At 36.0% G+C, this 72,089-nt stretch overlaps 2 protein-coding genes across 2 annotated transcripts; one reads left to right on the top strand and one right to left on the bottom strand.

Annotated features, from left to right (window-relative positions):
- Positions 1–14,606: 14,606 nt before the first annotated feature.
- On the top strand, positions 14,607–14,924 carry LOC114272205 (cyclin-dependent kinase inhibitor SMR3-like protein). The gene has a single exon (XM_082921977.1). The coding sequence runs from the start codon at positions 14,607–14,609 to the stop codon at positions 14,922–14,924; it is 318 nt and encodes a 105-aa protein (XP_082778103.1).
- A 25,958-nt stretch (positions 14,925–40,882) lies between these two features.
- LOC114272192 (uncharacterized) lies at positions 40,883–42,677 on the bottom strand. Its single transcript, XM_028213852.2, has one exon. The coding sequence runs from the start codon at positions 42,446–42,448 to the stop codon at positions 41,087–41,089; it is 1,362 nt and encodes a 453-aa protein (XP_028069653.2). The 5' UTR covers positions 42,449–42,677; the 3' UTR covers positions 40,883–41,086.
- Positions 42,678–72,089: the final 29,412 nt, after the last annotated feature.

Below are 72,089 nucleotides of genomic sequence, written 5' to 3'. Positions count from 1 at the left end.
TAAGATACGTTTATATGTGTGGGTATAATGTATGAATGACTTTTGGTTATGTATGTAAAGTTTTAAATATTCTGTTTCATATAAGTCAGCACAGCTCATTGGACAATGCAATTTATGTATTTGCTTCCGTTAGCCCTTTAATTATGTTAATTAGTTCAGAGGCCTTCGGTAATCCAAGGATTACTGGCCAATTACGATACTAAACCTATAGGGGTGGGTTTGGGTCGTGACAGTGATGCGCACACACACAAGTATAGACTAATTTGTAAGAATTGGAACACTTGATTCACATTTGTTTTGAAAATTGTTTCAAATGTGTACCGCTTAAAAAAAAAAAAAAAGTGGTTACATATAAACATTACTCAAATTATTCCAATTTAAGCAGTTAACCTTTATCCACAAGCATTCAAGCAGTTCATCAATTAAGCACTTAGTTTCATGACAAGCATGCTAGACATGGCAGCATCAACATGGGATATGCTAAAATGAGTAAAGGCTCACCTAGTACTCCAAGCCCAAAAAGAAATGAGTTAGAAAAATACATGATTCCTAACTATGCGATATGACTAATGCAACACATGCAACATGCAATCTAAATAGGCTCGATTACTTAACATGTCATGTGAATCAATTTGATAGCATGCGATCTAAGCACGTATTCAATGAAGTATTTAACTAACAATGCAAGTTAGAATGATGAGCCTCGGTGCATGCAATACAAATGGATGCAAACATGAAGTATGCTAAACAAAACATAATGTCCTAAACTAACCAGCGTAAGTAGTTAAATAAAAGGGAGAAAGACGTGGAGTTGGAAGACATACACATTATTACAACATTTGCGCCCTCTCACAGGAGGGTCCAAATGAACTAACTAGCTAAGCTAATTACTATGAATTAACTAACTATTACAAACCCAATGAAATAATCAATTAAACTAGGTAATTAATTATTACAACAAATTAACTAACTAATTAATTAATTACAAATCAAAACGACCTAATTATTTACATAAATACAACATGAAAATAGTGATAAGCTAGCTATTCTAATTACTCTGCCTCAGGAAACGAGGAATGCTCATACATGCGCGGATTCCCATCCAAAAGAGGCCATTGTTCTGCTGCCAGATGTCTCTGTTGCACAGTAGAACACTTGCATTGTTTTCCACCTCAAGACCAATTTTGTTCTGCTTTAAAAGTATACTACTAGATTTTGCACAGGTGGCTGGCAGATGGCCTGCCGTCCACAGGAGGTGGCTTGCCGGCCACTGATGACTGGATTTTCCTGCTGCAACAGAGCAAGGACAGGGTATTCTCAAGGGTTTGTTTGCACAATTTACCCTTCCTTATCATTTGAATAGCTTAAAAGAGTAGTAAAACTTGATTCACAAATCATCAATCTATGCAATTTCATTGCATGATGGCCTATGAACCAAAGTGTACAAGTTCAATAAATGCAACAAAATAAGACTCTCAAAACCGCCTCCCTATCATGAATGATCAAGGGAAGTAGTTGACAATGAATTTTGAACCGTTTTCATCACTAATGATTATGAAACGACTAAAGACTCAAGGGTTCAATTAACATCAGATTAAACCCAAACCAAATTATTATCTTGCCCTTTTTAGTCACCAACCTTATTACTTCATTTTAATTTACCAACCATTCCTTAATAAATTAAGTCCAAAGGTGAGCTTTAAGTCCTCTAATAGAAAAAAGCATCAAACCAAGAGTTGTTTTAGGCATGAGATAAGCTTCATGCCGTTGGTAATGAATCCCCAAAGGGATTAAACCATTAAGCACAATACCTTGATCTCATGCTTGAACAAACAAGTGGCTTGAAACAACTTTCAAAACAAAGTAAAAGTCAAGAAATGAGGGAGGTTGCAGTGGTGATTAGAGGTGATCACAAGTATGGAAAGCTTGAGATAAATATTATTAACTCAAATGGGTTGGTGGCTTGGGCCTAAACCACCAAACCTATGAAGACCATTATACTACAAGCATGCTATACAAGGCATAAATGAAACTAACACATAAAAAAAGTCCTAATATACACTAAAACAGTGCTAGAATTGAAGTAAAAATAGCTAAAAGAGTAAGATAAAATAATGAGAAATTTAAGCTAGCAAACAAGCCAAAGGAAATGTGGCTAACCCCTCCATTTTTGAGACTTCAAAACATGATTTTTAGCCTATGAAAAACTCTGAAATTAGTGGTAAAAAGTTGGAAAAAAATTGAGGAAAAGATGGGAAACACAAGTGTAAAGGCTTAGAGAATAAGGTTCAAAGAAAGGTGGTTAACCCCTCTACCTTTAATAGCCTTAAACTGCAAGCTTCAGCCCAAAAATACAAAGTTTTTAAAGCCCAAAAACAAATGAAAAACAGTAGGAAAAAAAGTAAATAAAGCAAGTAGAGAAGCAAAGTTTTATATCTCTTGAAAATGAGAACCAATTCTAGGCAACAAATCAAGAAAAACACCCTCAAGAGCTCAAACAAGGCTTAAAGGTACCTTAGCTCAAAGATGGAGAGGTTTGGTTAAGAGTATATAGGCAAAAGCTGGCAAAAGCTTGCAAAAAGCTAAGAAATTTCAAGAGAGAGAGAATTGTAGAGAGAGAGAGAGATAATTTTTGCTCTAAAAATTCCAACCTTAAAAATGGAAGAGGAGGCCTCATATATATAGAAAGCCAAGCAACTCCCTCAGAAATATCTATACATACACATGTAGAAAGGTGCATGCATCTGTGCCAACAGCTGGCATAACTGGCAGAAAAATATCTACAAAACACATTGGTGGCCGGCTACCTACTAATAGTGGCAGGCCACTATTGGTGGTCGATAACCAGAAGTAATGGCCGGCAACCCATAGCAGTGTCCAGCAGGCCACCAGAGGTTGCAGGCTTGACAATCCTAAGGTTTTGGTCCAAAAACAAGGCAACAAAGGTGCAAGGTTTGGAGGGCTCAAAGTTGTGGCATTTCGTTGAGGATTTCAAGCACTTAACAAGCATATAGACTCATCATTGGGTATGCAAGCGATGATGTCCAAGTCATAAGGGCGGTCAAAAATGGGGTGTCTACAATAATATAATGCGAAAAATAAATAACATACTCGGATCAGTTATGCGAAACTTTTACGTGACCCAAAATTGATTGAACATAAACCTAATAATAATATTGGTAAAAAAAATGTTTATCTTTCTTGATCCTCTTTAGAATACATTATATTCAGAATAATTAATAGGTGATCTAAATATATTTTTATAAGGAAAAAGAAGACCAGTTTTATAATATAACTATAACTCCACTTGCCTATCAACGTAGGAGATTTGAAAACTATTCCATTTATTGACCAATCAAATATTAACTTGTAATTTAAGATATAAAATTATAATCTTATTAAATTTAGAGCTCTTTTGGCATTGGTTAAAATAGCCAACTTTTTTATGTTGGGACTTTTTTAGCCTCGTTTGGTTTGATTTTTTTGACTTTTGTGAGAGAAAAAATGTAATGGTTATGGGTAAAAAGTAGTATTTCGTCTTATTGGCTTATATAGCCTATTTTATCTTTTTGTACTTTTTTAGCTCCAAAATCTTAACCAAATGAGGGTTTATAATTCATATTATCATACCAGATGAGTCACCATAATAACTAAGAGCATCTCCAATGGATTGCTAAAACAATTGCCAAAGCCATAATATAGCAGCTTGGGCAAAAATGGCTTCTCCAATGACATGCTATAGCAGCTACCAAACCATGTGCCAAATTTGGCAGCTACTTTGGCAGCTGTCAAATCTGCCAAGTCACCCAAAAACCAACTAATTTCTTCCTTCCCTCCTTCTCTTTCAATTGGGACTTTTTCAGAATGTTTGAAGTTTTTTTTAAAAAAAAAAAACGAAATTCACCAATTACTTCAAGGTGGGTCTAAAAAAAAAAAAAAAATCACCAAATTCACCAATTTGTGCCTTTCCCAGACAAATTTCACCAATACGAAAATCACTAAATTTCAACAATACCAAATTTCACCAAAAAAGCACCAAATTCACCAATTACTCATAAATTTCAACAAAAAATCACAAATTCAAGTAATATGTGTAAGCCCAGATTTGTTTGTGTGTGATAAATATGAATTACATATATTAATACGTTCTGATGAACAAAGTTACCTGCATCTAGAAGATGAGTGATGTACATGCTTGTAAAGTTGAGGCAATCTGAAAACCCTAGACCATGACATGTTTGGAGATATAAAGCCACTGTTAGTAGCATCTAAAACAACAACAAAACTCACCTAAGACTCAATTCTTTGCACAGTTACTCTTTTTTTGGTAGTTGAGAATCCTGAAAAAAAATATAAAAAAAATAAAAAATAAAAAATAAAACTTGTTTTTGGTTAGTGAGAGTGTATTTTGAAACAAAATAAACAAATAAATAAAATTAAGATCGGAGAAGATGAGAGCAGAGAGCTTCGACATAAAAATCGAAGACGATCGAAGGAGATCGAAGAAGATCAAGATCAGAGAAGATCGGAGAAAATCAAGATTGGAGAAGATTAGAGAAAGCGAGAACAAATAAATAAACAATCACTATCCCTTCGCTCTGTTTCTCGGCAATTAAACAAATGTTGTGGTAAATCGATCATAAAGAATGTGAGAACTAGGGAGAGAGAGATTAAGAAGATGAGAGTGAGGGAGATAAAGTCAACAATGATGAAGAGAGTGATAAGAGGATAGAGACACAGAGAGATGGAGAGAACAAATGTTGAGAATGACTGTGCAGTAAACGGTCATATGTTGAGAAAATGATTCTAGAGTATTGATTTCAACCGTTGAATTGTTATTTAATCAACGGTTGAGATCTTGTTCAGTGATCAACCACAAATTTAAATTTTGTAATGTAATGTAGTGGTCATTAAATTTAAATTTGTCCCCTACCTCTTGATAAATTTTTTTTTTTTTTTTTTGTATTGATATATTTTTTGGTGGGGTGAATTATATTTAGGGATTGTTTAGGGTGTCCTAAATGAGTGTACTTTTTATCTTTTTGGACTAAAAAATTGAGGTTGAAAATATGGATGTTTGAGTTAACTTTTTGACTTTTTATGGAAAAATGTGTAATAAAAAATTGTAAAAATTGATTTGTAGGGAAAAATTCGAATTGGGAATTGTGCAGCCGTAATTGTTGACTTTTGGTGAATAGTGTTAACTTTTTAACTTTTTGAGTAACTTTTTGACTTTTTGACTTTTTTACAAGTACCCAAAGTTGGCCTTAATTTTTTCTCCAGTTTTTCAATTTTTTTCATTTTTTATATTTATCTAGTCAGGAATAATATAAATATATATATATATATATATATTAGAAACAGTTGAAAAAAGGTCACAAAAAATAAACAAAAAAAAACACTAAAAAACCTATATCTAAACAACACCTACAATCTTGGAGAAAAAATTTGTTGAGATTTATTAAAACAACAAATGACCATTGGAGTACCATTGCTATAATTTGGTAATGAATACTGATAAATCAAAGTCCAAGGCTAAGTCCAAAGCCCCTGCAGTACCGGCTCAGCCCAAGACTCAATCAAAGCCCAAATCCAAATCCAAAACTCAGTCAATGCCCATTTCACCTTCTGCTCAGCCCAAAGTCAAATCCAAAAGCAAGTCCAAATTATCCAAAGATGAAGTGCTCCAGTTAGTCTAGCAAATTATGGATCAAGGCAAAGCCCAGTCAACCAGTTCAGAAAATTTAGAAGACAGTTCATACCAGTCACAATCTTCTGAAGGTTCAACTACTCAACCCATCTCATATGGAAGATCTGAGTTCCAAGATGCTCAAGATCCATATGCCTGATCAACATGGGATTCCCTACTATAAATACAAATTAGCTTCAGTCAATACTCTTTTGAGAAAAGCTGCCAATTTGTATTTATATTGATTCTTTTATTTACATGTTCCACCGAAAGTGATGAATAGTAAAAGTTACTGTTGACTTTTACTGTTCACTGTCACTATTCACTCAATCAACTGTTGTTAAAGCTGCTCACCTGTGCAATCACTCCACCGAAAGCAACCGACAACATCTGTTTTGCCTCATGCGCTGCCAGCTGCCAGCTGCCTTCATCAGTCACATGTTGTTTTACTTTTCTTTTCGATATATTGTAATTCAGGCATTCTTCAATTTTCTTTCCTTCTATTGTTGTAAGAAAAACCAGAGTGTTCTGAGTGTGATTCAATCACCCTGTTTGTAACCTAATTAAGATCCTTGCAGTTGCTACGATTGTAATTGTAAGTTATTTTCTGTATTTTAATTAAAAGTTTTATATTAAATGTTTTTGGTTAGTGCATTCCAATTCTGTTGATCAATTTTAGTCATATTTGATTTCGTAATCCACGTTCTTCATCTACGTACTGCTTCTGTCCTTTTGGTATCAAAGCCTTGTTATGTTGTATCCTGATTCTAACTGCTTAGCTACTTCTGATCAATCAATTCTGTTGTTTATTTGATTAATCTAGTTTTCATTTCATCTTAATCACCCAAGAGATCAGTTTGTGTTTATCCACCTGGTTTAAGTCACCCACTTTCGTTCCCTGTCCAGAGTAAGTCCTTAGAGTTAGGCCGTGTAGGACATAGGGGTCTTTCGAATAGGGTCTGTACTAAAACTAACTGGTATTTGATAACATGACTAGAATAGGGTATGTATTAAGATATCTGTAAAACTGATTAATTAAACAATACAATGAATAGATTATTTAGAAGTAACTCATCAGTTAGTTCTAAGTCAACAACTTTGCCCTCAATACCTAATCAAAGATTAGTAATAAATGAAGAAGATGTTGAAATACAAAATGATAAAATTGATGCAGGATGGAATATACCCAAACTACAAATTAAAGAAATTTATAAAATTACTTTTATACACAATGTTTTTAAAGTAGTTTTGCATGTTAAAACCATTGAACAAGTTTATACTTTAGAAAAACCTAAAGAAACCTGTCGATTAGTATTATTTTGCCAAATTATAGCAATAGCAATGCTATTTTAGCAAATACCATTGGAGATGCTCTAAGTAGTTGTTTGGGATGTGCTATATAAGTGCACTTTGTTACTTTTCGGTTAAAAAGTATAGGAAAAAAAGATGTATATCTGGGATAACTTTGACTTTTTACGAAAAGATGTGTAATGAAATATTGTAATAAAATCAAAATAACAATTTTACCCTTTTGATTTTTTGACTTTTTAGGTAGTTGAATTTAAAGGGCAAAATAATAGGCCGTGTTTGGAAGGGTTTTGGAACTTTAGTTCCACCATTTGGTTTACATGTGGTGTTTGTTTATAGTTGTTAAAAATTAATTTCACATTTACTTTTGAAAACTCTGTCCAATGCGGGAAATTTGGGCTAACCGGTCGTCCTCCTGAATATCCGGTCAGTTGACCGAAACAGTGCATATTTTTTTTTTCTTTTTATTGCTATCTGTTATTTTTTATATTTTAAAGAAATTTTTTTTGGGAATTTTTAAATTTTTTTATGAGTTTTGAATAAAATTTTGAGTTGTGTGTTTGGTTATGAGTTGTAAGTTTTTATATCAAACATCATATGCCACATCAAAAATTATCCACTCAATTCAAAATCTTTTCAAAACTCATTCATCAAATAAATTTTTCACACTCAAATTATAATTTCAAAACTCATAAACTCAAAATACAATTTCTATTCTTAAATTATATTTAGAAAATTCTACCAAATGCTATCATAATTTTACTTTAATAGTTTTCCCCACAAACTATCCTTTAATAATATAAATTTTTTAATTTTTTTTTATTTATAATTTTTTCACTTTTTAATTTTTAATTTATCTCAAACAAGACTTAAATAATTAAATTTTAACGAGGTCATGGTCAATTGAACAGACCCTTTACCCCTATATAAGTGGAGTTTGGATAAAAGGACAGAGTTAGTGTTGGTCCCCACTTGAAACGCGATGCATATAGATATAGATTTGTGTATATATTACACATTCAGATTTCGTCAGATGGTATATTTAATTTGATATGATGAGGAGAGTGTTGATCATTGTCCTTGATGCTGAGGTGCCTCTAAATTAAATACTGGGTTTTATTTAGTATTTATTTAATTTTGAGATGATAAAAGGGTAATGCTAGACACTTTAAGCCTCCGTTTGGAAAGTGGGTTGGCTTTTTGGCTTTTTAGTTTTTTTTGGCTATTTTAACCTGGGCTAAAAAGTTTGGTTTGGGAAGGGCTTTTTGACTTTTTGGCTTTTTTGACTTTTTTTGTGAGAGAAGAGTGTAATGATTATGGGTTGGATGTGATGTTTTGTTTGTTATGGCTAAAATAGCCTATTTTGTTTTTTGTGGCTAAAATAGTCAAAAAAGCCCAACCAACTTCTTCCCAAACGGTGCCTAAATATTTTATCAAAAGTTTTATCAAATATCTCACACTCACCAAATGTCTCACATGGATGTGGGACTCACACAATGTGAGTCTCATGTAAATCTCACACCATGTGAGATATTTGATAAAACTTTTAGTAGAATTTTGGACCCTAACTTTTTTGAGAGATAAAAATACTGGGTTTGAATTGAATCGATTGGTTGGTGGTGTTAATGTGTGATGACGGTGTGGGATGATTGGGATATGCACTGCAGCTCTGCGATCTTGAAATGAGGTTGGGCTGGGCCCACCAGAGCAGGTGAGAAGAGACAGCCCATGCCGATGCTGCAAAAATAATCTAAAGGATAGAAGTGTTTTTTTGGATTATAACGCGAAGGTGTGCGGCACTCTGTAAGGTTTTAGATAAGAATGTATATTTGGCCCGACCTGATTTACAAATTAAGCTCAGATTTATGGGTATTCAAGCCTTGGATGGATTGGTGGGTCTGTTTTTTTTATTATTTTTTTATCAAAATTTTATTATTTTTTATTAAAAAAGACATTGAGTCTCGAGTGGGTCAAGCTTTGAGTGGGCCTCAAGCTAGGCTAGACATGTCAGCCTTTAAAACGATGGCCCATTGGGTTTAGACCCAAATGTGCCTAAACAGATTGGGCTCACCTAGGATGGGGGTGGATTTCGGACCATCCACAAGTCACGAACTATTTTTACACTCTTAATTTTATAGCATAAATCTTTAAATTTGGATTTTATTTTTTTTAGAATCAATTATTTGAATAACAATATGTATAATTGGTAAGATAATTGTTTTAGCCCCAAGCAAATAGTACTTTAGTGTTAGAAATTGTAAGTTTATATTCTTATTTATGTGCGAATTATAACCATATAATTGAATGTCTCTATTATATAATAATCATTTAAATGTGACTTTTGAGATCTCAACTCTAGCCTCACAGGATACGGTGTGATATGGTTTTTTTTGAGTTTTTTGGATTACGTGGCACACTGTCAGCCCTTCCTTCCCTCCCATGCATGTATTGTATTCTAATTGGTCGGTTTAGGTAGGCAGCCGCCAATTGGACCCCACCTGCAGGCTAACGAAGATCTATTGGTGACCATACATTTTACTCTCGTACTCTTCTTCAAGGGAAAAAAGAGTGAAGAAAAAAAATAAATAAATTGTGAATTAGTGGTAATTTGTAAATTAGTGGTAATTTTATGGTTGATTTATGTAGGGAAATTTGTAAATTAGTGGTAAGATTAAAAAAAATTGTAGAATTATGAAAAATTTTATCATTTTAATTATTAAAATTGATAACTTTTACTACTGATTTATAATTTATTTTGAAAACTTACATTAAATTGCAATTTTCCCCTTTATGTATTCTTAAATTGTGATCTAAAACACAATTTTCTTTTATAAGATGCGTTTTATATTTTTATTGGTCCTATATTCATGTATGAAGGTTAGGTTTGATTTAAAGATTGATTTTTGTATTTTTATATAAATTATTGTGGTTATATAAATATATACTAGGAAAGAAGTGGGATTGTTGAGTGTTGAACTCTCAATCTTATGATTCACAAGACCCTAATTGCTGGGCTAATGGGCTTGATCAATTGACAGATTACTTAAATAACAGTTTGCCTGCCTATAATTGGTGGTTAAGCGTGCACTGGCAACTAGGAATGGCATTAATCCACCAAAGATCCTTTACGGTGTTTTTTTCTTAAAGTTTTTTAAAGTGGTGTATTGTGTGGTTGAGATTTAATATTGAAAAATTAATGTGGCTTATCATTAAATCTCAACCACACAATGCACCACTCTAAGAAATTTTAGAAAGAAAAAAAATTCTAAAGGATCCTTACTCGCATTAATCGGGCTAGCTTAAGTTTAAAAATCTTGTGTTTATTAAGATCGATTTGACCTAACATAGGCCTAAAGGTTTTATTTCATAATTTGTCCCAAAATTGTATTGAAGTCTACCAACAAACTAATTTTTTATTTATAAATCTTCCAAAATAAAAACTCCATAACTTTGTAGTTATGACATTTAATTTTTGTTTATTATACCCTAAGTTTGTGCTTTCTAATTTAAGTAAATAAAACAAAACTATATATGTGCATTTTTATAATATATAAAACACATTAATAATTGAGTTGAGTTGAGTTGAGTCAAGTCAAGTTGAGTTCAAATTATTTTCAAGTCTAATCCATTTAATAAAGCGATATTTACACTCAAGTCTTAATTTATGAGCTTATATTCCATTAAGTCCTAATTAAGATATTTGAACCTTCACGTCCTATTAAATTTTTAATAGTCAGAATTATCCTTCAAACAATGATTGTTCATTATTTATAATTATCTGTAAAAGAATATGATGATTTGACATTTATTTTAATTTTTAAAACTTTAAAATATCAACTTTTAAATTGAAAAAAATAAAAAAATATTATGTGCAAAAAAAAAAAAAAAAAAACTAATTAGTGTGTTTGGTTTCGGTTTTGAAAATTAAGTTTTTTATTTTTCATTTTTTTTTTGTTTTAATGAATATTTTTAAAATTTTAATCAATTTTTTTATATGTACCTTATTTAGATGTATCTAAATAGTAAAATTTCTGTGCAAAAATATTTTAAAAAAATTAATAAATACACAAAAAATATGAAAATATAGTAAATTTTTGTTTTTTTTTTTAATTTTATGTTTTTGGTATTTAGTGAATTTTGTAAAGATTTTTTTTTCACAAATATTATGCTTTTTAAGTGTCTTTATGTTACGTGTATCTAAAAATTAAAAAAATTGTTTAAAATATTAAAAATGAAAAATATAGAAAATAAAAAAGTAGAATTTTTTGAAAATATTTTCTGAAAACAAAACCAATTTTTGAAAAAAAATTTAAAAATTGATTTTTTTTTTTTTTTTGTAAAAACTAAAAATGGTATCTATAAAAGAGCATAATGATGGAAAATTGATGTAAAAAAAAAAAAAAAAAAAAACTTTAAAAATGAAAAAAACTAAAAGTGTTCTCAGTTTTAGAATTAGAAAAAATTGATAATGTTTTCGATTTTATTAGATAGTTGAATCAAATTAATAAGTAAAAGGGCAAAAACGTTTAATTTTATGTTCTATTTTTTTCATCGATTATTGAAATAATTATCTGAAATATTACTATATAAAATTGATAATGTTCTTAATTTTAAAAATTGGAAAAAAAAAATTTGATAATATTTTTAGTTTTACTACATAGGATTTATTAGCTCAAAAAATTTTAGATAGAATCTGAACTACCGTTACATTTATAAATAAGACTTTTAAATAACTAACTCTTTAATAAATAGGTTTAAAATTTTAATCTATCTCATCTTATAAACTTAAATATCAATCTCAAGCTTTTAAAAGTGCAGGTTATTTGGGCCATTAGGCTCCGTTTGGCAAGAGCTAAACGGAGCTTTTTTGGCTATTTTAGTCACAAAATACAAAATAGACTATTTTAGTCACAAAAAACAAAATATCACATTCAACCCATAATCATTACATTCTTTTCTCACAAAAAAAGTTAAAAAAACTAAAAAGCCAAAAAGCCTTTCTCAAACCAAACTTTGGCTTCGTTTGGGAAGTGACTATTTTAGTAGGCTATTTGGCTTTTTGGCTATTTTAGTAGGCTATTTTAGTTTTGTGTTTGGGAAGATGAGATGAATTTTTAGTTGAGTTGTTGTATTGGAAAGTGTGTTGAAATGATGTTTAAATTTAAAATAACAGATTTATCCCTAACTTTTTATTTTTAAAATTGATATAAAGGGGCAAAATGGTAAATTTGCCCTTGCTGTCACACTGTCCGGCTGTGCCTACACTGTCCGGGCAGCAGCCTTTTTTTTTTTTTTTTTTTTTTTTTTTTTTTTGAGAAAGTTGGCAACAGTGTTGCTTTTGGGCTATTTTCTGAAAACAGGCTACAATAGCCTCATTTGAGGCTTCCCAAACAACGCCTTTTTAGTCCAAGCTAAAATAGTCAAAAAAATCAAAAAGCTAAAAAACTAACTCACTTCTCAAACGGAGACTAATATCCATTCTCACATGAATCCCAAAAAATAATTATTATTGTATGAAAAAAAAAAAATGATGAAAAAAAGTCTAGAAATGATGTGATTTGATATTTATGTATTTATTTTTAAACATAAGAGAGGAGAGGTGAATTAAGTTTCATTTAGTATTGATTACCATAGTTAACTTTTTTGTATGATGACTTCTCTAGCTTTGTTTGGTTTTTATTTTTGAATTTTTTTTATTTTTATAACAAAAAAATTTTTAATGATTATGGTTTGATAATTCAAATTTGTATGACTCGAATGTATCCAAACGACGTCGTTTTGAGACATTTGAGCCACTCGAGCAGCTACTAAGCATTGGTCTTTATTTTAATGGCTTATATAGCCTATTTTGTCTTTTTATACTTTTTAGCCCCAAAATGAAAACCAAACGAAAACTAAATTTGTGACTTTTTATTAAAATATACAACACTTAACCATGGTTTGGCTAACATGTTGGAGTTAAATAATCACAAAAAAGACAAAATAGGTTATATAAGTCAATAAGATAAAATACTACTTTTTACCCATAATCACTACACTTTTTCTTCCATAAAAATAAAAAAAAAAAACTCAAAACAAAAACCAAATGAGGTTAAAAAAGTCATAATACAAAAAAATTAACTAAAAAAAGTCAATACCAAACGAACCCTTAGCTACAAAGCTAATCTCATTGATTTTTATGTTAGTGCTAATAGCAGTACTTGAAATATGGTTTCAAATATAGAATATATAGTGGTGTTTTGAGAAGTTAGTAAAAAATTGATTTTTTTACTTTTTTGATAAAAAATTGGGTTTTTTTGGATAAAAAAATTGATTTTTTTAACTAAAAAAATTAAAAAGTTAACTTTTTTAGCCTCTTTCCAAAGTGCCCCATAGATACAAAATAAAAAGTATTTATATATTTGTAATTGTGAATATATTCTCATCTATAAATGCAAATATATGTGTCATATCTATCCATTCCGTTTTTGAAATTTTTTATGTTTCCAAACCTTTCCTAATGCTAAACAACACCTAAGGGCAAGTTTTTTTTTACTGTTGTTTTTTTTTTTTAATTTTTAAACAATAGTTATAGAGCAAGTTATGTCATTTTTAAGTTGGTGCCAAACAAACACCATCTTAAATTCTTCTAGTCTCCTAATAATATTACAAATTTATCTTCATCAATTTTAAATCTATTCAAAAAAAGAAATTAATATCTTAAATTTATTTCATATATAAACTCTAAAGAATAATGCTTGGGACCCCTTTTGGGGGTCACCCCCTCACCCCCCTTTGCCACGTGGCAGGGGGTGATTGGAGAAGCAGGAAAAAAAAGAAAAAGAAAAAGAAATAGTAGCCAATAAGAGAGAGAGGGGGTCAAAGGAGGTGGAAGGAAAAGGAGGATGAATCATTAATTTAATCTCTACCCTACAAACACATTTGATATAAATTCTGAGTCCGAGTAAGTTCCTAACATTTTTCTTTCCTCAGACTAGCCAAGGCTACCCAGAAGCCAAAACGACGTCGCTGAACTACAGGACACTACAGTACTACCATTGTAATTACGTTGTGAGCTGGCATCAGAACTGCCCAGAAAATAACGATGTGCAACAAGGCTAAAACCGGAAACCAAAATACTTGGGCGGGAAAGAGAGCCGTTGCTGACTAAACCCCAAAACTTGGCGCCAAAATTCTCAGTTTTTACTCGGTTTCGGCTGCCCGACATTTCACGGGCAGTTCTCTCTCTCTCTCTCTCTCTTAAACCCTCTCAATTAGAACCCTTCAATTAGCCGAGGCCTCTCTCTCTCTCCATAAGCACATTTTTCTTTTCTCATTCTCTCTCTATTATCACAATCTCTCTCTTCATTTTGACACCAACCCTCCCTTTCCTTTCTCCATTCAAAGTCTTTTCTTCATTCAAAGTCTACCCCGTGTTCATTCCCTTTCTCACTCCTCTTTCTTACCAGAGAGAATATAATCAAAGCAAATACCAAAGACCCTTTTCACTTGTTCCCCCCTCTTCTTTCTCTCTCTGCTCTGCTCTGCTCTTGCTGGTAATTTACAACCCAAAAGGTGTCTCCTTCAGTTCTTCTTCAAAGTTCTGATTGGGTTTCGATTTTTATTCAAGATGGGTTTTTCAAAGAAGCATCAAGTGGACATAGGTCCAGAATCAGAGGGCAAGAAATGGGTAATCGCTGGAATAGCGATTCGTGCTCCGTTGAAATCAATAACTACTAAGCCTAAGGAGAGAGGCTGTGACGATGACGAAGCGAGTTTGACCACCCCGACGGCGAGAGAATCGAGGATACCGGAGAGGCTGCCGTGCCCGCCGGCGCCGAGGAAGCGCCGGCCGTCGTCGACGTGCCACTACAATGGTGCTAGGGAGTTCTTTACTCCTCCAGACTTGGAATCAGTATTTATACGCCATGTTGAGAGTGCAAATTGAGTTCTTTAGGGTTTTTTAGGTAGCTCTTGTGTTGTCTTGTTCTTGTTCTTGTTGCTGTGTTTTTGTTTTGTTTTGCATTTGGTGGTTGCTCTGTTTTGGTAGTAGTTAGGTTAGAGGAGATTGTTATAGTGTACAAATATAATATATATATATATATATATGGTGTTTATGAAATCGGTAGGCTAGTTCAGTCATGTTTCTCAAATCTTTGGCAAGTTTCTCCTTTTTGTGGTGGATTGATTCAATGAATTTGTTTTGACATCTATTTATCTTGTGCTGGTATTGAATAAAAGTTTTATGGTACATGGCCAAAATATTTATTTGTCATTTACAATCTGACCATTGTTTGCCAGCCTCTCTCTCTCTCTCTCTCTCTCTCTCTCTCCACATAAAACTAGAATTTTGTGAAGTTTTAACTTTGATGCTTTTTAACTATTCGGGTCTTTTGCCTCGACTACTCCCTAGGTAATGTAATATTTGTTTTACATGGATCGAGTATTTATCAAGCACAGGGTTAAAATAGCCTTTAAAAGATCAAACACTTAAATATAATTTGAACTCATAACCAACGCTTTGCATTTATCACGGTTGAACTTGACACAAATAATGCCTCAGGTTAGCATAGAGAGTATCTTAAGTCAAAAATGTCAAAGCGATCTCATTTATTGATCGATATATCAATTGCAGAAGTCTGATATATCAATTGCAGAAGTTTAAAAAATTTATAACCCTTACATACTGATGCATTCAATATTCACTCCATAACAGAGTCAGTAATACACTAATCAACTAAAGTAAGAAAGGGTTTCTCAACAGAAATAAAAGTAGATCTTTTCTATGTCTGAGAGAGAGAGAGATGCTCTGCACGGATGGATGGTTCACAAATCTCTCACAAAACCTTCTTCCTTGGTGCCCAAGTTCCCTACTTTTTAATTTGTTTATGCTCTCTGCCATTGCTCTCTTTAGTCTTCTTCTTTCTATGGCCCACCCAGTCTCACAGTACGATTTTGTTCACACAATCAAAGAGTGGGTAAACAATACACAGGTAGTTTGGCATTGGCCAAATATAGCTAACTTTTTTAGTTTGGGGCTCTTTTAGTTTGGCTTTTTTAATGCTGTTTGGTTTTTGTTTTGAAATTTTTTTGACTTTTGTAAAAGAAAAAATGTAATGATTATGAGTAAAAAAATGATATTTTGTGTTATTGACTTATATACTAATTTATTTTGTCTTTTTATACTTTTTTTAGTCCCAGAATGTTAGCCAAACGAGCACACACTTTGTGATTGATAAAAAACATAGTAAGGCCTAGGTATTTAAGAAGAGTCCTCACATTTTTTGAAAATGAAACTTGGTATTTTGCACAAATCACAATCTACATTTTGTGGGTGTTTGGAAGTTGTTATTTTAGTAGGTTATTTTAGTTTTTGACTATTTTAGTAGGCTAAAATTTTTATATTTAAAAAGATGATTGGATTTTTTGTAATTGGATTTGATATTTGTGAGAGAAAAAATAAAATAATTATAGATTTAATGTAATATTTTATCTTATTAACTATTTTAGTTTATTTTATTTTTTTTTATAGATTTTAACCTAAATTAGATTTTAGCTTATTTTGTGTCCCAATCCAAAATTCATTCACCACTCTCACTCACATATCCCACCACCTCCTCCACCAGAATAGCTGAAATGAAACACCTATATTTTGACAACAAAGCCCTGTGTTCCTCGTAATACAGTTCTTCTCATGCAAAAAAAGGACAAAACACCCATATGGGGTTTTTGATAGATTAGAATCCTATGTGGGAGTTTTATTTTAAGGTTTGTTTTGTATCCATCCAAACGTAAATGTCATATGACATTTGATGTCAAAGACACTTGGTAAATTTGGTATTTTTTTAATTATTTTTGTGCTTTTGGATAAGTCTTAACCTTATGGAGTGTTTGGTTGGGAGATTTGAGAAGGGATTTGGAAAGAGAAAGAGAAAAGGTGTGTGAAACTATATGAAATATATACATATTTTATTCACATTCCACCTACCTTTTCCATTTTCTTTTTCAAATCCTTCTTCAAATCCCCCAACCAAACACAACATAAAGACAGACATACATGTTTATTGAGAGATGGGTATTTAAAAAGTTTATCTACGAAAGTGTTTAGAATTTGAATTTAAAGAGTAAACACACTTCATGTAAATTTTGTATTTTATGCGACAAGTTAATTAGTGTGTTTACTATGTTATTTTGCCTTTTCAAAATATTTATTAGTTATACATCTACGGCACTCAATAACTGTTGTTTAAATTATGAAATTAAATAAATAGATTTATGAAGAAATCAAAATTATATACCAAGAACATATGCTGATAATTACTACTAAATTTCAACAGAAATATACAAAACAATAAAATGGTAAAAAACCAAACCGAAGCCTGCACGATAGTAGTTTCCTTAAAACAGATTCCGCCACCTCACGGGTCGAATGCTTAAGGAATCCCGGAGTCTGTCTCCTAGGATACGACGGTAAAAAACCAGCTACGACAGAAGCACTTTCTGTCTAGCTTAGCGAACAAAAACAGTGGCAGCACTCTCTCACAGTAGGAACTTTCTGGCAAATTGACTTGTAAAATGAAAGTAAAAATTTCTATATTGAGACTTGACAGGAAGGACTCAATTTATACATGTATAAGGGATAGAGGAAGAGCCACCAGCCTTTATGGCTGGTCATTAAAGCTCCATTAACCACGATCCATAACCCCTTTTCAGAAAGATGAAAAGTTTGGATGCCCAACAAGTTCACACCCTTTAGCCAAGAAAAAGGATTTAAATACCCTTTAAAATCTCATTCATAAATCTAACATCATGAGGTAATTTCTTGGAAATTTCTTATTCAATTCTCAATGATTTTTTGCCCACTTGGACCCAACACATAGATGGTTGAGACCCACTTTAATATTTAATTAAAGTCACCACACTTTAATATTAAATTAAAGTCACAAAAAAATCATTTTTTTCCAACAATCCCTCACATGAATAAAAATTGACCAAATGACTCAACAAATGGACACCGTTCAACAATAAAGACTCGGAGGGAGAGTACAACGGACTAATCCCGACATCAGAGAAGGTAGCTTTTGGCTTTGAACCTCTCCCAATGAAAACCTATCGAGTTTACTGGCTGATCAGTGAATATAACATCTTGAACTGCTCTGTCGTTTATGTCAACTGAGACAATAGATCTCACACAGGAATTACTCCTACCACCATTCTGTTCTCACTAGTGTGCCCTGTATGGCCCTGGGCACTAGCCTGGTTCAGCGAGTGGTTTCAAAGAATCTTGGCCTACCCAATTCTTCTAGAAGCGACCCCACTTCAAACTCACATAGGTGACTCTATTTTAGTATCCTGCTATACTTAGCTCAACAATTTAACACACTAGAGTCATTAAAAGCTCAGCTTAACCTCTACACTTACAGGTATCACTGATAGAAGGAATGGCTGGAGGTTTAACCTCCTCAATGACATACCACCGTTACACGCAATTAGGTTGTCCCATTGAACCTAGATCTTGGGATCTCCAGTCAACTAGGTTGGGTTTCCATTCCGGTAACTTCCAATGGCCTCAACCCCATTCCTTTTGACGACGTTTCGACTAACACTTGATTTAACCCTTTGGTTAGCGGATCTGCAATGTTGTCCTTAGACTTTACAAAGTGTATAGAGACAACTCCATTCGAGAGTAGTTGTCGTATGGAATTATGTCTACGACGGATATGTCTAGACTTTCTATTATACATATTACTCTGTGCCCTACCAATTGCAGATTGACTATCACAATGAATACAAATAGCTGGCACAGGTTTAGATCAACGTGGAATATCTTCAATGAAATGGCGAAGCCATTCAGTTTCTTCCGTTGCTTTATCAAAAGCAATAAACTCTGATTCCATCGTTGATCTAGATATACACGTTTGCTTAGAAGATTTCCAAGACACGGCTGCCCTACCAAGAGTGAACACAAATCCACTAGTGCACTTTGAGTCCTTTATATCTGATATCCAATTCGCATCACTATAATCTTCAAGCACCGCTGGATATCGAGTATAATGCAGCCCATAATCTCGAGTGTAGCATAAATACCTTAACACCCGCACAATGTCCTTCCAATGAGAAGCATCGGGATTACTTGTGTATCTACTAAGCCTGCTAACTGAGTAAGCTATATCCGGCCTAGTACAACTCATCAGATATATTAAACTTCTAATTACCCGAGAATATTCTAACTGAGAGACACATTCTTTAATATTCTTGGTAAAATGTAGACTTAAGTCTACAGGTGTCGATGACACACTCGTATCTGATCCACTAAACTTCTCAAGTATCTTATCAACATAATGAGACTAAGAAAGTACAATTTCGCCAGATATTCTGGTAATCTTAATTCTCAGAATAACATCTACAATGCCCATATCCTTCATATCAAACTTAGAGTTTAACAACTTCTTGGTAGTTTTGATCATTTCATTGTTACTACCTATAATAAACATATCATTAACATATTGACACAAAATGGCATAACCTCTGTCAGTGTCTTTGACATAAACACACATGTCACATTCGTTGAAAACTCACTTGACAACATTACGTTGTCAAACATTTCATGCCATCGTTTAGGCGCTTGCTTCAAGCCATACAATGATTTGACAAGTTTACAGACTTTCTTGCTTTGCCCTGGAGCTGAAAACCCTTTACGTTGCTCCATGTAGATTTCTTCATTCAAATCCCCATTTAAGAAAGCTGTCTTTACATCCATCTGGTGTATCTCCAGATTGCGCAAAGCTGCTATCGCAATCATCATACGAATGGATGTTATCCTAGTTACAGGTGAGTGCGTATCAAAGTAATCCAAACCTTCTCGTTGCATATACCCTATGATAACGCGCCTCGCCTTATACTTGTCAATAGACCCATTGGCCTTCATCTTTCTTTTTAAAAATCCATTTGCAGCCTAAAGGCTTACAACCTGGAGGTAAATCTACCAACTCCCAGGTGTGGTTCTGTAAGATGGAGTCAATCTCACTTTTGATCTCTTCTTTCCATAAAGGACTCTCAGAAAAAGTCACAGTGTAGACACCCCATTTTTGACCGACCTTAAGACTCAGACGTCACCAGTTGAGCACTTGGTGATGTTGCATAATGTGCTTGTTTAGAAGTTTCAGAGTCACGGCCGTGAGCCCTGCCTCCGGACTTCCGAACCCTCTTTTGTACTTTGCCTCGGTTTGCGAACCAGGCTCGATTTTCTTTGTTTCTTTTCCTGAGGGAAGGGAGAGGTCCCGTAGACCATCTCTCAATGTCCGTAGGCTACATTTGGTGGCCGTAGGCCATTTTGCCCATTTCGGAGTCCGGTTCCCGGTTTTCGGAGCCGTCAGGCCGTGTGCCTCGGTTCGGGACCGCTTAACCATCTCCTATTGCTCTGATTTTTGGCATACATCTTATTTCATCCCTTTTGAGGGACACTGGGGGCTGAGAAACCCACTTCGAGGTCGAATACCATTTTCGGTGCTTAACAGCCCATTTTCGGGACCCCGAACTGCGTGTTTTGGCCCCGGAACATTCGTTTTGCAACGGTTTTCGTTCATTTTTGGCAGGTACCTCTGTTTTATCACAAGGAAGGTCACTGAAGGGTGGGAGGCCAGCAATTGTTGCAACAACCAGTTATCTCTCTTCCGGAGCCTCCCGGCGCCCGTTTTTCGCACTTCCGGGCTAATGTTGAATACCTTGGAGCTAGTGTTGCCAACTTTCAACCACATATCTGTGATCTACACATCTGAGAGGCCCCTAAAAGTTGGTGGCCGGCCATTAAGGTCACCTGACCCTTTTGACCCCTTTCTTCCGGGCTAATGTTGAACCCCTTGGACCTTTTTTCTCGAACTTTCAACCACATATCTGTGATCTACACACCTGAGAGGCCACTAAAAGTTCATGGCCGGCCAGTAAGTCAACTTGACCCTTTTGACCCCCTCTTTCCGAGCCAATGTTGAACCCCTTGGACCCACTTTCTTGGAATTTCAACCACATGGTTGTGTTGTACACACATAGGGGTACCTCTCCAATAGTTGGCCGGCCACAAAATCTCATTGAACCTTTTGACCCCTAGCCGGCCGGCTAGGGGGTGTGGCCGGCCGGCCACCTCCAGCAAAAGTGTGAGGCCGGCCTGCTTCCTTGCACTGTGTACTTTACAGCTGTGGGGCAATATCCCCCAGATATTTCCTGTATCCGGGGGATATTTTGTGGGGGAGTTTTACCCTCCTTCTCCCCCACCTTTACATCCCCTTTTTGATCCTTATAACCAGCTGGTGGTCTTCTCTTTTGGGGTTAGAAAAACTCTCCTTCAAGCTTCCATAGCCAACTCCATCTTCTTCCTTCTCAATTCTTCAAAAAATCCTAAGCCCCTAACCATCATTCCTTCTACACCACCAAGCTCTACCACCACCATCTCATTTCCAGCAACAAGGAAGGATTCTTGAAGGCTAAAGAAGCTGCAAATCCATCCAAGAAGCAACAAAAGTTTGAATCTTCAAGGGTAAGTAACACTTTTACCCTTTTGACCCTTTTTCTTGATCTATTTCTAAGCCCCATTTGCTTTTTGTTTCAAGCTCCGGCCCTAACTGAAAAGGACCCTCTTTTGAGCTCATATTCACTTTTCATGAAGGGCTCAACCCTGTTTGAGTCCTCCATAATACACTTGCTTCATTGATCCTCTTATGTGTCATGATTTTGCATGCTATTTTTGGCCCATGAGCAATCTGTTTTTGAGCATGTTATAAACTGATATGAGGCTTATTTTGAGCCCCTCTTCAACATTGGAGAAGGGCTCAACATTGTTTGGTATCTCCATGTGTCACTTGTAGTTATATCCCTTATTTGGCCCCATTTTTGCATAAATTGGCAACCCTCTTTGCTTCTGTTTTTGGACCTTGGTCCGAACTGAAAGTGGTCTTATTTTTGCCTATACTTCATGTTTCACTCACACTTTTTTTCTGTTTGGTGAATATTTTGTATACTTCATGTTATAGCCATTGTTGAGCCTTATTTTGCATCACATTTCTATCATGTTTGTATACTGATTTTGAGGCTGCCATATACTGTAAATGTTCATATTTTTGGTCCATCTTCAGTGTTGTAGAAGGAAATTTTTCAGTTTGGGTTTTGCTTATACCACTTGCTTCATTACCCCTCTTTTGGCCCCTATTCTTGCATGCTATTTTTGCCATACCTATACTTGCTGTTTGGCCATGTTCATAACTGTGAAAGTGCATCTTTTGGGACTGTCTAGCTTCTGTCTTTGCATTGCATGTCCATATTGTGCATGTTTGGCATAGCTATAGGCCATTTCGGGTGCCTTATGTTGCATTTCGGGGCATTTCCTTGCATTTCATGTCATTTCGCTTCATTTCGGGACTGTTTTCCCCCGTATTTTGTTGCTGAAATTTCATTAGCATGCTTGCATATCATTTTTGCCATATTTCATTGCATTTCATCATTGCCTCGGTTTGCGTGCCCGTGTGCACACATTTCGAGGCACTTCTTTTTTATCCGACGGCATCCTATGTGAGTGTGGCTGAGGCTCACTCATGTTGGTATAAGCCCATTTGTCATTTCCATGTCATTTCATCATATTTTTGCATCGCCTCGGTTTGCGTGCCCGTGTGCACGCATTTCGAGGCACCTCATTTTCTGCTATCGGCATCCTATGTGAGTGTGGCTGAGGCTCACTCATGTTGGTATAAGCCCATTTGTCATTTCCATGCCATTTCATTGCATTTCATCATTGCCTCGGTTTGCGTGCCCGTGTGCACGCATTTCGAGGCACTTCTTTTTTATCCGACGGCATCCTATGTGAGTGTGGCTGAGGCTCACTCATGTTGGTATAAGCCCATTTGTCATTTCCATGCCATTTTCATTACATAACATCATATCATCGCCTCGGTTTGCGTGCCCGCGTGTACGCATTTCGAGACACATATCATCGCCTCGGTTTGCGTGCCCGCGTGCACGCATTTCGAGACACATATCATCGCCTCAGTTTGCGTGCCCGCATGCACGCATTTCGAGACACACATCATCGCCTCGGTTTGCGTGCCTGCGTGCACGTATTTCGAGACACATATCATCGTCTCGGTTTGCGTGCCCGCGTGCACGTATTTCGAGACATGTCATTTTCTCAGTTTGCGTGCCCGTGTGCACGCATTTCGAGGCATCTCATTTTTATCATATTCTGCATTTTCTCAGTTTGCGTGCCCGCGTGCACGCATTTTGAGACATCTCGGTTTGCGTGCCCGTGTGCACGCATTTCGAGGCATCTCATTTTCATAGCATAGTGCATACTAGGTTGTATCTTAGATCGCATTCTGTCATTTTCTCGGTTTGCGCGCCCGTGTGCACGTATTTCGAGGCATGTCATTTCCATAGCATTTTGTATGTTAGGATTGTATCTTAGTTGCATTTCATGCATGTCATGCATATCGCATCGTATCCGGGATAGGAGTTAGCCCGGGCACGGGAAACGAGGTACATTTCGTACTCCGAGTGACGGAATGTGTCTCAATTCCCCAGTCACCGACACTCCGGATTATCCATGATGGAGTTAGGTTTTAGCTGTAGTTTCATGTGCATTCATCCTATATTGAGTTGTGCATTTCGACTCCTCGACCATCATGCCTCGATATGCGTGATTGGTGGCACGAGGATCGAGACATGCATATATCTGTGCAAATACATTGCTATGCCCCTTTCCTGCTCTCTGTTACAGCAAAACCAGGAATCAGTAACTTTTTGGGGCTCGACACGCATTTCAAGAACAGGTGTAAACAGAGGCTAATTGGGGCATTCCGGTGGATTTCCGCGCAAGACAATCCGGACATGCATCATCCATCAGAAGCAAGGCAGTCCCTGGCTTGCACGCCAGTTTTATTTGCTTTCTTAGTTAATTCATTTATTAATTAGAATTTTGTAATATTTTGGACTGTAATATTCTTTTATTCGGGACTGTAACATTTGGACTGTATATTTATTTGGACCCTCCGAATGAGGGCATAACTGTAATAAGTGTGGGTGAGTGTGATATATGTCTTCCAACCCCACGTCTTTCTCCCTTTTATTTATCCGCTTTTGATGGTTAGATTAGGGCATGTTTAAATTAGCATACAGTATGACAGCATGTTTGCATCATTCATCTGTATTGCATACACCGGGCTCGACGCATCATACTAACTGCATTGTACCGTCAATTCCAAATTGAATACATGATAGTTGTAGCATTTCATATACCATCTTAGAATAGCCGAGCCTGCCATAGTTTCATTTTTGCATGTGTTGCATTAGGCAATTCTGTATATTTAGGATCATGCATAATGTCTAATAAACTTCTTTTTTTAGCTTGGAGTACTCGGTGAGCTTTATGCTTTAGCATCCTTGCATGCGTGTGAGTGATTACCATGAATAGCATGCTTACCATGAGGCTATGTGCTTATGTGATATAACTGCCTGAATGCCTGTGGGTGAAGGTCGGGTTGTTTAAATTGGAACAAATCATTGACTGTGAGTTTTAAGCCCACTAGATAGTGGCAAAATCACATTTTTCTAAGCCCACCCGAGGGTGGCAAATCCACGTCTTAGTCTACTTGCGAGTAGCATCATCAAACCATTTTCAAATAAACAAGCATGAAATGTTTTGTTCCAATTCAGGCGATTCAGTCTATACTTGTATGTTGTGCGCATCACATAGTAATCTAGGCTAATAACCGGAATAAGAACACACAATGTTTTCAAAAATAGATATCATGGTTAGTAGAGGCCGATCTTTGATCGGGCGAGCGGGGGTGCTCACGAAGTGACCTTCTCCAATTGTACCCAAGTTCCCGAGCCGAGGCAACTTTGGTGATGACGGACACGTGGCTTTTGGCACCGAGTCAGGGTTTCCTAAATTTCCCAAAATAAAATATTTAGGTGGCGACTCTGTATCTGGCAAAGCAGTCCATGTTTGGCACTACTTTTTCAAAAAATCAGTTTCTCAAAACAATTTTCCGGATTTGGACTCTTTGGTTCAGATTAGGAACCGTGACATTTTAAGAGTCTGAGCTGTAGTGACCCCAAAATGAACGGAACGGGAGTTCGTTCCTCCCGGGGGCGTTCGGGGACGTCTACACACAGCTTCGTGAAAAGTTTGAGGTTCGTTCTTAACCATAAAAGTCAAGAAGCCTAGATCAAAAGACTTGGACATCCTAGCCCTTTTACTCCTTCTAGGCTGATCATCACCTTGATTCCCAACTTGATCATCAAAATGATCATCATCACTAACAAGCTCACCAAATTGCTCCAAAACCTCAAAACCCCTTCTTAGGTTCGGCAAGGAAAAATGTCTTCAAAGAAACATGCATTCCTTGACTCCATGATGGTATTTCTGTGAATGTCTGAAGTTTCAGACTTATGTACAAGAAACCAATATGCACTACTATTATGTGCATAACCAATGAATATACAATCCACGAATTTCGGGCCTATCCTAACCTGTTAGGGTGTAGGAATCGCCACTATTACAAGACACCCCCACATTCGTAAGAATTTATAAGAAGGCTTAACGCCTTCCATAACTCATACGGGATCTTGTCCACTTCGCTTCAACACAAGTTTCACACTTGTGTTTCGTCAGAACGACCTTGTCGGACTCAAAAACCATGCGAAAACATGTTTACTGAGAAGAGACCTAGAGACAAGATTCTTACGAATGTCCGGAACATACTGGACTTCGTTCAAGGTTTGCTCTTTTCCTGAGGTTAACTTCAGGACCACTTTTCCCTCAACAAATGAGGTAGTATAGTTTCTTATAAATAACTTCTCACCATTTGTAACCGGTTCGAAAGTTGTAAACAACTCCTTCTCAGAGAAGATGTGGTGTGTAGCCCTAGTAAAGCTAAAACCTCTCGCTACCATAGTTGTAGCACTTCCCAAAGAACCGATAACCAGGTTCCCGTGGCTTGTATGCCAGTTTCTTTACAACACCACCCCTTGGCCCCAGCTTAGAGCCCTTGTTCACCGGGGGGGGCTTCTTCCTCATCCCAGAAAATTTGCCATGCTCAATGACATTGGCCTTCACGGAGGAGGTACTCCCTCATTTCTTTCTATTATCCTCATCAATTTCGGAGTTAGATAATTAAGTCTTCTTTGTAGAATTTATACAAAGTCTTAAACAAATCCTTGTGTCACAATGATTATGAAACTCTCAAAATCATATCACAGTAAATACATTCCCAGAATGTTATCAACCGAATTAGGCACCCAAATATATTTGGTCCAACCTATCACTTTGAAGCCAATAGTCTTACTATTAGGAAACACAAATTCAGTGTTCAATAGTCTACTATTCGGAACTTCATAACATGGCCAGTTGTAATAACCCTCGTCACTGTTTACCGATTAACCACTAATTACTGCTAAACTGAGACTGATTATGATTGGTAACTGAATTGATTGAAGTACTGAACTGACTGACTGAAATCTAGAACTGAATTGATTAAGTATATCTGGTTAATTGTATATCTATCTGTTGACTGTTTGATTATCTATTCATGTTTTTGTGTTTAAACTGCAAATTGAAGGCCTTATCGGCGGCCAAACCAAAAATTGATTGATGTTTTGAGATCGTTGGAATTTATATGATTTTATGGTATATTTAATTGAAAATTGATTTGGTATGATTAAACTAGACTAACTATTGATAATTTCATAGTTTGACTTAATCACCATAATGCCATTATTAGTGGGTCATGTAGGCTAAACATATTAGAGCCTTTGTACACTTGATCAAAACACTCCCATCAGCTTTTTTTTTGTTGCCTACAACCGATCAAGATAGAGAGTGAGAGAGAGTTGAGTTGTTCTTGAGAGTTTGGCTAAAGAACTTGAAGAATTGAAGAGTAAATTGGCAAATTGAACCTCTAGACTTGTCATTGAGGAACCTAGGTATGAATTTCATCCTTCTTATTGTGTATTTAAGTTCCTTCTAGCATGGATCATGGTAGTTTAAAGAGTTAAGTCAAGAATTGGTTCAATAGTGTTGAATTGAAGCTTAATTATTGCATGCATGGCATACTCTTGCATTTTAGAGCTTGTTCTTCATGAATTTGCCACATGCATGTCCATGTTTTGATCATAAACCATGATTTCATCTTGTCCTTGGAAGAATTGGCTCATTAAAGCATGAAATTGAAGCTTTGAAATGATTTGGATTTCATGCATGTCTTGGTTGTAGCATGTTCATGGAAAATTGGTTTGAGTTGAGTTGTTTGAAACACCCTTGGGCTTTGATTTTACAATTGAGCTTTGGAATCATGTTAAACTATGAGTTTTGGAATGTTTTCTGGAAAATTGGCCCAAGAGGATCGAAATTTATGTTTTAAAACTTGGTTTTGAGCTTGAGGTTCAAATCTGGAATTTTCAGAATTTGGACTCACGCTCGAGTAGGGTGACTGGCGCTCGAGCGTGGAATTCATGCTCCCAGCACTTCGCACTGTTTTGATGTCCGCTCGAGCGGAATAATTGACGCTCGAACGGGACATTGTGTCTCATGCTCGAGCGGGTGTCGAGTGCCCAATCGAGCGTGGTTTTCACCTATCCTGCACTTTTGACTGTTTTGCAGAACGCTCGAGCGAGTAAGTCTACGCTCGAGCGGAGACCTTTGTCTGCATGTCCGCTCGAGCGGAGTAACCTACGCTCGAGCGTGACCCTTGTTTTCTGAAAATTCTAAAAATGCTTGTAAAGTGCATCTTTGCATCCTCATCTCATCCTAGGCATTATTAGGCCTAGTTTACGGCATCTTAATGAGGATATAGATGTAGAACACACCGAGGAAAATTAGAGATTAAGTTATTATCTTTCCCAACTGTGTAGCTTAGTGTGTGTTCAATCTGTAACTATGTAGGGTTGGCGACTGGGGACGCGCTCTAGCTTTACTGTAGCCCAGAACTCTGTGAGTAGCAACTGTGTAAAGATATGTTCAAAATGATTATCTTCTGAACAATTGAACTGTACTTCTTTCTGAACTGATACTGTTAATTGAATGAATGTATGTCCTATATTCTGACCTGTATTGTGGCATCCTTAGCAACCATTGTTTACTGTCACTGTTACAGAGATCTCTGTCGGTTCCCTTGTTGGAACCACTACTGTTTACTGATTGATGGCCATCATTTACTGTTCGGTCTTTTAAGACCTACTGTTTACTGTACTGTTATGCTAATGGATGTACCACATATGACTGAATGACTGATATACCGATTAACGAACTGTTTTCATTACTGTAAGGACATTCATTCTTAACCCCTTTACGCATTATGTTATTCGCTGGGCTTTAGCTCACTGCTCATATATATATGTAGGTGTACAGGTACCAGACCATAGCTAGAAGCGTCGGGGAAAACTCCAGTTTTGTCGAGCCAACCTATGTGCCTCACTGCGAGGTTCCGAGCCTGTCAAGTTATGGCTTAGGGGTGTTTTAATTTCTCCGTCTGTCTCTGTATCTATTTTGTAATAACTGTATAGACTGTTACTGTACTGTTTAATAGGGATTAGGTCCCTGAATCGAATGATTGTTAATATGTATATACTATTCTGTACTGTTCATGTATATGTGTATGAAAGTCTTTTTGGCATACAGACTGTCACAGCTCATTGGACATTGTTTAATTACTGTATTGGCTTTCGCCAGCCCCTGTACTCTGTATTACTGTTCTTCTGTTAAGCAGGCCTTCAGTAATCTCGGATTACTGGCCGGTTACGGTACTAAACCCATAGGGGCGGGTTTGGGTTGTGACAGAGTGGTATCAGAGCGATACTTACCACGAGTTATACCGCACACACGTGTCCCAATGAGCTATAGGATATCCTAGAAAAGTGATTAGGGCATTACATGAGCATGATAAGTGTATGGTTATGACATGACTGAATATATGCTACTGTGTTAATCTGTTTAAACAAATGACTGCCTATGTTGATAACTGTTATAACTGCCTATAGTGAAATGGATAATGCAAGAACTGCAAATGAATCTGAATCCCCATCCTCTGAGGTAAGAATGGCAAGACTAGAAAGAATGATGGAACTAATAACTGAGAGATTAGATCAACAACAGAATTAACAGCCCCCACCTCCTCCTCTGGCACAACCGGAGCAGAATGTGAATGTTAATGATGGGGACATAATTGCTCTCACCCATAAGTTCAGCAAAATGAAACCGCCATCCTTCTAGGGAGGCCTTGAACCGTTAAAAGCTGAAGCATGGGTTCTCGAGACAGAAAAATTGTTTGAGGTCTTTCCGTGCTCCGAAGCTCATAAAGTGCTATTGGCCACCTTTACACTACAAGAAGAAGCTAGAAATGTGGTGGATGCTTATCCGTGATGACAATACTGTAATGACTTGGGCTCAATTCAAAGGAGCCTTCTTTGAAAAGTATTTCCCTCAGTGTGTTAAGGACAGAAAAGTAATCGAATTTGAACAGCTGAGACAGGGCACGATGTCCGTTGCTGAATATGAGACAAAATTTACTGAATTTGCGCGTTATGCACCACGCATGGTTGACACTGACTACAAGAAGGCCAGAAAGTTTGAAGGCGGCCTTAATGTTGCAATACTAGATAGAATAAATGTTCTGAAATTACCGAACTATGTAAATGTTCTTGACCGAGCCTTGATGGCTGAATCGAACATCGAAGCACTGAAAACTGAAACACCAACATCTAAATAGCGTGGTAAAAGGCAGGGTTTTAAATTCAAGAAAGGCAAGCATAACCCATTGAACAAGAAACAGAATACGGGGTCAACAACTAGCCCCAGCCAAGGGAGTGGTTTCATACCACCCTGTTCTGAGTGTGGCAAGAAGCACAAAGGGGTCTGTTACAAAATATCTGGAGCCTGTTACAGGTGTGGCAAGGTGTGCCACATGGTTAAAGACTGCCCCTCTGCTCCACAAGCCAGTAGTAAAGCTGCACCAAGCGTGACAGCATCAACTGTTGCACCAAAACCGAACCCCCAAGCTACCGGGAAAGAGCCCATGAGGCAGGGCCGAGTGTTCGCCCTAGTACCGGGAGACGTGCTGAATACCGAGACCGTTATGTCAGGTATTCTCTCTATTTGTACTCAAAATGCTTATATACTGATTGATTCGGGGTCTACGCATTCATATGTGTCGCTTGCTTTTTCGCGAAAATTGAATAGACCATTAGAACCCATGAATTATCTGTTAGCTGTATCATCACCCATTGGGAAATCTTTGACCTGTGCATATATGTACCCTGCTTGTGAAATTATTGTTGGAGATGCACATTTGTTTATTGACTTACTATCCCTGAACATTAACCATTTTGATGTAATATTGGGAATAGACTGGTTAACGAAATACCATGCCACCATAGATTGTGTAATGAAACAAGTAGTTTTTCGTCCACCGAGTTTACCCGAATTTGTATTTAATAGGGTTGGAGTAGTACCTCCTCCGTATTTGATTTCATCTGTGAAAGCTGTTAAATTGATGAGAAAGAGGTGTAAGGGATATCTGTGTTTTGTATTGACTGTATCTACTGATGATAATACTAACGTGAATAGTATTCCTATAGTCAGAGAATTCCCAGATATTTTTTCAGATAATCTGCCAGGGGATTTGACTGACAGGGAGATTAAATTTACCGTTGATGTGATTCCGGGAACGCAGCCAATATCTAAAGCTCCTTACCGAATGGCTCTAACTGAACTAAAGGAATTGAAAGTGCAACTGCAAGAACTGCTAGATAAGAAGTTCATCAGGCCTAGCACTTCGCCATGGGGCGCTCCTGTTTTATTTGTCAAGAAAAAAGACGGCTCGCTGAGACTGTGTATTGACTACTGTGAACTGAACAAGATAACTGTGAAAAAAAATACCCATTGCCACGTATTGATGACTTATTTGATCAGTTACAGGGTGCTCAAGTGTTCTCTAAGATCGACCTCAAATCAGGATACCATCAGTTGAAAGTTAAACCAGAAGACATTGACAAAACTGCTTTTCGAACAAGGTATGGACATTACGAATTTTTAGTTATGTCTTTCAAAGTTACCAATGCACCTGCTGCATTTATGGACCTCATGAACAAAATCTTTAAACCATACCCTAATGACTTTATTGTAGTATTCATTGATGACATGCTGATTTACTCCAAAAGTATAGAAGAACATGAACATCATCTGAGACTTGCCCTACAGACTCTAAGAGAACAGAAACTTTATGCTAAACTGTCTAAATGCGAATTTTGGCTCGATCATGTTATGTTTTTGGGGCATGTTGTTAGCAAAGATGGAATTTCCGTTGATCCACAGAAAATTGAAGCTGTAGTAAACTGGCCTAAACCAACAAATGTGACAGAAGTCCAAAGCTTTTTGGGACTAGCCGGGTATTACAGAAGATTTGTCAAAGATTTCTCCAAAACTGCCTTACCGTTGACTCAATTAACTCAGAAGGGGATATCATTTGACTGGACTGACCAAAGGGAATCAGCATTCCAAGAGTTGAAAACTCGACTTGTAACTGCACCGATTCTTACCTTACCTTCAGGTACGGATGGTTTTACTATATTTAGTGATGCTTCTCATAAGGGTTACAAAATGGGAGAGTTATTGCTTATGCTTCCCGACAACTGAGACCGCACGAAAAGAACTACCCGACCCATGATCTGGAACTTGCTGCAGTAGTATTTGCACTGAAAATCTGGCGTCACTATCTGTATCTAGAAAATAATAAGCATGTAACAAATTAAAAACTAGAATAGAATTAGCATGACAAAATTGCAACATCCATAAATTATATTCTATAACCTTAAAATTCATGCAAATCATGGTAGGGGAATGATGAACCATACGCATAAAATAAGATCATACTAATACAATTAAGTATGTAAATTATGATAGAGCATTCTAATTAAACTAAGCAATTAGAGAATAACATTGCATAATTTACAATCATTGAAATAGTGAGCAATACTGCAACAGTTCCTAGTAACATTATACAAAACTAACCTAATTGTCTATATAAATCTATTCGATCAATTTAATAGAAAATACATAAGAAAATCTGTTTTAAGCTTGTTGTTCAAATTGTGAAATTAAATAAATAGATTTATGAAGAAATCAAAATTGTATACCAAGAACATATGCTGATAATTACAACTAAATTTCAACAGAAATACACAAAATAATAAAATGGTAAAGAAACCAAACCGAAGCCTGCACGGTAGCAGTTTCCTTAAAACAGATTTCGCCGCCTCACGGATCGAGTGCTTGAGGAATCCCGGCGTCTGTCTCCCAAGATACGACGGTCAAAAACCAGCTACGGCAGAAGCACTTTCTGTCTAGCTTAGCGAACAAAAACAGTGACAGCACTCTTACACAGTATGAACTTTCTGGCAAACTGACTTGTAAAATGGAAGCAAAAATTTCTATATTGAGACTTGACAGGAGGGTCTCAATTTATACATGTATAGGGGAGAGAGGAAGAGCCACCAACCTTTATGGCTGGTCATTAAAGCCCCATTAACCAGGATCCATAACCCTTTTCCAGAAAGATGAAAAGTTCGGATGTCCAACAAGCTCACATCCTTTAGCCAAGAAAAAAGATTTAAATACCCTTTAAAATCTCATTCATGAATCTAACATCATGAGGTAATTTCTTGGCAATTTCTTTTTCAATTCTCAATGATTTTTGGCCTGATTGGACCCAACACATAGATGGTTGAGACCCATTTTAATATTTAATTAAAGTCACCACACTTTAATATTAAATTAAAGTCATCAAAAAATCATTTTTTCCAACAATAACAAACAAGGCTTATGTGCTTATATAGTTCCTAAAAAAAGAATAAAGTGCACAAATCATACAATATCATTAATCAAGCACACAATCTTATATTGTTGATAATTTCTTTCCGAAAAAATAAATAAATAAAAAGAAAGTAATGAACACCTCCAAAAAAAAACTATAGCAAACACACCCAATGTGCTTTTGGACAAGTCTCATGTTTGTCATTTACCAAACACACCTTTGTTTATAATGTCGTAGACAGCATATTTTGGGCAACGATTAAGCAAATTGTTTAAAAAAGGTGATAGAGAGTAAGTTGATCTATAATTTGAGGATCTCTTTAGCACAATAAAGAAAGTTTCATGGTGTCATGGGGATCAGTAAACTGTTTTAAGAAAGCAATTTGAAAAAGCAGTATAATAGTAACAAATTGGTTGATTGAGGCCTTTAGTGTTTGTCAGATAGTGGTTATATTTACTCTTATTGATTTGGATAAAACCTACTCTGTTTATTTAAAGCTGTAGTTGGATATATCCATGATGTTCCTTGTTTTCATCGGATTCTTTTAAAGATAGAGTTGTTTTCATTTTCCCTTTGTTACCTTGTGGGGAGCAACAATTGGTCTGTTTAAAAATCATTTTGTTCAGTAATGCCTTTTAAAATTTTCTATGAGAAAATGACATATTAGTTTTATGAATTTTTATTTTATTTTTTATATAAGATATATTACACTCTAATGACATGTGTATATGTAAAACCAAGATAATGAAATTCATTACAAATTTTTGAATACGACATGTCCTACTGATAATATAGAATTATAAATTATAAAATTCATCAATAATACATAACATAACAATCCATTTTATAGAAAGTTAGACCTAAGTTTAAGCCTCACCTGCTTAGTAATTTTTCATATGTATACAGAGGTGTATCTCTTGTCAACCTAATCCATCTAGAGTTTTTTATATAACCATGGCTGCATGGTAAGCCTGATAGCTAACTCCATTTTCACATCCTAGGGATTTGGGGACAGTCAAAAAAGTGAAATAATATGCGTGCATCATTCCCTTTATTTTTCTTCTAGTTTCAATTTGATTCATTTTTAAATTTTCAAGTATATGTAATATTCGTCTTACATATTGTAGGAAGTTATTGGGACTAAGCTTGGGATGGGCTCGAGAGGATATGATGAGGGTTGGATGGAGATTTAATCCAAAACTACTCTTAGGTAAAAGCACAATTAGTGAATACTAGATAAGAAGTCCTAAAGAAACATAATTTAATTATTCATCACAATTACATGTACATGTGTATTTGTGTTTACCCAATTTTATATAGGTTTTTACTAATCATCTTCAATGGCTCATGAGCAAGTCCTAAAGATTAACGGTGAAGTTTAGCAATTTTCTTGTTTATGGGGACAGTAAAAGCCACTCTATAATTTGAATGAAAAATGATTTAGACCTCTAAAAAAACACCTCTAATAGAGTTTTAATTTGTCTTTTTCTTCCTCCTTTTTTGTCTTTTACTTCACTATTGTTGGTTTTTTTTTTTTTTTGGACAGCTCATTAAAGCTGTACGGCAGAAGCTCTAATTAGAGCTCTGCAGCAGCTCCCAATTTGAATAGGACAATTTGGAAAGGTACATATCACTTGAATACATCAACTCAAATCAAATTTGGTGGCCTACATAGTAATAACAAGACAAATAGCATCTCATCTGGAAGTGAGACTTTTGTTGTACAAGTCCAAGTTCAATCCCTCAACATGGTTTCAATGTGTTCACATCATGGCCAATAATAGAGACACACAAAGAACCACCCCAACTTTGTTGTACTTGGCAAAATAATTGTTATATTTGCTACCATCAATTGCATTATCGGGTCAATTTCTCTTTCTTTTTTTCTTTTTTTTTTCTTTTTTTTTTAAATTTATTTTATTTTTTACACTTGATAAAATTTGAATCCGAATAAATCTAAATGCACAAAATGATTTCACATAATGGAATATAGAAAAAAAGCGAACCGGACATGGGGATTCCACCCCTTTATCTCTCACTTCTGTCCCATTTTGAGCATTTTATGTGTCCCTAACACAATTGTTCGAACCCTGACGTTTGCTCTACAGTAGCTTGTGTTGTGTTAATGTCTAGTTGAATAAACAATGTTTTAAATGTTTCTGCAACAAGTGGAGTTAAAATGGGATTTTGCTTCAATAATGTTTTGACAAAGAAACAGAGTATCATTATTCCATGAACCATGTGGTACCACTGATTATTAGCCTTGAATCCCAATCTTAATTATAGGCATATGATGACAAACTAGTACTCTTATTCAAAGCTGTGTGAGCATTATTGTTCCATTGTTGACCATATGATTAATTAGTAAATTGTTAGGGTCTTGTTCCCTAACCACAGGACTACAATGGCCATAAATAAACTATTCGTTCTGCTTCAAACTTACCAATCAACATAGTTGAGCATTATTGTTCTCTTCATCATGTGAAGTGATTCCTAAATATTAGAATCATAACCACAACTAAACTCCTCCACTAACAGCCAAATATTTTGCTACCCATCCCTTGTCAATTAGAAGAGAATAAAAAACCATGTCAACTTGGTTCAAAATCTCAACTCTAACTCAAAAAGAAAAATCATAATCGTGGGTAGATATGTATATAGGAGTTAAATTTTTTGGGTAGTTTTTTGTTGATTATATAGAATTACCACTCAAAATTAAATTTTAGCATAATATTGTGTCAAAAAAGCATGATTGACATAATTACGAATATTATTTATTTTATTTTCTCCAGAAGAAAATAAATATAAATATTATTTTTAGTTCACATCATGAGAGAGATAGAAAGAAAAGACGTTGTCAAATTTTTGCATTGTCATAGTTTGACATAAAATATACGAACTCATTATTAAAAATGAATTTGAAAGACTTATTGTCAAATTTTGGCATTGATATGAACAATAACATATCATTAAAATTGCTATGAGATCAAAAAATAACACCACTAGATTGACACACTATGCACACTACATACATAAAAATGTATATATGTCAACAGTATTAAAGATTAAGAAATTTTCATAGCAAAATATATTAAGAAATAAAATACATGACTTAGATTTATTTCAAATGTAGAACTTATAATACAAAAAAAGAATTGGCATCATACTTTTTTTTCTTTATTTTTTTAGGATTATTTTCTTAGTTTTTAGCATTTCTACAGAGATAGGGAGAGAGAGAGAGGGGAAGAAAAAAAAAAGTTGGGTATTAATTGAATTTGAGGGAGATGGGTAAAGAGGGAATCCAATGTATATCTATTAGGGGGAGAGAAGAGAGGGGTTGGAACTTGGAAGTAGACATGTACACATGGGCTTGGAAGGAATCCTAAGCTGAAGTAGTAGATTCTAATTGGGAATAATAATAATAATATCAATACATTAAAAACACTTTAATCTTCACTTTTTTCCCAAAATAGGCCTTTTTTCTTTCCTTTCTTTTTTTTTTTTTTTTTTTCTTCTGTTTTTTTGTTTTTTAAAAGTTAAAGGGCAGCCGCCCCAACTCCAAAGGGGTCCCTTTTTAGGTTTTACGCGGTTTGAGCCGCCCCATTTGCCCCCCTGACCGGGCCACTCCCAAACTTATCTTTGCCACTGCCCGAACTGCCCGTTCATGTTTTGGCGGGAACCAACCGACTTCTTTGAATTTCAGTGGTATATGTTTTCGCGCGTAAACTATGAGATAAATAGCCCGCTAAAAGCGGAAGCCTGGTATTATTGATGAAAAAGTCTGTGCGCACATAATTCAAATAATATACAACTCCAAATAATCTTTTCACATGAAATGGAATTTACAATAATCTTAGATTTTTAATTAAAAAGTCAAAATTATTATAAATTATCATTTTTTTTAATACTTTTATACTTTGCTTCGTAAAAAATCAAAAAATTATTTAAGAAATCAATTTTTAAACACTCTTTAACTTTATGTAAAAAAAATTGTATCTGATGTAATTAAATTCTATATACGTTTAATAGTTGATTATAAATTGTGATATATGGTATTTAGAAATATTGTGTATTTTCATGTGTGACCACAATTGTGAAAAAAGTATATTATTTGAGTTTAACTTAAATAAAATTCATTTGAGATGTTGAAACTTATTAAATGTTATGATAAGCTTAAATGATCTATCACTGGATTTAATTCCACTTATTTACAATTCTTAACTGATATGTTAAATTTTGTGTTGGGAAATTTTATTCTTACAAAAATAAAAATTTGAATTCTTGCATATGTATTATGTGGCATAAATTTTGGGTGGTATTCACATCACTCATGGGTGATGTGTAATTATATATATATATATATATATTAGTAAACTTTAAATGACAATGTTGTTGATGTCTAGGCCAAGTGAGATCGTATTCTTTGAATTTTTTTCTTCTTATTTTTTTCTTCTTGTCTTGTGCCTGATTTCAATTTTATCACATAATTAGGGTTCATAAGCATCATAGTCAAATAAACTTAAAGTATTTATGAAAAGAGATAAGCAACTCATTTGTAAAAAATATATATATATAGTCATTTAAGTTATGATTACATACACATCTCATTAAAAATAATTAAATGAATAAGGGAAGTGCACTTATTATAACTTTTTTCTAAACGTTTTAACAACACACGAAAAAAGGGGCTAAATCCCCTTTGATTCCATACAATTGATAAGTTTGAAATTCACAAACCCTTTAATTTAAAGTTAGCAATTTTTACTGTATCATCGAATAAAATGATTCGAGATGTGGTTTGTTTCTTTTAATGTTGTTTGGTGATTCAAATTTAAGAAGTTTAAAGGTTTTTTTTAAAAAAAAAAATTTCATGTTAACTTATTTGGATGATTACAAATTTCTCCAAAAGAGATGAGAAAACCACCTAGTTACAAATCAAATAATATTTGACTAAAATAATTAATTGACGGAGCAGAGGAGTCATGTCCAATTACTTGGTAGGGTCAATCAAAGCACCCCAGGTCAAATATACTCGAAGTATTATTGAGAAAACCACCCAGTTACAAATCAAATAATATTTGACTAAAATAATTAATTGACGGAGCAGAGGAGTCATGTCCAATTACTTGGTAGGGTCAATCAAAGCACCCCAGGTCAAATATACTCGAAGTATTATTGAGGCAGTGTTATGATATTATTATTAACTGCATTTATTATACAAATTACAAATATCTAAAATCCTATAAATGATATCACATCATCTATTAATACACTAATATATACATTAATTAATACATATAATATTATTTTTGAAGTATTGTTCTGCATCATTACTACTCTTCCATCATGCGGTCTCATAACAAGTCAAAGATACGTCACAACCATTAAAGAGCATTGTTTCAAACCAAAAAAAAAAAAAAAAAAAACCATTACTGAGCATTAATTTGTAATTACTACAGGTTGGAGGTTTCAAACTGTAACCTAAAACATAGAACTATCAGCATGACACACTGCAAAACAAAACAATGCCCCGTTTGTTCTGATTTTCAAATGGTATAACTTCGTTTGTTCTGATTTTCAAATGGTATAACTTGGTACATAATCTGTACCATGGGGCTTGTAATATAACAACCCCCCCCCCCCCCCCCGCGGCAGGGTTGGCCATTGGATAAAAAAAAAAAAAAAAAAAAAGACAGAAAATGGACCAATTACACCTCACTGGGACACCCCCACACACACGCGCAGGGTTGGCCATTGGATTAAAAAATAAAAATTAAAAAAAAAGACAGAAAATGGACCAATCACACCTCACTGGGACCCTGGGGTCACCCCAGTGGGGGTCTGACGATTTTTCCTAACTTTTTTGCATAATGTTTCAGACCCCCATTGGGGGATGACCTCCCAGTGGGGTCTGATTGGCCATAATTTTTTTTTTCTTCTTCCAATAACCAACCCCCACGTGTGTATGGGGGTGGGGGTGGGAAAAACTGGGAGTTTCAATCACATTTGAACTTTTTTTTTGTAGCTATTCTGAAAACAAGCTTTTTAATAACTTTTTGAATTTTTTAGCTAAAATATAATGTAAAAAAAACTAATATGTTTGGAATGACTTTTTGACTTTTTACGAAAAAATGTGCAAAAAGTAAAAAGAAAATGAAATCTTTGACTTTTTGGTATAGGTTGTTAGCTTTTTGATTTTTTTAGTAATTTTTTAACTTTTTGACTAAAAAAATCACTTGCCAAACGAGGCTTAAGTTAAAAATTAGTTTTTTGACTCTTTTTTTTTAGAAACCGTGTAAAAAAAAAATAGAAAGGTAATATGACTTAAAAAGTCAAAAATCTAAAAAATTAACTTTTAGCCAAGTTGACAAAATAGGCTTGTGCGAGCTTTACTCAAACTTATTATTATTATTATTATTATTATTATTATTATGATAAATTATAAATACACTTCTTGAAATTTGTTTAAAATACGGAATGCCTCTATGGTTTGAAAAATTACAAATACTCTCTTGTCAAAAAATTTTATTTAACAGAATTTACTAAATAAAATAAAATTCCTAACTGCTCTCTAATACAATAATAAAGTTACCTGAATTATTAATTGAAATAAATTTCTAGCATCATTAAAAAATATTAATTGACTTGAAAAGTTATTAATTAAAGGGCAATTTGTTATGAAATTAAAATTTCAAGAGACGAAATGTAATTTTCAAAATTACAGAGAACAAATCATATTTTAAACAAATTTCAGAAGTGTGTTTGTAATTTATCCTTATTTTAAAAATTTGTTTACTTTTAATTTTTGTTTTCTATTGTTTGGAATTAAGAAGGGGATAATTACACTCTAGTGGGTGTCCCAAAAAAAAAAAAAAAAACATATTCATGAAAAAAATTATACTTATAATTATTAATATGTATAATGTTTCTCACTTATTTGTAATTATTTTATCAAAACATGTTTCCTCATTAAGAAAAAAGCTGGGCATGTAAAATTCGTTCAAGGCCCATGGGTTGGCCCATATCCATGTATGGGGTCGTCTGAGATCGGCTTGAGCCGAGGTATTTGAAGCCCAATCGGGCCTTATTTTTAACAAATGTCAGGATAGAAAAAAAATAAGGGTCCTGGCAAAAGCCTAACTGCAGCCCAACCGTGAACTTATGGGCTGGGCTGGAAAGAAAATGTAGATGTGAACTTACTGGGTTTGTCTCATAATACAATCACGAATGCTTCACTCATAGCCATGTTTGTTTTGAGAGATCAAGGGTATGTTTGGTTTGTGTTTGAGAGATGTGTTTTAGAGATAAAAAGTACGAAAACATGTTTGGTTTAGTTTTTTTTAAAAGATGTTTTGGAAAATTATTTTGAGATAGAGTTTTGGAAAAAGTGATTGATTTGATATGTGAGAGAGAGAGATTTGTTTGGAAAACTTGTTTGGTTTACAAGTTTTGAAAAATTTTTTTGGGAAAATTTGTTTGGTTTGGTTATTTTTGAAAACTTATTTGTAGAGAAAATTTCCCAAAATTTTTTCAGAAAATCAAACCAAACGAGCCCCAAATAGTTATGACACAATTTTATTTTATTTTCTATTTAAGAAAAAAGGTATTTCAAATGCTTCATCACAGCTCAAACAAAGATATAAATTCCAACAAACACATTCCATAATTGCTGTTGAGCCTGTGTTTGGCAAGTGGGTTTGCAGGCTTTTTTGACTATTTTAGCCACAAAAAACAAAATAGGTTATTTTAACCATAACAAACAAAACATCACATCTAACCCATAATCATTACATTCTTCTCTCACAAAAAAACTCAAAAAAGCCAAAAAGCCAAAAAGCCCTTCCCAAACCAAGCTTTTAAGCCCAGGCTAAAATAGCCAAAAAAACTAAAAAGCCAAAAAGCCAACCCACTTCCCAAACCAAGCCTGAAACAAATATACATGTAGCAAATGTAGATGAAGATGACCCAGAGGCCAAAATAACAATTGCAGCATTATTGTGACAAATAAGAAGCTGTGCAGTGTTAAAGAAAACAGAAATCTCCATTACAATTCATATTTTTGTTGATGCAATGCCTATATTATTGGGATATTCAAGAATGGTATAAACAGTCTCATAACCACAACATAAATTAGAAACATTTACAATTGACCCATGAAATAGTACTTGGGACAGTTACCTTTACAAATTTGCAATTTGCATATCAAAATAAATTGCCCCTTCTATGAATGAATTCCCACATTCAAATCATCTCGATGACCTTATTTTGAAGCCCACATAATCTTGCTTTCCTCGACCTGCAACTGCCTCAACCGCGGCAAATTCAGAACAAACAACTCAATGGCCTCTGCCTCAATCCCACAACAATACATTATGTCCACACTCTCCAAATACTTACAGCTCTTGAACATCGAAACCATGGTTACATTAGTCAATCCTTTACAACCCCTCAACTTCAATTCGCTCAAATAACTACACGAAAAGAGCATTGACACGAGCTCTTTATCGAACAACATCTCATTGTAAGACAAATCCAACTTCCTTAACCGCCTCAAATTCTGTCCCAATGTGGTCAGCAACCCGGGTTCTCTTTCAACCACATCACAGTTTATCAATGCCAATTCTTCAATCTGATCACTCATGGCTATGCCGATACTATTAAGACCTTCACCGGTAACAAGACAACAGCTTTGGAGCCTGAGACTCGTTAATCCCCTGAAATTCTCTGCAGCAGCCATTAAATGATTGTTTTGGAGGTCAAGGGGTAATCGGAAATCGAGTTTTTGCAAATTACACTGGCTTTGAGTGATGAATTGAAGTAAACCCTGTCTACTACCCCCGTCGTATACGGAGAGACACTTCAAAGATGTACAATTCTCAGCTAATTTTGATAAAACCTCGTCGATTATCACCCTACATGTCCACAATTCCACTTCTTGGAGACCAATTAAGCATTCGACGAACGATGAGAGTGATGATTCATCGCCGATTGCATAGCAGCTTCGCAATTGGAGTTTCTTGAGCTGTTTACAACTCCTCCAGAGCCAACTGAGGCCGTAATCGCAGTGTTGAATCCCGGACAAGCCTAGGGTTTCTAATTGAAGTTCGGTTTCGGTGTTTCCGATCGCTGAATCGGTCGAATTGAGTTTGTATGAATCGAATTGTCCAGTGTTGAAGACGATCGAGAGGTCTTTCAGAGAGTGGAAAGAGAGGAGCCAGTGGAAAGAGAGGGGTCTAGAGAGGGCGATAGAGAGAGAACACAGGTGAGGGCACGAGGTAGAGAGAGAAAGCAGAGGGAAGAGAGAGACGGGGCTGTTCAAGAGTTGGATGTGGCGGAGATTGGGACAAGAGGAGGCGGCGGATAGGAGGAGGAGGTCGGAGAAGGTTGAAGTGTCGGCGGCGGTGGTGAGAGAGAGGGAAAAGAGGAAGGGGAAGTGAGAGAGGAAGGAGGAGAGGAGGGGTGGGGTGGAGTTGTGAGGGGAGAGATGGAGGGAGAGGCGGGAGATGGAGGAGCGGAAGAGGCGGAGCCACCGCTTGGAGACGAGGGAGACGGCGGAGGAAGAAGTGGGAGGGAGGCGGAGGAAGATTTCTTGGAGGAGCTCGTCGCAGAGGATTGTGTCCATCTCTATGTATCTATCTTGAAAGCCCCACTGCTCTCTGGTGAGATGGTTCTTTGTCCACTAGTCTTCTTTTACCAAATCACACAACACACACACACACACACACACACACACACACACACACACACATTAGTTGAACTGAGTTCTTGTTCTTGATGATCAGAGAGAGGGAGAGAGCTCTGTTTACTGATTCTCTCTCTGGGGTTGCCATGAGGAGAGGGAATAATGTTTTTCCCGTGAGGCCAAGTTTGGGGAGACTAAAAAAGTGCACTTTTTGTTTTTTTGGACTAAAAAATTGAGGTTGAAAATATAGATGTTTGGGTTAACTTTTTGACTTTTTATTGAAAAATGTGTAATAAAAAATTGTAAAAATTGATTTGTAGGGAAAAATTTGAATTGGGAGTTGTGCAGCCGTAATTGTTGACTTTTGGTGAATAGTGTTAACTTTTTAGCTTTTTGAGTAACTTTTTGGCTTTTTAACTTTTTTGGATCTTCCCAAACTTGGCCTAAATTACGAAGGATACCAAATTTTTTATCAAATAAATAATTAAATATTTTATATAAATGTAAAATATGTAATTTTATCAACTTCACACTCTTGTGAAATATTTAATTATTTATTTAGTAAAAATTTAAGACCGGTAACACTTAGACTTGATCATAGCTTGTTTGGAAAATGCCTGATGGGGAAGATTTTAAGGGCTTGTTTGGTTTGTATTTGAGAAACATATTTTGAGATAAAAAGTACGAAAATTTGTTTGGTTTAGTTTTTTTTCAAAAGATATTTTGAAAAATTATTTTGAGAGAGAGTTTTAAAAAAAATGATTGATTTGATGTGTATGAGAGAGAGATTTGTTTGGAAAACTTGTAAATCAAACAAGTTTTGAAAAAAAAAAAAAATTGGAAAATTTTTTTTGGTTTGATTACTTTTGAAAACTTATTTGTAGAGAATTTTTTTTTAAAATTTTTTAAAAAATACAAACCAAACAAGGCCTAAATATTTTTATCAAATATTTTATACAAGTGTAAGATTTATATAAGACTTTCATGATAAATATTTAATAAAATATTTAAGATTTTAGCATTCTTCGTTAAAAATTAATCTCTTATTTGGGGTCCCAGCCAAAATGTTTTTCTTATTTTATTTTTTATTATTGCAAAATATCAATCTCTTTTCAAACATTAAGAATTAAAATATTATAAACTTCTTATTTTACTTTTCTTTTAAATTTATTAACAGCAAAATATATATATATATATATATATATATATAATTATGACAATTGATATTTTTTTAAAAATTTACTATTAAAGAATAATTTTGAAAAATTAATATTTTGAAAGTGTAATAATTATACTGTCAAAAAAAATTAAATTCCCCAAAAGGGACTATTATTTTGGAACGGATGGAGTAATAAAGATATATATCATATGGATTTTATAATAAATAAAAATGATATAATTTTGATTTTTTAGTTATAACTAAAAAAAATGTCATAACTAAACATAATATGGGATATATTTAAAGAATTAATGAGTCCTAATTAAAAAAAGTTAGTCATAATTGAAAACGAAAAATGACATAATTTCATACTTTCTAAATTATAACTAAAAAAAAAATCATAACCAAATATTATATGAGGCATAATAAAAAATTTCAAAATAATAACATAATTAAAAAAAATAACATAACTAAATATGCACACGATAAATGATGTGTATGATAAAATTTTCTAATTTAAATTTATAATTATTATTCGTTTTTAAAAAATAAAATTTAGTTTATTCATGTATCTTTGATAAAATTTAAATTATTAAAACTCAGGCCGTTTGTCTTCGGAAAAATTGTCACCAAGCCTTGTTTTTTTAATAAATTATTTAATTCATTTAGTTCACCTACTTTTAGAATTTTAATAATCATATTTTTTTCTTCAACTTTAAAAATTGACTATTTTTTTTTTGTTTGCTAAAAATTCACAAAAAGATAAAATAAATTAAAATAATAAATAAGATAAGATGTCACATCAAATTTATAATTATTTTATTTTTTTCTCACAAATATCACATCTAATTATAAAAAAATTTTACCCTCTTTCTAAATATAAATATTTTAATCTATTAAAATAGTTAAAAATTAAAATAACTTACTAAAATAACTAATTTTTCCAAACAAGCCTTTATGTTGTTATTTGGGCTAAAATACTTCAAAGTTGATATGACTTTTTGATCCACCGTACCACAAACTCCAACTTTCGTACCATTTTCTTTATGATTATAAGCAAATATAAATGTTGGATCACGTGTGTTTTGAAAAGGTAGTTAAGATTTATTTTTTTAATTTTTTTTATGAGCGAAAAAAGTGAGTTAAAAATTAAGAAGTGACTTATAACTCACTTCTCAAAATGAGCCACATTAGTAAGGTTTTGTTTGGAAAGAAGGGTTGGGTTAAGTTTGGAATTATTTTAGCGACAAAAGATAAAACAAGCTCAAAGAAGATAAATTATTACATCTAATCTATAATCATCACATTTTTTTTTCTCACATAAAGTCAAAAAAATCAAAAAGTCTTTTCCAAACTGTTAGCTATATATTTTGTAAAAGTCAGTTACAATCCGACACGTGGCAGAATAAGGGTATTATTGGAAAATAATTTAAGTCTCCAATCCTGATCGTACACGTGGTGATGATAATTGGTTCTCACATGGTCTGAGCAACATTGGATCAGTAAAGAAACGCAAGGTGACGTGGCTTCAACGGTTACTCATATTCAAATTCAAATACAGGAGGGAAGCCTAACTGCAAATGGTGGCATAATGGAGCTACTTCTAAGGCAACATGATCAGTGATCATGGAGGAGCAGTTCGACGGTTCGAAGAGCAGTTCGAAGGTCATCTTTGACAAGTATAAATAGCAGAGAGACCCCCAGGAAAAAGGACGGAACTCAGATCATACATACCAGTCTTTACTTCATATTTTACTTTCCAGTTTTACATTCCTGTACTTTCAATACCTGCACTTTACATATCTGCACTGCACTTCAATTCATAGGAGTAGTCTCAAGTAGATTCAAGATTATTGCTGTAAACTTCTTCGAGGCTGAGTTTGGACTATTGTAAGTTTTTCATTTTTATGAAATACTTCCATTGTTCTTCATATTAATTGTTATTTCTCTTAATTTCTCCTAAGTCAAGCCACCAGTAAAAGTCCTCTTCATTGAGGCTAAAAGAACTAAAACACAATCGTCTGGTAATTGGTTGGCAATCACAATTTCTGTAAGGACTGATTGATCCTTGCTGGCACGCTCACATTTACAAAAATACCCTTCGAAAAGCCAAAAAGCCAACATATATTTTTGGCACGCCCAGTGGGACTATTAAAATATGGCTAGACGAAGACGACAAGGAGAAAATGAACGCTTGGAGGAAGGCGTAGAAGGAGAGGTAGAAATACCTAATCCAGAGGATAATGTGGTAACACATCCTATGGAAACTCCCATGTTATCAGAACCTTTGGTCGAACAAACCAGTACTTCTGGAAAAGAACCATATGCTCGTAGTATTGGACGAAACCAAGGAATTAGACCATCCACCATTCCATCTACTCAGCCAACAAATCCATGGGATGGCTTAGTAGATGCTATGGGACAACAACTAATAAACACAATGGAAAAATGAGCAACATCCTTCTTGGATCGAATGAATAATCACCAACCAACAAACACAAGACACACGGAGGAGGTTTTAAATGTCCCTCAGCAAAGATTGGCTAGAGATAAACAGCCTATGCAAGTTAATGGACATTCTAATAGTCAAACTAGTACCCAAAACTTTGAAAGACCATCACCTCAGTCTTGGTATGAACCTGTTTCGAGGCCTGCAGCGGGCCAAAATGCCTCAGTACTCAACAATGAAGCCACACAAATTGGTGGACCTGGCCAAACACAAGAAACTGGCATAAGAACGGTTACAAATCTCATGTTCGAAGCCATACCTGGTACTAGGGGGTATAATAATCCTTTATTCGAATTCATACCCGAGGGGTTGGAAGGTTTTCCCACAAATGGAAGGGATACAACATCTGTTCCAACACCTTTTGCAGGTCCTTTCACAGGACAGGCTCAAAGGGGTTACCCACACCCCCAACAGCAACCTGCACCACAGGGGCACCCAGTCCCAAATATGCAACCTTATGGACCAAGAGGACCACAGGCACAAGTTTGCCCACCAAACCCTGTGTTTGTCCCTCCAGTAGTGGTTCAGCAAGCACAAAATTTGGTTCCTAGAGACCAGATTGCTGATATTGTTAGGGAGATATGTGGACCAATGGCTCGGGGGGTCCAAACTCCTATATACAGAAAACCATACCCAGAATGGGTAGATAGGGTACATAAATACCCAAGAGGATTCAGAATACCAGATTTTACTCTATTTTATGGAACTGGAAATCAGTCAACTGTAGAGCATATTGCTAGATTTGCTGCTCAATGCGGTGAATTCACTAATCATGATTATATGAAACTGAGATTATTTCCAAATTCTCTGACTGGAGGAGCATTCGTATGGTACATCAACCTTACACATGGGTCCATTCAAAATTGGCAACAGATGGAAGAGGCATTCCATGCCCAATTTTTCCAATCAGAGCCAGAAGTTTCCATGGCAGACTTGGCTAGATTGAGTCAAAGGCCTGAGGAAAAGGCTACTCAGTTTATTGCCAGATTTAAAAGGGCTCGGAATAAATGTAGAGTCATTCTCCCAGAGCCAGAGTTTGTAAGATTGGCTCAAAACGGTTTAGAGTTCAGGCTTCGAAAGAAGTTTGATTCAACTGAGTTCAGGGATTTGGTCGAATTAACCTATAAGGTGTCTAGATATAAAGCACTATTAGAAGAAGAACAAGATCGAAATAATGTCTCGTATAAGACATATTATAGAGATCCCAATTATGAAATCGATGCAGCAGAGATTGTGGGCAAAGAACCTGTAATTTGTGAAGCATTGATTCATAAAGACACCACCATTGACCAGCAGTTTAAAAAGAAAGATTTCCACAGAAAGTATTCTTTCGATCTGGCAAAAGCAGATGACATTTTTGACCATCTGCTTGCAGCCAATTTCCTTAAGTTACCAAAGGGAGTAAAACTGTCATCTCCAGATGAACTTAAAGGAAAAATATATTGTAAATGGCATAACTCTTGGTCTCACTCGACTAAAAACTGCATTGTTTTTCGAGACAGGATCCAGGAGCAGATTCGGAAAGGAAGTCTGAAATTCCCAACCAAAACAGAAAAGATCATGGGGATTGATAGTAACCCGTTTCCAGAAGTTGGAGAAGGCACAACTAATGTGGTTGTACCAAACTTCCAGAATCTATCTCTGCAGGAGTTGGAAGAGGTCAACGTGCAAATGCATACTGCCAACCAGACAACTGCTAAGAAGGAGACTAGAAACCCACCAGCTATTGGACAAGGTTTCTCACATCAGAAGGAGCAATCTGACGAAGAAGCACTAGATGACAATTCCTTGGAAGCAGCTGTAATGCAGATGATGTGTCCCAAGTGCAGACTGAGTCATAAATGGTTGAGGGGGCTTCCAATTGATGGAAAGCAATACTACAGAGATGTTCAAAGACATTCTAAGCCAACCAATGCTTACAACAAAAGGCCGTATCCGGGTAGTGATAGGCAGCGACCATCAATGGTTGAACCTGCAGTGGACAGAATGCATGCTAAAGGCAAGAGGTCCTTGTATGAGTCTAGACCACCTAACTACTACAGAGTAGAAAGCAACCATTCTGAAAGAAGATTGGGGAAGAGTTCAGGTTACGGGATTAAAGCCAGGGATTGGCCTCCTAGACCAACCTCACGCAGAACTGAAAGTGACCACTTTCATCAAAGGCCAGAAACAGACTCGAGACATGAAGTCAGGAACAAGCATCTACCTTCACAGCCAGTTTCGAAGGCAGTTTCGAAGGTAGAAAGAAACAGTTCCACATTTGGATCAGTAGGTTCGTGGGTGCCTGGAGTCCCGGACTGGTTTGTAGTGCAAAACAAACCTAGGGAAGTGCTTGCTTATGGAGATGTTGTAAACCAAGGCAGGATGATCAAGCCTCCTATGGTGGCTCCGAATAACTGGGTGGTGCTTAAACACCCAAAGACGAGGGAACCAGACATGGTCCCAGTCATCTCAAGATCACAGAGGAGAAAAATTCAGCGCAGGTACACCCAGTACCAGAAAGATCTGAAGGAAAGTGGAGAAAATTCTTCACCAGTCAAAACGGAAGGAAGGAAGAACCCAAAGTCAGACCATGCTCCAAAGCCGGTTCCACAGAGCAAAGTGGTCTGCAGCCGAGAACAATTGGCTAAGGTTCATGCCGAACTAACAGCCAGAAAGAAGGCTAGTTTAGCTGGATTGGAGAAGGCTCTGATGGAGAGTGATAGTGAGACAGAAGAAGAGATTGGCACAAGCCAAAAGAAAGAAATGATGGAAGAAGAGATGTTCGAAGCCTTCATGGCTAAACAAACGTTTCTGACTGAAGAGCCAGTTGAGAAAGATCCTTCGAAGGGATCAGTTAGCAATGAAATACCAGAATGCATCATGCAGGAAGTTTCTGAGGAAGTCGACCAAAGTGACCAAGAGGGGAAACAGGTACAGCCAGCCATCCAGTTTGGCTCGTTTCCCCCAGTATCAGTGAACATGGTACGCATACTACCACAGGAATTCCAAGCTGGAGATGAGAATCAAGAGGGGCAGGAAGCTGATCCAGTTCAGATCTCTAGTGAAGACTCATAAGCAAGTATGGTACAAGATAATTTCGAAATGGTTACCCCGATAGAAGATGAATATGAGAGCGAGGAAGTGGTAAGCATCAACCTATCGTATCCATTCGAGTATCCCTCGAATTCCATGACACAACATGTTAAGCCTTTGTACATCAAGGCTTTCTTCGATGGGATACAACTGAATCGAGTCCTAATAGACAATGGGGCAGCAGTAAACTTGTTGCCAAAATCTTCTTTGAAGAAACTAGGAAAAAGGAATCCTAAGTTGATCCCAACCAGCACAACCATCGCTGGTTTTGCTGGAGATAAGCAAATGGCTCAGGGGATTCTACCCATTAATTTAAGTGTGGGAACCAGGTATTGCATGACAGCATTCTTCGTAATCGACAGTAATGCTAAATATAATGCCTTACTTGGAAGGGATTGGATCCACACTAACAAATGTGTGCCTTCTTCTTTGCATCAGAAAATCATGATGGCTTTAGGCAATGGAGAGACAGAAGAAATCGATGCAGATCCTCAACCCTTCATAGCCTGTGCAGACTTTGCGGAGGCTAAATTGTATATTGAGGGAGTGACACCGCTCAGTATACTGATGAAAGATGACGGTTCAGCCGAAGTGACGGCTGATGAGGAAGTGACACACTTGAAGCACTTAGTCCAAGAAAGTGCTGATGAAGAGGTCGTTCTAAAGGATGACAATGATGCCTGGTTATAGGCAAAGAAGTGAAAAGCAAGAAGCCACATCCTTGGCTCTGATTAAATTCTCAACATTGGATGTAGAAGCTATAGTCCAGAGAGTACAGGAGCAAGAAAGGGAGGCCATGATACTCGGCTGCAAGCAGAAATAGCAACAGGTCAGAATTTTGACCCTTGGGAAATATTGTGCATTGGACATTGAGACAAAAGTCCAGGAGATACAGGAGGAGGATGCCTTATGGACAGATTTTGTCTATGAGGAGGAGGGCAAGGATGTTGAACTAAAGAACCTAGGAGCAGAACAAAGCAAGAAGGCTACTTCGAAGGTTGAAGAAATCAAGGAAGAAGCTTTGGTAAGTCCTCAAGCACAAGACCCTTTAGAAGAAGTAAATCTAGGGGAAGGTTCTGTACAACAGCCCACTTATATAAGTGCTTGTTTGAATGCTCTGGACAGAAACCAGCTATTGGTTGTTCTGAAGAAATACAAAGATTGCTTTGCATGGTCTTATAATGAACTACCAGGATTGGATAGGTCATTAGTGGAACATAGGCTCCCCATGAAGCCTAATTTCAAGCCTTACAAGCAGAAACCAAGGAGGATGAGTCCAGAAGTAATTCAGAAGGTCAAGGAAGAGATCCTTAGACTCCTCAAGGCAGGTTTTATTAGAACAACCAGGTATGTCGAGTGGCTATCTAATATTGTGCCTGTAGTCAAGAAGAATGGCAAAATGAGGGTATGTATCGATTTTAGAAACTTAAATCTGGAAACTCCCAAAGATGAGTACCCTATGCCTATAGTGGACTTGCTAGTAGACAGTTCAGCAGGTCACCAAGTCTTGTCAATGATGGATGGGCATTCCGGCTATAACCAAATCTGCATTGCAGAGGAAGATATCCACAAGACAGCATTCAGATGTCCTGGGAATATTGGCACCTTTGAATGGGTTAAAATGCCATTTGGTCTAAAGAATGCTGGAGCTACATATCAAAGAGCCACGAACACTATCTTTCATGACCTTATTGGAGGGTATTTAGAATGTTATATTGATGACATTGTGGTTAAATCTCAATCCATGGAAGAGCACCTGTTTCACTTAGAAGCAGCCTTTGAAAGAATGAGAAGGTTCAAATTAAAGCTCAACCCTCTTAAATGTGCCTTTGGCGTATCATCTGGGAACTTCTTGGGTTATGTGGTACACAAGAAAGGAATACAGATTGACCAGAACAAAGCCAAAGCCATCATTGCAGCCAGGCCTCCATCAAGTAACAAAGAATTGCAGAAGTTCCTTGGACAGGTTAACTTTCTTCGAAGGTTTATTTCTAACACTGCAGGAAAAACTAAAGTATTTTCTTCCTTGTTAAGGCTGAAAGCTGAAGAAGAATTCGTGTGGTCAGCAGAGCATCAAATTGCTTTCGAAGGTATCAAAGCCTACTTGGCTAACCCTCCAGTGCTGATGCCACCAAAGGGGAACAAACCCTTGAAGTTGTACATAGCTGCAGCAGAGGATTCATTGGGAGCTTTCTTAGCCCAAGACAACGAAGAAGGCAAGGAGCAAGCTATTTATTACCTTAGTAGGTTTTTAAATTCTTGTCAATGTAAATATTCAGCTGTTGAAAAGCTGTGTCTTGCTTTGTATTTTGCTGCAATAAAATTAAGATATTATCTTTTGCCTACAACTGTCTTGGTAATTGCAACCACAGATTTGGTTAAATATATGTTATCTAGACCAATGTTGAGGGGAAGAATTGGCAAGTGGATACTTGCCTTATCAGAATTTCATCTAGAATATGTCCCTCAAAGGGCAGTAAAAGGGCAGGTTTTAGCCAATTTCTTGGCAGATCATCCATCTCAAACAGAGAGCCAGGAGATAATGGAGCTTGGTATGGCTAATGTTGAGCCATGGCAGATGTGGTTTGATGGGTCGAAAGCCAATGGTTTAATTGGAATTGGTGTTGTAATAAGATCTCCACAAGGGGTAGAAACCACACATGGTTTCAGAGTAGATGAAGCCACTTGTTCTAATAATCAGGCGGAGTATGAAGCTTTAATAGTAGGATTAGAAATCCTTATTGGGCTACAAGTACATACAGTTGACATATTTGGAGACTCTCAATTGGTGGTTAATCAAGTGAAAGGGATTTTCAAGTGTCAAAGCATAAGTATTTTGCCATATTATGTTGCTGCATTACATTTGCTTTCTCAGTTTCAAATAGCAAATGTAACCCATGTTCCAAGATTCTTGAACATTAGAGCTAATGATGTGGCTCAAAAGGCTTCGAACTTCAAGAGAAAGGATAATTCTCAAAGGGACATAAGTCAGACAACATACCAGAAATTAATACAACCTTTGAATAAAAGGAATATGGTCTTGGAAGCCAACCATAATGACTTACAAGAACAAGATTGGAGGCATCCAATAATGCAATATTTAGCTGGTCCATCTTCGAAGGCCAGCAGGAAGGTCAAATTGCAGTCTATGCAATATATGATATATGGTAATGCTCTTTACAAAAGAGGGGGAGATGGCTTATTGCTGGAGTGTTTGGGCCCAAAAGAAGCATTAACAGCCATGGCTGAGGTTCATGAAGGCATCTGTGGCGCTCATCAGCCTAGTGTAAAGATGAGATGGTTGCTTCGAAGGCATTCCTATTATTGGCCAACCATTCTTAAGGACTGTATCGAATATGCAAAAGGTTGCCAGGCATGCCAAAAACATGGTGCAATAAGGCATGTGCCCATAACTGACTTACATGCAGTAGTGAAGCCTTGGCCATTCAGAGGATGGGCCATGGATATGATTGGCAAAATACACCCACCTTCTTCGAAACATCATTGTTTCATTCTGGTGGCCACTGATTACTTCACTAAGTGGGTTGAAGCCAAGCCATATAAGGCTGTAGATCAAACAGAGGTCATTGGGTTCATTAAAGACTTGATCCATAGATTTGGCATCCCACAAACCATAACTATAGACAATGGGACTGTGTTTGATGGGAAGATGGTGAGATCTTTTGTGGCAGAATTTGGAATTAGTCTTGTTAATTCCACACCTTATTATGCACAAGCCAATGGTCAAGCTGAATCATCCACTAAATCCTTGAAAAAAGGTATACAAAAGGTTGTGGAAGATAATCCTAGGGATTGGCACAACCTTCTGTTGGATGTTTTGTGGGCTTACAGAACTTCCCCAAGATCAAGCACAGGAATTACTCCTTATGCCTTAGTATATGGGCAAGATGCAGTGTTACCTGTGGAAATTAATATTAAATCTTTGAGGGTAAAATGCCAAGATCAGTTAGATCCCGAGCAATACCATCAAAGCATGTGCCTGGAGTTAGAAGGCATAGATGAAGCCAGAATCCTGGCTTTAAATAGCATTCTTTTACAGAAGAAGAAAGCAGCCAAGAATTACAACAAGAAAGTTAAACACATTGGCTTTGATGAAGGTGATTTGATATGGAAAACAATACTCCCAATAGGAATTAAAAGCCATAAGTTTGGCAAATGGTCACCTAACTGGGAAGGGCCATATCAAATTCATAGAGTTTTGCCTTTTGGAGCATATCATTTAAGAAATTTAAATGGTTATGTACATCCCAAAAAGATTAATGGCAGGTATCTGAAACCTTATTTTCCAACCATTTGGGAAACACAAGGAATAGGATAATACAAAAACACAAGGCTATTCGAATGATGCACAAGATTTGTTCTTTTATAAAGAATTAAATACGTTGTGCCACAGATTGGCCCAGAAATCATTACAATGTCTTAATTGTTTTTGTACAGTAGACTTTCTATTGCTAAGTAACGGAAATAATTGGATAGCTGCAGCCATGTCTCCTTTTCGATCAGTCAACTCTTGATTGGTGATGTGCAATTTAGTATCGGTTCGAACCAAGGCCTGGTTTACTGCAGCTAACTCTTCTTCAAGTTGGGCTTTCTTCTCCAGCAGCTGAATTCGAAATTGAGAAGCAGAAGAGTGCTGTTCCTTGAGATCTAATACTTCAGTATGCACTTGAGAAACAAAACTCTGATCCTTAGCCAGTTTCTCGGCTGCAGCCTTAGCAGCATGACAAATGTTGAGGTAGAAGTCAACAGTAGCTGCTGCCTGAGATAGATAACTTGAAACTTTCATGCCGGACTGCTCAGCGATTTTGCAACATTGAAGGAACCCATCTCTGATTATTGGCCTTTGCAGAGCCTCGAAGGGAATTCTTGAGAAAGAAATTAGCAGTTCTAGGCATATGCCCATATCTATCAAAGGTGCAGAAGGCTTGCTGCTAGAGGAAGAACTCTCAAAAATTTCCAGCAAGGAGTCAGCCAAGACTAATGGCTCAGCTTCGGCATTAAATGATGGAGAGGTAGAGGGTGTGTCGGAGAAACTAGCCAGTTTGGCTTCGAAAATGTCTACCTCATCCATAGACATGAGGGGTGCAGAAAGTGTTGTGGTGAAAAGCACAGAGGACTGCATGGGAACAGGAGAAATAGGTGGAGCATTTCTGGCAGCCCCTATGGTCTTAACCACCAATGAATCAAGTGAAGAGGGGCTGGAAGTGGGTAAAGATGATGAACCAAGAGTTGGGGAACTATCAGCACCCTCTGAAGGAGAATCAACTGCCATGTGAGATGAAGTAGCAGTAGGAGGAAGAGCGAGGATCGAAGAAGCAAACTGAGGCAGATCAAGAGTCAAGAAATGGAGGTATGGCTCTAAGCCAAGGAAAAGAGATGCAGGGATACTTGGACTCGGAAAAGATGTATTGAATATAGGCTTAGGAAGTGGGAGCATGATTTGAATGGTTTTCACACGTTGCATCTGGTCAACTTCAACTGAAATTGGGGAAGGTTTCGCTGGAAAGATGAATGCAGTGGTCGTTGCTGCAAAAAGAAGAAAATGTGAGGTAATGTCAAGTCTCAGTCTTGAAGATTCGACAAGAAAAGAATAAAGGCATGAAGAAAATTACTTGTTCCAGTGTATAGTTCAATAGTCTGTTGTTCTATTGCCATTTCCTTTGGTAATGCATCAACGGCAACGACCTTCTCTCTTAGGAATTGTTGTTGCTGCCTCCCCTCAGCCCTTTCAAGGACAACTATGGCTTTGGAATATTCTTGTTCTACAGCCTTATGGATGGGGTCTTCAAACGAGCCAGTAGCTAAAGCAGTAACCTTCCTCCTCTTTTCTATTACTTGGGCAATTGTCTCGGAATCAGAATCTTCAGTAAAATCGGAAGGAGAAACAGTAATTTTTCTTCTCCTTTTCCTTTGAATTGGTATCATTCGCTCCTCCATTGTCTTCTCGACCTCTTTAGGTTGGGGTCCAGACTCTTCAAAAATGAGCTCCTCCTCTACCTTCTTAGCGGCCGTCTCCTCTTGAGCCAATTGAGGTACTCTTTTGCTTCTTTTCAAGGGAGACTCCTGTTCTTGATCTTCTTCTTCTTCTTCTTCTGTCTTTGGAAGCTCAGTTTTTTCCTTTTTCTATCTCAAGGAGTCTCTTCTTCTTTTGTTGTTGACCACCTTCATAGAAGAAGGATTAGAGATAAGATAGCAAGCATTATGTGGGGAGGTTAGAGAAAAGGAAAAAGGGGTACATACTTCGGGTGACTCTGGGAGGAATTGAAGCAGCAGAAGTAAACTGAGTTGTAGCAGGTATTGTAATTGAAACAGTGGAAGAAATGACAGTCTCAGCTCCCTTGGGCTTGGGCACATCCAGCACCTCCAATAGGTTCTGAGGGGGGATAGCCAAATAAACCTCCATGTTGCTCACCCACCAATTTTGATATCTCTTCAATTCAGTACCTTGAGGAGAGAAAGGGGTGAACTCAAAACTGGCCAAATCATCCATAAACTTGAAGGTTGCCTCTTCTAACCTTGATTTTCGAACCTTCAAATCCCTCTTAGTAAGGCTCAGATTGGTGTTGCTACAGAGAGGGATTGGGACCCCTTGTGTGAGACCAAATTGTCTAGCAAATTGGGCAGGACAATAGGGCTCAGCTATACATTTATAAGCTCTAGGATTGGTGGTCCCGATGAATATCTCTCGAGGAATTAGAAGAGAAGCCCATATCTCCTTATGAACAGGTAAGGTGCAGAGCTTGTCACTTAGGAAATTATTCAACCAAGTTGGGCCAATATTGGATTCGAAGGGACGGAAGTAATGAAGAGGAGGGGTGGCTGGTAGCTGATGAAAGAAAGAAAAATAAAAGGAAAAAGTAGAGGGATAAAGTGAAGCATTGGCCAATCTTATGCCATGGGTAAGAGAAAACGGCTCAGAAAATTTGAGGCATTTGGATTGCAAGTCGGTGAAGTAGGCGAAAAGCCAAAGCTGAAGGATCCAGAATGGCCCCCCTTGGTTAGCATCTAAGGGTTTTTCACAAAAGAGAGAGCAAGCTCTATATGTATAGCCTAAGATATATGGGGCCAAGGCTACTCGTTTCCGCAAGACGAAGGCTTTGGCAAGAGGAGCAAATTCTGACATTATTCTTTGGGAAGAAGTACAGAAGAGAAATTTGCAAAGCCAGTATAACAAGAAGGAAAAGAATTCCCTATCAGTTATCGGGCCCTCTTTTTTATTCTCAGCTCTAACAAAATCACTATAAGAGGAAGTAAAAGAAGGGAGAAGGAAAGGGACCGTTAAATGAGGGAAATCTGGGGTAATGAGAGTACCAATAGGGGATACTCCTAAAAGATGGCAAATGTCAAGGACAGTGGGAGCCATCATCCCACACCTAAACTGAAAGAAATTGAAAATAGGGTTCCAAAAACATAAAGCAGTAGGAATTAGAAAAGGGTCTTCTGAGATAGTTACCCTAGATAGTCGAAGAGCATCGAGAAGGCAGAGTTCTTGAAGGTCCAGTGTCCTAGCAGGGACAACCCGGTCGTACCATTCTTGCCACTCTGGTCTCATCGTGGGCCAGCATCGGTGAGGACGATTGACTTTCCAACCTTTCCAGTCAAGACCACCCTCATACAGAAGACATTGATTCTCCAAACGAGGATATAGGGCGGGAAGCTCAGAAGGGATCTCCTTGAAAATGGGCCCAAGCACGTACTCTCGCTGCACATGGCGACGAGGGATAAAGATACGCCCATCGATGACACTTTTCTCATCACCCTTGTATTTCTCACATTCAGCATCAATAAGCCGTTTCAAAGCCACAGATGAGCTTACGCGCTCTATGGTCGGAACTTTTGATGAGGAAGAAGCCATTGATAGTGAGTTTTTTCGGAAAATATAGAAGGGAGTAGAGAGAAATGGAAATCTAAAGGGGGTTTGAATGCGTAAGCAATTCCGGAGCACAGAGTAAAAAGGTTTTAAATAACTTTTGTGTTCGGGAATATATCTCGTAAGTCGTTAAGTACTAAAACGTGCGAATACAAGGAATCTCTTTCAACATCGATAATTTCTGGAGGGAAAAGCACATTGATGCCAGCTTCGAAGCCAAATTTTGGCGCTAAAATTTCAAACAACAACGGCTTCGAAATGCAGAAGCCGACTTCGAAGCATACTACATGCTTAAAAATGCTTGAATGCTCAAAGTATTGGTCTACTTCAAAAAGTCCAAAGACCTGTTTGAAGGTTATCAGCCAAAGTGACAACATTCGAAGCAAACCCTAGGACTCTTTAAAGAAGAGGGGCACTGTTCGAAACATCTAAAACCAATCATTGGTTTCTATATGTGCAAGAAGGAATTGTCATAGGTTGCCTTTCGAAGCCAAAGAGATCAGTTTAAAATTGATTGGCTATATCAACCATGACCATATATTGGTTACAGTTAGTGTTGAAGAGTAAAGTTGTTGAAATCGAAGCACTAAGATAATATCTGCCAGAATTGTCAATTTTGCTCCATGAATTGGAAAAAGACATGATTGGTTCCTTCTAGTGTTTCATTATTATCATTAAAAGAAAATGATTGAATATATAATTCGAAGGATGAGGTTGTCCAATTCGAAGCTCTAAATTAGTTTTAAAATATAAAAGGAAGCAGAGTCGAGCAATGGCGAGTGCAAAAGAACTTTGTTTGTATTAAAGATAAAGAGATTACATTGAATAACCCCATTTGGGTACAAACTCAAGTTCATAAAAATAAGGAATAGAATAGATAACAAGATCATGAAATTTAGTCCAACAATGGTCAATGAATTTCTGTTCTTTCTTTATTATATCTTCTATTTCTTCAAGAGTTGGCTGCATGAGCTGATGTGCTCTCACTTCATAATAGAGCTCTTCAGCCTTTATTTCAAAGGCCTCCTCCCTCAATCTTTGTTCCAATTCATCTACGATCAAATCATCCCAATATGCAGAATCTTTATTCTTGAAATCGTCGAATTCTTCGGTGAAGTTTTCTGCTTCATACTGGGCCTGAATTCGCAGAGACGAAAGTTGGTCTAAAGATTGCATGGTGACCATGGAATTCCGATGCCAATAAAGGAGCACTGGAAGTTGGTCCAAAAACAAATGAAGTTCTGCTTGGGCAAGAGGGTTGAGGACATAACCCCTAGTCAGGACATCACAAGCCCATCGAAAGTTCTTAAGAGGAATGTCATCCTCAAGAACATTGAAGGGCAGGTGGGAGAAAGCCGCGAGCAAAAGTTGAGCTTGCTTTCGCTCGGCTGGAGAAAGGGGTGACGGAGGTTGGTAAGGTGGGAAAACTTTGTCCATTGGAAAGGCAAGCCTTAGTTTCTCCGTCCAGGACAAAGTAGGAGGAGGAGACGAAGTGGATGGTTCTGCTTCAAACAGTGAAGAAGAAGATGTAGATGCTTCAGCTTCAAAGGATGGAGAAGAATGTGTGGATGCTTCCATTATAGGAGATGGCGCGGGAGCGGAAGGAACAAAGGCATTAATATAAGCAAGCCAGTCAGAAGAGCAGGTCTTCGCCTTCTTGGCTAAGAATGATGGGTTGTACCCTTGTGCTTCTTCTGAGCGCCGGATAGCAGACATTATCTTCGTAGGTATAGAAGATGTATACCAGGCCACAAGCAAGTTCTCCTCCAAGCTACGTCGTTGGTCAATGGGCACATAAGGATAGACCACTGAACTTCGAGCGTAGGAAGGAAATTCCAAAGGGTCAGTGAATTCAACGAAATGGTGATTGATTCGCTCCCTCAAATCACAAGTCTCAGGTGTTGACCAGTTGGTCCAGCCAGAGGCCCCAGGAGATGAAGAAGTTGTAGCCTCAGCCCATGCATAATTTTTTCCTAAATCCATGGCTGCAAATTGCTGAATCGAGGGATCGAAAGCAGTTTGTTCGAAATACAAGGAAGAATCAGAGGAAGAACTTCTTGTATCTATGGCTGTAGTTTGTCGAATCGAAGTCTTAAGGGCAATATATTCGTGGTCCAAAGGATGATAATTTGCAAAGGCATCCATAACCTGAATATAGGAAGGTGGATAAAGGTGGCTAATGAATGCGTGGAGGTTCTTTCGAGGGGGATCAGTATTACCCAATGACTCTTCGTATGCTTGATCAGTAGAAAGGGGAGTTGGTTTAGCCATGGTCTGTTCGAATACTAAGGCGTTGGGATATCCAACAGAATCAAAAGGGAATTAATGCAAATAATCATCAAATACAGGAGGGAAGCCTAACTGCAAATGGTGGCATAATGGAGCTACTTCTAAGGCAACATGATCAGCGATCATGGAGGAGCAGTTCGACGATTCGAAGAGCAGTTCGAAGGTCATCTTTGACAAGTATAAATAGCAGAGAGACCCCCAGGAAAAAGGACGGAACTCAGATCATACATACCAGTCTTTACTTCATATTTTACTTTCCAGTTTTACATTCCTGTACTTTCAATACCTGCACTTTACATATCTGCACTGCACTTCAATTCATAGGAGTAGTCTCAAGTAGATTCAAGTGGACTGTTGCTGTAAACCTCTTCGAGGCTGAGTTTGGACTATTGTAAGTTTTTCATTTTTATGAAATACTTCCATTGTTCTTCATATTAATTGTTATTTCTCTTAATTTCTCCTAAGTCAAGCCACCAGTAAAAGTCCTCTTCATTGAGGCTGAAAGAACTAAAACACAATCGTCTGGTAATTGGTTGGCAATCACAATTTCTGTAAGGACTGATTGATCCTTGCTGGCACGCTCACATTTACAAAAATACCCTTCGAAAAGCCAAAAAGCCAACACAAACGAGACTTTTTAGTCCCAAACTTAGCTAAAAAGTCAAAAAATTAATCTACTTCCCAAACAAAACCTAAATTTTACATGAAGAAAATTGCAAAAGCAATTAAAATATATATTTTTTATTTATATAATCAAAGTAAAATGGGGATATTATTATTCAATTATAAGGAAACATTTTTATTTCTTTTAAACCAAGAGATAGCACGTATCACTTTGAAGGAATTCAAAAAAAAAAAAAAAAAAATTGGATAAAAAAAAATCATAAATCAACTACTCAAGAGTCAATAATGCTTTTGTTTTTCCATATTGAAAGACCTGGTTAGTAAGAAAAACTTTAAATTAGGTAGGCGTTGCATTTAATGGTGAGGCTGTAAAGCCTGGAAAAGGGGTGCCTGCTGTACAGCAGGCACTGCTGTGCCATTTCAACCCATGATTTTGCTTTCTTTTTTTTTTTAATATAATTTTTCCTTTGTTTTTTCTTTTTTATTGGTGTGTGTTGCATGCACAGCACACCCTGCTGTGCTTAAGCACAGCAGGCACCCCTTATCCAAGCGTAGGTTCCTTGCTGTATGGAGCGAAATGTGGGGAAGGAAGGAACTATGAAATAGGTTTTGCCGTATGAGAATTGAATATGATGATGACCACACATCTATTTTTTGTATTTTATTTTATATATCTTTTGAAAATTTCTTCTTCTTCTAGCCTAATTTATTATAGTCTTGACCTTGCTCTTCAAAGTTGAAACTTGAATCTTATGTTCAAAGTAATATTATTAAAACAAAAATAAAATTTATTAGCGGTTGCATTATGGACCACTTCTTTATTTATTACAAATTCATCTATAAAAATATATTATATAAACATTGTCTTGAAAACAGTTTTTTATAGACTTTTTATTCAAGCCTACAAAAAATTTAAAATCTGATGTTATTTAAAAAATTGTACCCAAGAAGGGGAAAAAAATGAGCCAAAAAAACTAAAGAGCTGTCGGAAATCATTATTTAGTTTAGTTAAAATCGTGAAACTTGTTAGAGTAAACTCAAAAAATTACTAGCTAAAAAGTTTCAAACCTAGCTTCAAAAATGCTGACTTTTAAGCTAATAATAATAAAAATAATAATCTGAAACTGGATAATATAACTTGAAGGAAATATTTTCAAAACTCAAGATAAAAAAACTAGAAATAAGTTTTACCAAACAATATGCATTATTTGTAACAATCTTGCTCTAATTTACAAGTTCCTTTTTCTTTCAGTGAGGTCAGAATATACAGAAGATTGAATTTGAGCATCTTCTTTGATCATCCAATGACAAGAAATAAAACACTAAAATATACTGTTTGCAGAAAAATTTATGTCAAAAAAAAGGCACCTGGTCTTCATCAACCTCCTCCTTGTGTTACAATCTACTTTCAACAACAGCTCCAAGCAAACATCTATATTTATTAACATTGACTCCAAGCAAAAGGAATATACCCCTTCAATCCAAAGAAAATATACCCACACCACCACCCATATTATATAGAGAGAGAATCAGAACTATGTCCCATATTTTCATGCAGGTAATAAACTTCATACATGTTAAGCTTTACAAGTTAGTAATTGAATAATGTGGGTGATAGTGTTGAGATATGCCCATCCAGCTCACCGAGCGATGACATGCCTCCTACAATCCTAATAATATTTGAATCATTGCCCTGTTTTTACAACCATTTGTTCAGATGGCCAATCAATTTGGATTGATAGGCCTCTAATACCTAACTTGCAATCTTCACATCACTATAACCATAAGAATCCCTAATGTAGCTTTTGACAAATTCTTGAGGTGAAACATCTTAATACTGAAAGGAACAGCCCAAATTTAAAGAACAAAATGCACATTAGATTGAGAGATGATATAGAGGGGGGAAAAAAAAAAAAGAAATTCCATAAACTTTCTGTTTTTTTTTTTTTTTTCAAGCAGTAATTCACATGTGCAATTGAGATGAATCAACGATGACGTAGTAAACTGTAAACACACAAACATTAAGGTACGTGGTACTGTTCCACACCACGCCCAAAAGGACTCCACCCAATTCCAGAATTCACCAACATTTACATTGCCAAAACCATCAAACAGACCTTTCAACACGATAAATGCACCCGACACCAGCTTACAAGCTGCCCAGGTGATAGACTTCAGAGACCTAGTTTCAACTTCAAACCTCATGGGTGTGGCCATCAAACACATTGGCACAATCAGTCAGAGCTTCCATTTCTGCTATGGCAAAATTGATAATTGACATTAGGCAAAGACAAAAATATAAACAAATTAGTAATTTCCCATTTTACACTTTCTACCCACATGAAATTGATATACATATATATATATATATGCATGTCATAAATATTATGGGTGTATTTGATTTGTGTTTTGAAATAAATTTTCAATAAAAATTTGGGGAGAGAGTTTAGAAATTTTTTTGGTTTGTTTGATTGTATATTTTGAAAATAGTTTTGGAATTTGGGAGTTTGGAATAATTTGATATTTTGTTGTAAATGTGCGTGAGAGAAAAAAGTGATTGAAAATAAAGAAGTATAGCGAAAAAGTGATTGATTAATGTATAGAAAAGAAAAAGTGATTTTGAAAAAAACAAATTTTTAAAAAATTTCTCAAAATTGTATACTTGAGATGCAAATCAAACAAGCCCTAAATCTTTCAATTTTTTCATATTATTTTATTTTTATTTCACTTAGATCTATACTATTATAAAGTAAACACCTCGTGTCTTGAAACCTTTATTTCTTATGCTGTCATGTGTCTACTTTTTTTATTTGGAAAAAAAAAAATTAGATAGATGAGATGAGGGAATTTGAACCTTAGACTTATGTAGTAAGACTTTTACCACTTAACTAATACATAATATATGATAAATATTTTATTTTATTTTTATTTATTTGAATTGCACACGCATTGCGTGTGGCAACCACTAATATATATATATATATATATATATATATGTATGAACCCCTAAACTAAAGCTTTTTTTTACGGATTCGAGTTTGAATGACCCTTGGACTAGGCTTAGATCCATGGTTTCAAACTCAGTCTGGTCTATGAGCCCATCTTGTTGGCCCACAGTAGGTGGCTCCACCCATGAGCCTATTAGGAAATATGGATAAATATGTATGTATGCGTGGAAGAAAAAGGAGGAAATTCTAATATATACACGCATCCCTAATTATATATATATATATATATATTTTTGTTATGATTAATTTTATTTTTTAATTATGATCTTATTTTAATTATGACTCATAAGATCTTTAGTTATAACTCATATTGTGTTTAGTTATAATATTTTTTTATATTTTTATTTATAACTCAAAAAATATAAAATTATATCATTTTTTTTTAATCATTATAAATATATGCGTACCATAGTGTTTCTAAAATAAAAATAAAAAAAGGCTTAAATCTTGCCTTATTTGGACCACATTCGTTGGGTAAGGCTTGGGCCTAAATATTCGGTTCAGAGACCGATTCGGTCCAAGGTGATCAAGAAAAAGAAAAACTAACTAATAAGTCTCATATAAAAAATATAAAATTTATTTAGTCCCAAAACAAAGTATTTACACTAATTAGTTCTATATATTTGTAATTGTTATAAAAAAAAATCATTTTTTTAAATTTTAAAGACGCATCAGAGGATCAATGGAGAATCGCCGAAATATTTAATATCACCGAGAATTTGTTGGAGTATTGCTTAAATGTTTTGAATATCACCAGAAGTTGTCGGAATAACTAAATGTTTGTTGGATGTCAAGAATATCGCCAGTGACTTACCGGAATGTCTAGAATATTGTGGAGAAAAAAAAAAGAATAAGCTGAGAAATTAAAGTGAAAAAATATAGCAAAATGTGCTAAATATTGATAAACTGGAAAGAAAAAAAATTGAGAATAACAAACAGCAACAATGAAAAAAAATATATGTTATTTTCAATTTTTGTATGGTATAAGCAAATAATTTCTAATATTGATCAAACTAAAAAGTAAGCTTTGAAACTGTAAAATGTTACAATTTCAAAATATGATTTTATTAAATATTTATTCTTATTAATCAAACAAAAAAATATGTCGTGGAACTGTAAGGCTCTGTTTGGTTGTGAACTGAAATCAATTTTCAACACGTGGGCTCGCGTATGACGTTTGGATACGATGTTCAAAAATTGATTCCGCGTGTTAATTCAAATTACATTTTGAAAATCTGTTTGGTAGCAAATATCTCCCTTTCAACGTTTCTGCCTTCTTCGTCATCTCCTAACTTTCACGTGAACCTCATCTACACATGTCCTTCAGATTCATCACGGGTGGCTTCTCTGTGTTCAGATTCATCACAGATGAGTTTCAGAGAGTTTCAGAAGTCAGACTCATTTTATAAATAATGAATCTACCTAACCCGCTCCATACTCGTATCATATTTCACAAATCAATTGAGTTACGATTTGTGCGTTGCGGACGATTCTTATTACGGGCAACCAAACAACGACGACTGCGAGGTGAAATTACTCACAAAATTATTTACATATTTTGTTATGGGGAAATTATTTGAGAAATTCATTCTAATTTTTTTTTTCAGGTCAAATTTATCAAATTTATTGTCGAATTCGACGAGCAAACAGTGGCACGTTCAATCAGTATACACATTCCATCACCGGCGATAATTATTCAACTCTCACTAATCTGGTAAATAAATCCTTCATCCTTCTTCAAGAATAGTGTAAATCATTCATCTGTTATGTATAAATGAATTCGGAGAAGTTGAAATCAGTTCGTAAATGGTTTATCAGAATTTGGTATGTCGTATTTTCCATTTCAGATCGGTTGTTTATTTGAAATTATGAACGGCTTGAACCTTTCTTCTGTCAAAGGCATAGTGGCAGTGCCTGGGACACCCGGCCGGTCGTCCCCGGGTCATCCGCCCGGTCGACCACCCGGTCTTCCCACCTCTCTTCCGATTTTGTCTTCCACTCTCCATTCCTGAATGGTTTGAACCACCGATCCTCCCTGAACTGTTTGAACCCACCGGCTTTTTTACTATTTTTTTTCCTTAATTTCAATTAACAACCAATACTGATTTGTTTTGAATTCAAATCAATATAACACTATGTTAAACACATTGTTAAACATTGAATGTTAACTGAATTTTTTTTGTAAAACATTGTTAACTGAATGTTAACATTGTGTTTTTTTTAATTCAGATTTTTTTTTTTTACATTGTTAACAACCAGTACTAATTTTTTTTTTTATCTGATTGTTAATTAAAAAAAGATTACTGATTTCTTTCCTACTATTTAAACACAATGTTAACTGAATTTTGAGGCTTTGAGAGCAAAGACACCCCAATGTTAATTGAATTTTGAGGCTTTGAGAGCAAAGACGCCCCTAGCGCTGGCACACACGGTTAAAATCAGGGATAGCTACTATTACATTACCATTTAGACATATATATGTCTATATTTATTTATTTATATGGTAAATAAGACTTATAGAAAATATAGTAAAGTTTTTAATTTTTATAGCATTTCATTTTTATTAATAATTTATCATTCATGTGAATATGAATTAAAAAAAATAATAATGTTATCTTTTTTACATTAAAATATTTTTTATTTTGATCTTATTAAAAGATAAGTCAATATACTTATGTTAAAATTAATTTTATATTTTTTCATAATTTTTCAACAGATTAGAATATTTATGTATGTATTTTAATTTTTTATTATTTTGAGTCATATTTTAATTTATAGAAATAAATAAATAAAATGTTCATACCATACTTTTTTTTTGATCGAGTTCATACCATACTTTACTCTCCTTTTCTTTCTATTGGCTGAAATTACATTTTGTAGAATTAAAAAAAAAAAGGTTTAGCGAAATTTTTTTTATGCAAAACTTTTTTTGATAAAACAAAAAAATGTTTTTTCCATGACTACTTGCAAGGGGTCGTTTGGGACACTGGAAAAAAAGTTGGTTTTGGGTTTATAAAAGTCGATTTTTTTTTTTTTTTTGTGGTTATATTTCTGCTATCTGAATGTTTTTTTTTAGTGATTATATTTCTGCTATTTAAATTCAATTAATCTGCTACGTACTTTTTTCCTTGAAATAAAATAATCTGTTCTTTTTCCTTTATCTGTATTCTCCTTCAAATCATTTTGCACTGTTATTGTTGTATATCCATCGCAGTGTTCTTTAAAATACTTTGTTCTGCTTGTATATTCATCCCAAACTAGTTTAAATATAATTTGTATATTTATAGATGGATGGAAATAATTCCGATGACAATGAGAACACAAAAATGTGGACGCCCAGAATTAAAATGAAATTAATAAATATGTTGAGAGATGAGGTTAGAAACAATCAAACAACGGGCCGTACTACTTCGTGGACAATTAGGCATTGGAATCATTATGCAAATCAGTTGCACAACATGTATGGATTTCGGTATACAGGTGTTAAGGTGCGCCAAAAATATCAGCGCTTGAAAGCTGATTACCAGACATTCAAGCGACTCTAGGCATAGACTGGTCTGGGATGGGATCCTATTATAGGCACTATTGTTGCACCCAATGAATTTTGGGATAAGGTTTTCCATTAATCTGTACTATTTTCTAATTTTATTTTAAACGTTTCATGATATATACAATGCTTAATTCTTGTTTTGTACTTGTTGTAAGCTAGCAGAAATGTGAAGAAGTTTAGGACAAAAGGGTTTGTATATTTTCAGGAAATGGCAGAGATTGTTGAAAATTGTTGTGCTACAGGGGCCCTGTCTCGTGCATCCACACAAGGACCCCTTGACTCAGAAGAAGAAGACGACATGTTAAATAAATTTTGGAACGCTGATGCTGGTGGGAGTAACGCTGGTGGGAGTAATGCTGCTGAGGCCATTCCTGTTGACTTATTCGGGGATGAGTATATAGATCCAGCAAAGGGCAAAAGTCACAAGAGGGGCCCTGCAACCAGCCAGACTGACAGTGGTCGTTCCAAAAAGTCACGGTCAAGTAGGTTTGATGATGTGTGTGCAGCTTTCACATCCTATGTACAAGCCGAAACAGGACATTCACGCGCACGAGAAAATGAGACTGAGGCTGTAAGTGTTGGTGGTGATGATTATTCCCTTGATGCATGTCAAGATGCATTGCTTGAGCTTGGGGACATACCACCGTTGCAGTACGTTAGGGCACTGACACTGTTCAAGGATAAGGAATGGCGAAGGTTTTTCATGCGCACTCCTACCCATTTGCGCCTAGCCATGATCCTCGCTTTGCAGTGAACTGAGACGTTCTGTTTTGCTTGTGTTAGCAAATCTTCTTGGCTGAACTATTTGATCATTTCATTATTCCTGATTTGGTTTTAATTCTTATTTTTTTCATTCCATCATATCCTCTTTCCTTTTCTATTTTTGTATGTTTTTTTTTTTTTTTAACTTTTAAGTGTTTTCTGTTATATTAAAACTATGGAAGTTATTATAATATGACCATGTGTTAAATAAATTTTGTTATCCTCTGAATTTTACTGTTTCACCAATAACGCTAACTGTTACTGCATGAATAACATATTTTATAATTATGCTTTTACTGTGATGTAGACAAAGGCATATGTCATCCGACAGAGAAAACAATACAATGGAGCTCTCATCAGAGGAGGATGAGGTTGTTGATGATTTTATAGATTTCTTGATGATTGCTGTAATGCATGACCATATGAACGCGTCAAGTAGTCGCCTACCGCAGCGAACGTGTCCATTCAGAGGTGATGATTACATCTTCGGCCTATTAAATGGCCATCCAGAAACAATGATGAACGTTATGCGAATGGATGCACAAACATTCATTTTATTGAAAGACACTTTACTCCATAATGGCTTTATCGATACTGAAAATATGTATATAAGTGTGGAGGAATCGCTTAGAATTTTTTTATACACTTTTGCACAAAATGATCGCCATCGAATAATGGCAGATAGATTTCAACACTCAACGAAAACAATTTGTCGGCGCATAAAAATTGTTATGCGGGCATTGTGCAAGCTTTCATCATCGGTTATCAAACCACGTAACCTAGAGGACATCCCGGGAAAAATTTTAAATGACAGACGGTTTTTTCCCTGGTTCAAGGTACGAATAGTGTGACTGTCCTGTAAATTTCTTCATATCCATAAGGGTTAATAAATATTATTATTTTTTAATTATGAAAGTAAAATCAATCAGTTTGTTTCACTTTTAATATCAAAGTCTGATATCTGTCAATTAGGATTGTATCAGTGCTATCGATGGCACATTGGTGGATGCATGGGTCCCTGCTTCAAGACAACATACATTCCACAGTCGAAAAGCAACGGTATCGCAAAATGTACTCGCAGCTTGCAACTTCGATATGTTGTTCACATTTATTAATTCTGGATGGGAAGGTAGCGCTCACGACAACGCTATTCTGGTTGACTCTATTACACGAGCTGATCTATAGTTCCCACACCCACCCAATGGTGACTGTCCCTGAACAACATACTGTACACTTTTTTCCTTGTCTGTTTTTATACATATCAATTAACAGAACTGTGTATTCATTATTTACATGTAGGCAAGTACTATTTAGTTGATGCTGGTTTCACGAACATGCCTGGATTTCTTGCTCCATTTCGGTCTCAACGATATCACTTGCAAGAGTTTCGTGGCCATCGTTATGCAGGACCTAAGGAATTGTTTAACCATCGACATTCGTCATTACGCAAAGTCATAGAAAGAACATTTGGGGTTTTGAAGAAGCGCTTCCCAATATTGCGGTCCATGCCAAATTACAAGTCTACACGACAAGGGCCTCTCGTGATTGCATGTTGTGTAGTGCACAATTGGATCCGTTTGCATGCAGTTATGGATCCATTCTTTATGGAAGCTGATAATGAAATGGCCGCAGAAGAAGAAGCAGACAGGCTTCTTGGAGACCAACCTGACTGCGTTGACATGTCACAACATGGGTTAACGTCCCAATCGAACGTTAGGGATGCAATTGCTACTGCTATGTGGCAAAATCATGTTCACCATGGGCACTGAAGATAATGGTTTTCTTAGTACATGTGTACTTAAATATGTTGTTCATGCAATGTGTAATATGCAAATTTATGTATAGTCTACCAAAGACAATTAAATATGTTGTTATTAATATGCAATGTGTTTCTTAGTAACTTTCAGAAATAAATATGTTGTCATTAAATTAAATGTGGTGGTGGGTGGTGGGTGGTGGTGGCAGATGGGTGGTGGGTGGTGATGGGTGGTGCTGGCAGGTGGGTGGTGGTAACAGATGGGTGGTGGGTGGTGGTGGCAGGTGGGTGGTGGGTGGTGGGTGGTGGTGGCAGATGTGTGTAGGTGGCGATGGGTGGTCGGTGGTGATGGGTGGTGGTGGCAGATGTGTAGTGGGTGGTGATGGGTGATGGTGGCAAGTGGGTGGTGGGTGGTGATGGGTGGTGGATGGTGGTGATGGGTGGTGGGTGGTGGGTGGTGGTGGGTGGTGGATGGTGGTGGGTGGTGGGTGATGGTGGCAAATGGGTGGTGGGTGGCGGTGGGTGATGGGTAGTGGTGGCAGGTGGGTGGTGATGGCAGGTGGGTGGTGGTGGCAAGTGGGTGGTGGGTGGTGATGGGTGATGGTGGCAGGTGGGTGGTGGTGGCAAGTGGGTGGTGGGTGGTGATGGGTGGTGGTGGCAAGTGGGTGGTGGGTGGTAATGGGTGGTGGTGGGTGGTGCTGGCAGGTGGGTGGTTGGTGGTGATAGGTGGTGGTGGTGATAAGTTCACCATTTAAAAGTGTAACAAATAACGAATAATAATAAGAATAATAATAATAATAAATAAAATAACATAAAATAATTATTATATTTTACTTTTTTATATCCCCCGATATACAAAAAGAATGTTTATTATTAAATATATTTTTTTTTGCTCATATGAATTTTTTTTCCCTTTTCATTAAAAAAAAGAATGTTTATTATTAAATATTTGTTTTTTTAGTACACATGTTTATTATTAAATTGTAAGTTGTTGTATTTAATTTCAGAACATTAATTTCATTTTTTTCTATTAATTGATGCACACAAATTATTTAATAATTGTGTAATTTTTATTTTATTTTTATTGAACTGAAGGTTTTCATAGACATGTATGACGTACTATTTATTAACATTATAACTGCGTAATTAAATGCTTTCAAAAAAAACCCCTCGTTCTTATTCATTACGTGAATAGAAAAGTTTATAACAAAATAACAAAAGTAAAACAATCACAACAAAACTCACCAAATAAATAAGCAAAACAAAAATAAGGGAAAAAAATATAACAACCGTATGATTTTTAAACAAGTTAAGCATCTTTATCAGGTGGTGTTGGAGATGGAGGGAAATGCTGATGGTACAGCTGAGTGACTCGATGGTCAATCAGATCAATGCGGTTCCTTGTCAGTTCAGCACGTCTCTCGGAGTCTACGCGGAACTCACCAAATTGATGAATTAGTGAGTTCTGAGCGGTGGCAATTTCATCGAATCGAGTACCAAATTCATCAAACCGAGTACCCAGTGTATTGAGCTGATTAGCCATTTGTTGTTCCCATTGTAGGCGCTGATTGTACCGTTCTTGTTCCAAGGCTAAATAATCTGTCCAGTAACGGGGTTGTTCATTTGGTGGCATGGCATTGTCATTGGGTTCTTCCTCATCAGGTATTGGTTCATTTTGAAGATTAAGAGAGCCCATCAACGTGTCAGAACCACCAGCTCGGGTCAGTATATATTCAGAAATTAGTGAAGTGATTTTGATCCATACTTCATCTTCAAGGTTCACATCATGGGCTTTGAAAATTATGGTTAGTAAAGCTCCAAAAGGTAGGGACCGGCCACTCAGAGTATCCAATTTTGCAACCATCATTTCTTTTAGTAATATAAAGCATAAATCTAATTTTTGTCCAATTTCAAAACAATATAACAAGTAAACTTGAAAACATGAAACAGTATTATAATGTCCTTTTTTGGGGGTGACATTTTCAACTATCCATCGATGGAGAATACGAAGGTGAGGTTTTAAATGGCTGACTTTTAAATTAGTGCCGCTAAATCGATTGTCACAAATTGTGGTATAAATCTAAGTGACATCATCAACAATTTTTTCTAAGGCAGACTCATTTTGAAAATAACATTGTAAATCTCCTGTTTCGACTCCAATAATTTGTGCAAAACGACGTAGAGAGAGTATGATTCTTTTCCCCTTAACATAAGAGGTAAGACTCCACGGTTCATTTTGTTGGTCACCCGCAGTCAAGTGAACATAAAATAATTGTACAAGATGGGGATATATCTTACTTGGTAAATTATTTAATGGTAATCATCCCATTATATCTAATTTGCCAAGTAAGAGTGAATCATATTGAGAAGGTAGTTTTACGTTTCTCCCCGTAACAATTGGTCGACGAATGAAATGTTCATAGGCTTGTTCATAATGATATGTCGCAAAATCATTAGTTGGATAGCCATCACCTTGTTGCTGTGGTGGTGGTACAGGGTTTGACGATTCACCAAGTTCGGGTCTGGTTCGTTTTGTTCTTGGCATGATTGTTCTTGGCATGATGACTGTAAAAGTGAAAGAAAAATGTATATTAAAATATACAAGAGGTAAGAAAAATGTATGAAAAATATATCAAACATTAGTATCTTTTTATGCATACAAACTTATTTTTATGAAAAAAATAAATATAAAAAAATTTGGTGACAAAATTTAATTAGGCAGATTCCAAAGAAACAGATTTGTATATATAAAAAAAAAATCATAGGAAATAATATTTGTCATTGGGGTTTGATTCATAGAGTTTATTAGAACTTAGAAACTGATAATTAGAAAAATAAATGATAGTGCGAAAAAATTATAACAGATATCAGAAAATATAACAAATGAAAATGGAACAGATTTATGAAAATGGAACAGATTTATGAAAATGGAACAGAAATGAAAAGTGACTGGGCCGG

This window comes from Camellia sinensis, chromosome 1, assembly GCF_055761805.1.
Source record: "Camellia sinensis isolate YWXY chromosome 1, ASM5576180v1, whole genome shotgun sequence".
NCBI lineage: Eukaryota > Viridiplantae > Streptophyta > Magnoliopsida > Ericales > Theaceae > Camellia > Camellia sinensis.
This window is presented reverse-complemented; position numbering and strand designations above follow the sequence as displayed.

What these genes read in the sequence shown, in the direction of transcription:
- LOC114272192 (XM_028213852.2), bottom strand. Translation starts at nt 42,448, where the DNA reads ATGGACACAATCCTCTGCGACGAGCTCCTCCAAGAAATCTTCCTCCGC.
- LOC114272205 (XM_082921977.1), top strand. Translation starts at nt 14,607, where the DNA reads ATGGGTTTTTCAAAGAAGCATCAAGTGGACATAGGTCCAGAATCAGAG.